General features: G+C 36.5%; 5 protein-coding genes and 1 pseudogene across 12 annotated transcripts in view; 1 reads left to right on the top strand and 5 right to left on the bottom strand.

Annotated features, from left to right (window-relative positions):
- Nucleotides 1–1,501, bottom strand: part of LOC121798211 (axial regulator YABBY 5-like) — a 3,144-nt gene extending 1,643 nt beyond the window's left edge. The window contains exons 1-2 of one of the 2 annotated variants that reach the window (XM_042197097.1): nt 1,141–1,501; nt 660–794 (exon numbers count right to left, since the gene is read on the bottom strand). In XM_042197097.1, coding sequence (XP_042053031.1) covers nt 660–794; nt 1,141–1,200 — 195 coding nt within the window. In that variant the 5' untranslated portion in view covers nt 1,201–1,501. The remainder of the gene's footprint in view (nt 1–659; nt 795–1,140) is intronic. The other variant, XM_042197098.1, reaches the window with a different exon arrangement.
- A 15,091-nt stretch (nt 1,502–16,592) lies between these two features.
- On the top strand, nt 16,593–18,044 carry LOC121799026 (blue copper protein-like). Its single transcript, XM_042198338.1, has 3 exons — nt 16,593–16,888; nt 16,979–17,335; nt 17,447–18,044. Exons 1-3 carry the CDS (start codon nt 16,702–16,704, stop codon nt 17,938–17,940), a joined length of 1,038 nt encoding a protein of 345 aa, XP_042054272.1. The 5' UTR covers nt 16,593–16,701; the 3' UTR covers nt 17,941–18,044.
- Nucleotides 18,045–25,679: 7,635 nt separating this feature from the next.
- LOC121801121 lies at nt 25,680–27,510 on the bottom strand (annotated as a pseudogene).
- Nucleotides 27,511–35,922: 8,412 nt separating this feature from the next.
- Nucleotides 35,923–39,355, bottom strand: LOC121799926. 7 transcript variants are annotated; one of them, XR_006050390.1, is made up of 6 exons: nt 38,990–39,355; nt 38,765–38,879; nt 38,543–38,657; nt 37,464–38,375; nt 36,753–37,389; nt 35,923–36,335 (listed from the first exon to the last, which is right to left on the bottom strand). XR_006050390.1 is itself a non-coding variant. In XM_042199445.1 (6 exons), exons 1-5 carry the CDS (start codon nt 39,088–39,090, stop codon nt 37,298–37,300), a joined length of 1,335 nt encoding a protein of 444 aa, XP_042055379.1. In that variant the 5' UTR covers nt 39,091–39,355; the 3' UTR covers nt 35,923–36,939; nt 37,274–37,297. The 7 variants fall into 7 exon arrangements, 4 of the variants coding, with proteins under 4 accessions (XP_042055379.1, XP_042055381.1, XP_042055378.1 ...); XR_006050391.1 differs by having other exon boundaries at nt 35,923–36,939; nt 37,274–37,372; nt 38,990–39,353; XR_006050392.1 differs by having other exon boundaries at nt 37,274–37,372; nt 38,990–39,353.
- Nucleotides 39,356–51,630: 12,275 nt separating this feature from the next.
- On the bottom strand, nt 51,631–52,791 carry LOC121800456 (auxin-responsive protein IAA20-like). The gene is made up of 4 exons (XM_042200033.1): nt 52,565–52,791; nt 52,224–52,492; nt 52,079–52,151; nt 51,631–51,709 (listed from the first exon to the last, which is right to left on the bottom strand). The coding sequence occupies exons 1-4, from the start codon at nt 52,717–52,719 to the stop codon at nt 51,658–51,660; spliced, it is 549 nt and encodes a 182-aa protein (XP_042055967.1). The 5' UTR covers nt 52,720–52,791; the 3' UTR covers nt 51,631–51,657.
- A 5,648-nt stretch (nt 52,792–58,439) lies between these two features.
- Nucleotides 58,440–67,294, bottom strand: LOC121799925 (TBC1 domain family member 15-like). The gene is made up of 15 exons (XM_042199443.1): nt 67,128–67,294; nt 66,775–66,948; nt 66,122–66,170; nt 65,918–66,025; nt 65,094–65,178; nt 64,030–64,084; nt 63,520–63,882; nt 62,363–62,422; nt 61,719–61,817; nt 61,478–61,588; nt 60,379–60,450; nt 60,166–60,282; nt 59,906–60,055; nt 59,029–59,129; nt 58,440–58,945 (listed from the first exon to the last, which is right to left on the bottom strand). Exons 1-15 carry the CDS (start codon nt 67,188–67,190, stop codon nt 58,615–58,617), a joined length of 1,938 nt encoding a protein of 645 aa, XP_042055377.1. The 5' UTR covers nt 67,191–67,294; the 3' UTR covers nt 58,440–58,614.
- Between the last annotated feature and the right edge of the window lie 4,795 nt (nt 67,295–72,089).

Here is a 72,089-nt window from a genome sequence, read left to right as displayed (position 1 = left end):
AGTTGTTTTATTAACATATGCTGAAACACATTTAAAATCAAGAACCGGATGATTACTAAATACATATAAAAACATTTAGTTTTCATAAATCATAGTAAAAGTTTGATTAGTGTTTTAAGTAGCAATTTGAATCTGTGCTGTTAGATGCCTGCAATATAAAACAAATAATTACTACTACATAGTTATAGTTTATAAAATTCAAGTAATGAATTTAACCAATGTTGAAAAAAATAATTTAAAAATGAAGAACACACAAAAGGATAGCCTGAAAAGATGTTTACTCAGAAGATGAATAAATAAATGAAAAGGATCAAACAAGAATAATGAAATGACTGATTCAGTTAAGAAAATGGCTGCTAGAATTGACAGTTGCAAGATCTAGCCGGAATCTAGGAAAAAATTCATGTGTTTCCACTGCACTGGACAATTCCTGATCAAAATCCAGTATCTACATCTATTAAATATAGTGCTACTCCACAATTTATTTCGGAGAGAGAAACTTTCTCCCTAATATAATCATTTTATTTAAAAAAAACCCATCAATCATCTAATCATTAATGATCTTCAAAAATAAAAAAAATAAAAAATAGAATCTTGAAGAAATAAACAAGATCCAGAAACCCTAGATTTCAGAAGCTAGAAATTAATTAATTAAAAACCTGAAAATGGTGGCAGGAAGAGGGCGGCTGCGTCGGTGGGAACGCCGCCGCAGCCATGTTGACAGTCCACAGGCTGCTGCAGTGTCCGCACCGAACGGTCACAACATCAAGCAAGCTGCTGCATGGAACACTCACCTGCACAATTCAAACTGTTTGAGGAACCCTAGAATTCTACACTTTTTTGAACAAAATGGTCCAATTTTGTGAAGGGGGACTTTCCCTTTAATAAAAAAAAAGCTTAATTTAGACAGGATAGTGAAATCTTTTCTTGTATGACTTTTTCCTGTGAAATGAAAGAAGAATTGTTGAAGTGGACAGATGATGATGATCATCGCCACAAACAAACAAGAAAACGCCTGGAGCATATGATATAATACCACCAAAATCTGATCACTGAAGCTCAGGAATCAGCTTTATTCATAAATCCAATCCACCCTTTTTCTTTTCGATGAATTGATTTTAATGATGAAATGAACTGTACCGCAAGAACGATGTTGCAGAAGTTGCAAGGGATGTAACGCAATTGCTCGGACACATCCATTTCTCTCAACCAAGAGAAATTAATAATGAGATGAAATTAACAAAAAAAGGGAAATCTTTCTCTCTCTAATTTCTCTTTTCTCTTGTTGCTTTGCTTTGAAATTGAGCTAAATATGCAAGCACAGCTGACTAGTATATATACACGCAATTTTATGTGTGAATTAAATTAAATTAAATTAAATGAAATATAGAATCCGAGAGATTTATGATTTCTAGAGAGGCACCGCCACCTGCGTGAGGGGAGATTGGAGAGAGTAATAATGGAAAAGGTGGGGGTGAAACGACGTCGTTGAGACTGATACATAGGGGGTTGAGGATTGAGGATTGAGGGTTAGGGTTTCGATGAGGTGAAAGTAGTTTTGGCAGTATTATCAATTTTTTTTTTTTTTTTTAACTTTTTATTTGGAAAATGGGTCTCTTTCGTTATCTCTATCTGATCTGCTATCGGCGGACGAGGGGGGCGGTTTTTATTCACTCAACAATTTATTGCAGTGAAAATCTTGATATAGGGATTGATTTTTTTATTTATTTATTATTTTTTTAACTATGAGTTTGAGATTTCCATTGTTTAAGTAAGTGATTTGATGATGGATCTTTTAATTTGCACATAATTTGCATGTTTGACGATTTTACTATATCTTTCACAATTTAATTTTTCTATATTCACTAGACGGGACTACATTCACGTACGTGTAATGCAATTGGGTTAACAATATTTTGCAGTATAGTATATTATGATTATCTATGAATTATGGTCTTGATAGTTGACCACATGAATCTTAATGTAAATTAACTTAGTAAAGTAAGAAAAAGAGTGAGAAAAAAGTGGTTGAAAGTATTGTTAGTAGAATATGAAATTTACTGTATTAGAATTTCATTTTATTTTAAATAGACAGAGATTTGTTTTAGTAAGTACTCATATATTGCACTCCTATGTAGTTGATTAATCGTGTTTGATCCTAGTGGCCTATTTTGATTTCTTGTTAATTTGTAATGCGTAAGAGTTGAGTGTCATATATAGTTGGGTTAAGTGTTTTAACTTTGACTTGCATATACGCGCACATGAAATGACTTGAACTTTCAACCTATTAACTGAGGGAGCGTCTTATTAGTTGAATCACGTTTTACCATTATACCCCCTTAATAATTAATTGGAGGGGTGTATATTTTATGAAAAATACATAAATACAAATATGCATTATCATCCCAATAATGCAATTCACATAATATAACCATACATTTCCTAAGTCCAATAAAATGATATCAGGCTGGTCTTTAAGTAATTTCCTAATTAATTAGAGGATGGTGGCATTTGCATGAGTACATATGATTGGACTTTGAACTATACTAAATTTAACTTTATTGATTTATGTCGGTTTGAAGAAGTTTAGTTAGATAATACAGTGGCACAGTGACTATACATCATATAATGGAATGGAGTAATAAATATATTCAAGTAGTGAATTATTGTTAGATATATAAAATCCACGTCAGCTAGACAAAGCTTGTTATTGGACGACACAGACGTGGTAATCTCAAGTCGTTTTCGATGTCTGAAGCAATAAATTATGGTACAATGTGGGACATATCAAACTCAACCCCATCCACCATATACATGGAACATGATTGTTCTCCTAACTAACAAAATTAGAATGTCTAAAAAATGTGTTTAATTCTAAGTGGGATTGCCAATCATCATCTTAAAGTCACAACACCAACAAAATAATTTCGAATTTCATCGTGATTCAATTGGAAGCTCATAACATTTGATGTTTCATTTCCTTTTTTTGTGGTTTTATCATCTCAATTTTCATTTTTGAATTAAGTGTATGTGTCACTCTACTTTGGAGTTAGCCTACTCTTCTTTAGGAATAGTTTATTGTGATGTTTTTTGCTTGTACAATTAGGAGTGTTTGGTACTCCCTCCGTCCCATTAAATATGCAACATTTGCTTTTCGGCACGGGATTTTATGTAGTGTTGTTTTGTGAGTTAATGAAGATAGAGTAAAGTAATAGAGAAGAAAAAGTAGAGAGAGTATTGTTTCCATTTTTAGAAACGTTTCATTTTTAATGGGACAGACCAAAAAGGAAAACGTTTAATTTCTAATGGGACAGAGGGAGTACTTATTTGGGTTTATTCTCTTAATATTTGTTGTGGGGTTTGTAGTTATTGCAGACTTTTACTCGTGTTTTCAAGATCAATTTTTTTAAGTAAATTTTTTACTTTGCTTTTAATTAAATCATCACGCCTTAAAGAAGTAGATCTTTGTAATTTTATTAACTATTTTCTTACTTTGATGAGTCAAATTTCTAAAAGAGCAATTTAAAATGGTAAAACAGAAAATTAATACTAATATATCACAATTTGCTCTTGACTTTTGAAACTGATCCGATATTAATTAAAATACAAGGAAAATAAAAATAAAACGGACCATTATATATAAACAGACGTAGTACTATTTTGTATAGGAAGTCCCTAGGTTTCAAAACTTATACCTCATTTGTTTATTTAATATGTCAGTATCTTCTTCTTAATTTTACTAAAAGGTGGGCTTATTTTAACGAGTTGACCTAATCCGGTATTAATATTTTAGTTAGACTATTCGATATCTTGTTAGAAATTCATAAGTTCTAACTGACAATTTATTGTTGATAAGTGGAATAGCCTATAAATTTTTTTTATTGCTAGTTTCAATTATTTCTTAATTTATAGCGATATGAGATATGTGACATAATATTGATATACTAATGTATTCGTAACGAGTATCGGGTAACTTTACGCTCTTTGTACTCTTCGGGACACATGAGAGTTCCAGCAAAGTTTGCGGATGCCATGGTTGGGCAGATTCATGACAGTCCGAGGCTAAGTTCATACTATATTATAACGGTTTTTCGTGGCATGTTCTGGATAATGAGTTTGGTGCTCCTTTTGATCTCTTTGAGTTTGATAAGTATCTTGTTACTTGCTTAGTTTTGATAAGGGCGTTTAACTTTTTTTCATGTACGTTTTGTTTGTGCAATTTGCTTTTGTTTTCGCAGCTCACCAAGACTCGAATATTTTGAATACTAATAAAAAAAATATAGTATCAATATGTTGACATAGAAACTGTTATAATGTATACTGATATTGTGTCAAAGAAACTGATATTATACGTGTTTTATACTAAAATATTTATATACTACTATAATAGATATAAAAATCTTTGACTTTTTAAAAAATATATTACATATAAAATATTCTTATAAAATTTCAAAATATAAACATATGCAATTAGAATATTGTTAGATTACTCATAAAATTACCTTCAAAATTTAATAGAGTGAGTATAATTTTATGGGAAAAAATTGAATCAGGAGTTACATAAAAGATTTGAGATGTTGTTATAAAAAAGAGAAAATGGTTACTAATCATCAATATTCATATGCAATATACGTATTAATTGTTGAAAGATAGTCATCGTCGGCATACGAAGATTTATATACGCAATTTTCAAAAACTTCCAAGTGTCAATGAAATGAAGAATAATTAATTGAAGATGTCCCTTCTTTTATAAACAAAAGCACATGTTGCTAAGACACCTATGACTATAGCCTATAGCCCATTGTGCACAGATTATCCTATTCCTACTTGCCAGATACAGAGATACTAATACACTATACTATTAACTAGGTCTAATTAAAATCAAATTCTTACCCACACAAATTTATTGGCTCAGGCATTTGCAACTTCTATATAATGTGAATATATAATTATGTAATATAGGAGTGTGAAACTTTTGCTAATTTTAACAGTGTAGATCATTTCTGTCTTTGTTTTGTTGATTTTCTCTTTCAATTAATACAGACGATCTAATATGACAATATAGTATAGGATTTGATCTCTAAACTTCAATATGGAGTACAAAATAGAAGGTAATCATTTTGTTTGGTGTACCGAATATGTTTGATGTACAAAAAATTATTACTAGTATTTGGTGTCCCAAACGATATATCACAAATTAGTTAGTAAAAGTGTTTGATCTAGCTAGCTAGGGAGTATATCATTTTTCTCATTTCTATAATAAACCATCAATGTTGATCGATTAATCCCTTGACTACGGAAATTTATGCAATTCTATCTCCAAATAACTTTTTGTGTACGTGAACGTGGGTTAAAAAATGTACTACGAAATTAACAAAATTGAAATTTTGTAATTGTAGCAAAGATTCTAAACTTATGATCCTATTTAATTTTCAAATAGTAATAAAGAATCTATTCGAAGACATCTAGTTTTTCATAGTTTGACTATTGATTGGTCAAAATCAATAGTTAGTTCGTGGTAAATTTTAAAAACAGTTGATAAGTTTGAATATATACCATTTACTATTTTACCAATTAGTAATAACATTTTGATCTTTATTTTTTCATTTTTTTTATATTTAGGCATACTTTGGCTTATTTTTTATTTCATTTTTAACCGTACTTAATAGAACTAATATAATAATGAGAGAAAAAATGCATATAATATACACATAGTATAGTGTGCAGAGCAAGCAAGTAGTGAAGAATATTATTTATCACTTTGCTTAAAGAAAATGCGATTTTAATTCACTAAAGAATATGATTCAGCCGCAAAACAACTGACTTTTTGGGTGGCATAAGTGCTATTGCAATGTTATTGGATGTCCACCATATATTTTTCTACGTTTTTGTGCTTTAGAATTTGATAAATCATCTTAATAAATAATGTTTTGATTGATTCCACAGTTTGCAAAATGCGTACCCAACTAAGTTTGTCTCTTAAATAAAAACATGTATGAGAAATCCTCAATATTCTCTGTCCTTGTTACATATATGTATATGTTTTTGGGATAATAATATATAATATTGTAATACATGGTGTGATGAGTTATTTTGAACTCTATGATGCAAGTTTAATTTTTGTAAATAAAAATTTTACTTAATTACATTATCATATGAAAAATTATACAGCTAGATGTATAGAGTTGCAACTAAATTTTGTTACACTTGCATCTACAAATATAAGTAACAAATTCTATGACATATTTCAAAAAGTCAAATCTACGTCATTATAAGTTGATATATACTTGTAATTGCTTAAATATTCTAAATACGGAGTATAATATAGAAAATCATTTGAGTCACTTAAGTATAGCTAATATAACGGTAATAGATTCCACAACTATTTTTACACATTTTCAAAACCATTATTCACAGGTTCATTCCACTATTATTTCACACATTTTTACAATCATTATTCATGGATTCAACAACTATTTTTACACATTCTTACGCCAGGTGATATCGGTCAATCAACATTCTTACACGTGATGTGATGATCCGATTAATTCGCTAAATTTAGAAGGTTATAATGAAAAATTACAATCCAATTAGAATTAGATTTGCCCGTTTGGAGCTTAACCCCAATGGGTTAAGCGGGTCAGCCCAGTGCCCCCCCGGGCTGCACAAAAGTAAGATTCTTTAACTTATTATTTATCTGTTATGTGTTGTCATTCCTCCAGATTTCTTTTCGCTGTAAATTATACTCCCTCGCCTAAGCGAGACGTTTTTATTTTGGCACAAGAATTTAGGTCAAGGTGATTAGTGAATTAAATTATTAATAGTAAAGTAAGAAAGATAATAAAGTAAGAAAGAGAAAGAGAATAAAGTAAAAAAGAGGATAAAGAAAGAAAAAGAAAGAGAGAATATAGTAAAAGAGACAAGTGACTTAATTATTACCAAAATATGAAATGACTCATTTAGGTTGTGATGTGTCAAAAAGGAATACGCCTCACTTAAGCTGGGACAGAGAGAATATCTTTTGGGGTATTCGGTTTGCAAGATTGTATTTCAGAATTAAATATGTAGTATGTTTTGTTGATGAGATTTAGAGCATCCACAATAGCAAGGACTTCCACGGAGTAGCACTAGGACTTCCCAAAACCACATTCTGCCACGTCATAAGAACTTCCCACCCAGTGTCACATCACTAGGACTTCCCACTGCACAATAGTGGACTAGCACTAGGACATCCCAACAACACAATTTCACTTTTTATATACGAAATTTAAATATAGAATTAAAATTTCGACACGAATACGGAGAAAATGCGAAAATTTTAAATAAATAAAAAAAACATACATAATTAAAAAAATACATAATTAAAAGAGAAAATAAAAAAACAACATCCCCAAGCTTTGACACACGTGGCCCCCTCTCACTCCTCGTCGTCCCCTAGGTGGGTGGGAGCCCAGCACCAGATGCTCCCCCACCGCTGATCGGTGGGAGCCCAGCACCACACCTCATCAAGTCGATGACCCCCTGCAGCATCTCCTTGTGTATGGGGTCATCGGTCGCTCTCCATTCCTTGATGGTTTCTATCATGTTCGTATGATGTTGGATATGGGCAATACGAGAGAACTCGGGGGTCGACTGGAATGCTGCAGGGGCTGCCGATTGGACCTCCTGGGACCCGCTGCTGGCGTCTCCCCTAGACGCCCACATCGTCGTCTTTTGCCCAATCGGGCGGCGACGGCGGCGGTTAAACGAGGGAGGACTCGGGATATCTTCGGCATCGTCGGGGAGGTCGTTGGAGCCGGCGCTACTGCTGTAGTCGCCGCTGGAGTTGATCTTCTGCCGCTTCGGCCAGCCAGCGGCGACACATAGGAGTCCTAGTAGTTAAACGCGTCGTGCTTGCCGCGCTCGGGGAACTCCACCATCGCCATCCGCTTCGCATCCTCCATGGTCTGGCCGCTGGTAAGCATGCCGCCATTGTTCTCGTATAGGCCAGCAAATCGGGAAACAACGGTCTTCAGTCGGTCCCATGTCTTCCGGCACTCTTCAGTCGTGTGATACCTTCCATCCGCCGATTTAAACGAACAGTAGGCTTGGGAGATGCGTTTCCACATGTTGTCGATCTTCTGGTTGCTCGAGCGAATGGGATCATCACAGACATTGATCCAGGCTTTTGACAAAGCCACACACTTCTTCTTACTCCACACGGTCCGCCGTGTCTCATCGTAGTCGTCATCCGCCTCAGCCCCCGCCTCATCCGCCCCAGCCCTCGACTGCGAGGACTCACCCGCCACCCCCTTGCCCCTGCCGCGGCCCCTGCCTCTACCCTTTCCTTTCTTCGAACCACCCCGACGGCCTGCAGCCGGTGGACTCTCAGTGGGAGGCACCCTAACCGGAGATAAACCGAACTCCTCCAGTGTGAAAGTCTCAGCAGATGTGTACTGAGACTCCAATGGAGTATAGGTCTGGGATGCCCCTGTAAAGAAATCAATAGTGGGGCGATAGAGATTGTCCCCGGGCGACCCGGTAGTGGTCGGATGCCCTTGCATCATCCCGCTCATCTGGGTCATCATCTGGGGCATCATCCCTGTCATCTGGGGCGAAGCGTACATGTTATAGTATTGTGACGGCATCACCCCCGACATCTGGGGCATCATCCCCAGCATCTGGACGCCCGTTCCATTTCCAACCGTGAACGAGGGTGTTTGTGTTTCGCTAGTGGCTGGGGAGTCGCTGTCGTGGTGCTCCATTTATCTTGAATAGAAATGAGAGTACAGAGATAGAAACTCGTTAATACAAGTGATGCAAATGAAAATGAACCGAAACGAGCCGTATATATAGAGTTTTTTTAAAAAAAATCAAAAATTGCTCTCGTCTGTCGGGCGCCCACAATAGTGGACGAGACGACGGACACCGCGACGGACGAGTTCTAAAACTGACGGACGAGGGGTCGTCCGTGAGCGGGACGCCAGTCTCAATAGTGGACGAGCGCGACGGACGAGCGGCTCGTCGGTCGCTCGTCCGCCGGCTCGTCCACTATTGTGGATGCTCTTAACCCCACAATTTCATCCTAGATGGATAATCATGGATAATTAGTCATAGCAAACCCCCCCAACTAAAGTAATTTCACTGTTCAATCCTAGATTGTATCTTGATACTATTTTATCTAGAAAATTGAACGTCACATTTATGTAAAAGATGGAATACGTCTCATTTCATGGAGTATAATTTTCAATTGTATATTGTAATTAATTTGATATGCAATTTAGTTTGAATTACAATTATATATTAAAAGTTGAAAATTACATAATGAAAAGTAGGAGTGTAAAATTTACGTAATTAAAATAAGCAAAATTATATCAGGATCAATTTCTTCCCAAGAGTTTCAAAAATTGGCAGCAAAATTCATTTTTTTAATCATTTTACTAAACCTATAACTCAATGCATTCGCAATGAAATTATTTCATCAGAAAAAAAAATGAAATCTCGTCGAAAACATATTCATCATTAATTTTCGAGATCGGAGACTCAAATTTATTTCACCACTATATTCCCGTCGGATTCCAAATAAAAAGAATAACGAAAATGATGTCAATCATTCCTCCAAAAGAATCTATAGATTCATTACAACAAAATCAATATGTCGATCATAATTTAGGATGAGTCACTATGAAATAATTGTCAGTAGAAATGATTCATTTTAACATGCAAAATATTGTAAAAATGGTGGACCATGTGTTATCAATTAGGCAATAACTTTAGTATAAGAAAAAGAATAGATTGTGTGTTTGTGGAGCCTCATGTCTAAGAATAATGGAAGCAACAAGTAAAGATATGTGTGGATATGAAAACAGCTACGCTTACTGGCGGGGTACCACTGTTCAATTCTTTTATGGCATATTTTTGTCCTATCACATATATACTCAAACATAAAATCTATTTTTTATTTCCTGTTAATAGAAACTTACAAATATTTTGTCTATTACACTTTGACATGATATATAAGGCCTTCTGCAATGGAGGCCAGGGGAAGGGTGGCGCCGCGCCACCTGAGACGTCCCGGAAAGTGGCGCAGCCCACTAAGAGGGCACGCCGCGGTTAGTTTCGGGGTGGGGTGGGAGTGGGGTAATTATTTAAAAATTTCAAATTTAAATCATGTTGGGTGATAGTAAAAGGTCTAGCACATTTGTGGCTCTGATCGATAATATATGCAATCATGTATGCATGTATTATAATGAATAACATAATTGTTGAAGATGAAGGAGGCAACATTACTAAATGGCATGATGAACAAGCCGCTTCTACTTCTAGATGACCGTCGTTCTTGATCCCTCAACTCAAGGTGCAACCCCTACTACCAAGAGTTTGCAATATTGACGTGCTTCTATGCGTGAAAAACAAGTCATGCTACCCTCCAAGATGACCTAATAAAAAAATTTGGACATGCGCCGACGAAATCCAACACTGATTACTTTTTTAATTTTTAATTCCTAGGATTTGTATATTTTAAATTGAGCGGAGTGTTTTTTTATGAATTTGTAATTTGTATTCTCTCCATTCCGCTAGGGCTGGCAAATCGTGCGGATTGGGGCGTTATCGGGTCAACCTGATAATGACCCAACCCAATAAGGCCTAACCTGAACCCGACCTGTTAAGGAAACTGTAAATCCGAACACGAACCCGACCTGCTACCTTCAAATCCGAACACGACCCGCACCCGACACGAACCCGTTATCGACACGATATAATATGGGTTGACACGACACGATAACAACCCGAACCTGATATTACACGATTAAAACCTAATATTACACGATTAAACCTTAATTTTTAACCTAATTTACACAATTAAAATTCGTTTTATACTATTTAAACCTAATTTATAAGAAATTAAAAAATTAAAGTAATATATATTTTTTTAAATAATAATAAAAATAATATTATTATTTCTTAATAGGTTACCTGTATCCGACCCGCATCCGACCCGAACCCAACCCGAAATTATCGGGTTCTTAATGGGTCAACCCGATAAGGACACGTTTCCAATAAGACTTGACCCAACCCAATAATTTCGTGCGGATTCGTGTCAGATTATCGTGTCGTGTCGAAAATTGACAGCCCTACATTCCGCTATAAGCGACTAAGAGAGATGTTTCTTTTGGACATGAGATCTCAAAAATTATGTTTAAAGTGTTATGGGGAGAAAGAATAAAATAAAAGAGAGAATAATAGAAGAAAGAATAAAATAGAACATATCAATAAAGTAAAGGAGAATAATTGTGTTATATTTTGTCGAAATGACTCACCTTAATTGGGATGTCCAAAAAAGGAATACAAATCGCTTATAATGGGATAAAGGGATTAGGATTTTTTGAAGTAATTTTGTTAATTATATTGTTATGAATTTCAATTTTACCATTATTTGATGTGATAACATTGAATAATTAATGCAAATTGATTGGAGAGATATTGCTAGATGGCGGTAGTATTGTGTATGTTTAATCCATCTCCTAAAACTAGAGACGTAGAAAAATGGCACGAGTTTTAATATAAAATTATTGAAATATGATAGTGGAAGAGAAACTAAATGGAGTTGTATTGATAGCCTCACTTTATTTTTATTATTTTTGTGATAATATCCCCCTTTTTAATTCTTCATACCCTTCCCCTCATTTTATATAAAAAACATTTGATACTGTATTACTTATTTTCATTTATGAGGAGTTGTGATAATATTATCGCTCGTGAACATGATGAGTTAGAAAAGTGGATATTTTAATTTTTTAAAAATGATGGAAAAGAAGTGAGAGATTTATAGAGAAAATGTTTGTACACCTCTTTTTTTCGAGACGGAATTACAATGACATAGAATACACAAAAGTCAACTTTTCAAATTAAGTCAAGGCAGGCTGGTTAATTAAATTAATGGATAATGATTAATTTTAAGCCCATTTAACACACATATTTATGGGCTGGTCTTCTAGAAATGGGCTAATGGGCTGAGTCGACGCTTATTCCTTATACGGAGATTTTAAATGAATACTAGCATATATTTATTTGTTGTGTTTGAAGTTGAAAATATTTTTTAATAATATATATTAATTATTTATGGACCTTATGGTAGATATATAAGATAAATATTGAATACTCGTAAAACATTGTTCGTTATTATTGGATCTCATTCGGGAAAAAAATGTAAATGTAAGTACAAAATTCGAAGGTAATTACAATATTTTAAAGTCATGTTAAATTCAATAATCAACTCTTACATTTTACTCTGTCTTTCAATTAAGCTACCATTTTCTTGAATGACACAAAATTTTAGGTAGAGTTATCAGATGTAAAATAGAAAAAAAATAATTAAATATATTAATAAAGAGAGATGATGAAAATTTTATTCCAAAAATAAAAAAAAGTGATATTTTAGTTGGAAAAAAAGAAAAGAAAAGGTGATAATATTTTGAATGTGATGGAGGGAATATATATTATTGGATCTATTTATAGTGCAAGTGCAACAAGACATACAAATATACAAGTGTTATATGCGCCAAAGTCTAAGCAAATGAAAATACAATTAAAAAATACATAAAAGTTATTTAAATTTTTAATTTTATAAAATGTTGTTCTATAAGATTTGAAAACTTATTAAATCATTAAACTTCATTTGTAAATGTCTCAATCCATGTTCAAAATAATGACTTTTGGTGATGCTTAAGGGCACTCGCAAGCGTTACGTGGGTGTCCCGCGTTCCGTCACGGGGGGACGGGACGGCGGCGCGACGCGTTGCGGCGCCCCGTCTCGTCCCCAGCCCGTCCTGTCCCGCGTCCCGTCACGGCGTGACGAGTGACGAGCCGTCTCGCCACGCGCCGAGGCGACGTGGCGCACCCAGGCGCCATGCGTGACGCCCACTCGCCGGCCCGCAAGTGGGCATCGTCACGTTGACGCAATAAATCATTTTTTTTTAAATTTGAATTTAAAAAAAAATTATAAACGGTAATATTACCGTTTAATTAGCCGTTTTTTATTTTTTTTTTATTTTTTTTACTCTATAAATACTCCTAATTCATCCTCATTTCACACACAACTACACATCTTCTCTCCCCAAAATCATCTCCATTTCCTCTTCAATTTTCATCTAACATCTCATCACAAAATGTCCGGCGACGGAAACTCCAGCGGTGGCGGCTCCGGCGCATGGGATCTCAACTCGTTCGGCGACTGGGGGAGCATGTACAACACATTGGGTGGTTCCGGTTCGTCGACACCGGGCAACCAGGGTTTGTCGACGCCGGGGGGGTACCAACCACCCAATTTTGACGTGGATGGATACACATATCCCTCTGTCCCGCGGTATTCGCAGGGATTATCTCAGATTCGGGAGGATTATTCTGTTGAACCCACTCCGGGAGGAGGCCTAGGCGGGGGAGGAGGCCGATGCGATGGAAGCTCCAGGGCAGAGGCGGAGGAGGATGAGGAGGAGGAAGAGGAGGAGGATCTAGGCCGGCATCCGTATAGCAGCAAAGAAACGATGGCGGTGTACAACGCCTGGATCTGTATTTCATACGATCCCATCGTCGGGAATCAACAAAGCCGGAAGTGTTTCTGGGAAAAGGTCTCCGAGGCCTACCACCAGATTAAGCCGAAGGGGTCCCGCTGCTGCACATATAAGATGCTTCGCGCTCACTTTGACCGAGTCGACAGAGAGGTCAAAAGATTCTGCGGCATCTACACGAACGAAACGGCTCAGTACCAAAGCGGATCCACGGGCGCCGACATTCTGAGGTCGGCTTTGCGCGTCTACCACGACGACACTGGCAAACAATTCAAATTGTTGATGTTTGGCAGGTCGTCAAGGACGAGGAAAGGTGGGCTGGCGGTGTCCGCTCCAGCTCGGGCTCAACCTCCAAGCGCACGAAGCACACGGCGAGTGGCCAATACTCGTCTGGTGACGCCAGTGAGGGCAGCGGCGCACAAGAGGGTGCCTCGCAGGAGGTTGAGGGCACGACCGGTGATGCCGGGGGATCCTCCCATGGGCGCCGTCGGCAGCAAGGGACCAAGGCGGCGAAGGCGGCTGGAGCGAGGAAGGGCCGAGGCGAATCAAGCCAGGCTGGCTCGGGCTCGGGCTCGGGGAGAGGCTCGAACTCCCTTATGGCCATGTACATGACCGCCACAATGACGGACACTTCCCGCTTTACGCCCGCCCAGTAACAAGCCTGGTGGAACGGAATTGTCTTTATGGCAGCCCAACTTGGCCTTCCGCCTCCTACCGGCTTTAGTGCACCTCCACCGCCTTCAGGGGGATGATTTGCCGGCGGAGTAGTTTTTTTATTTTCTATAAAATTGTATTTTAAATTATGCCACGTTTATTTTTTTAGGATTTTAATTGTGTGTTTTTTTTAAATTTTTAACTTTTAAGTTGTATTTTTATTTTATGTTGTAATGTTATTTTATTGTTAATGAAGTGTGTTTTTTATTAATTGAATTTGCTGGAAAAAAATTTAAAAAATGAAATTGAATGAATAGTAATTTAAGGAACGGTTAAGGGACGGAGGGTTACAGGTTTCGTCCCTTAGTTAAGGGATGAAGTAAAAAAGTACAGTAGGGCCCGCAAATAGTGTTTTAAGGGACGGTATAGTGACAACGTTGTGGATGACCTAACTTTTGGAGTATTTATTTTAATAAAATGACATCATTCGTACACAAAATATTTTTAAAAGTTAGAATTGATCAGAATTTAAAAATAAAAAATATTTTAAAAAGGAAAAACATGACACGAAGAGCCAAAAATTAGACGGGGATAAATTTAAAATAAATAAGGATTGATAGTATAAATGTTTTTCAATAATCAGAATAAGAAACATAGGTAGTACTATAATAATTTGAAGGGTCCAATTTAATTTTATCTGGTTATTTTAGCATTTTAACGAAAAGTCTCACCCTTACGTAGATTGCAAAAAAGGTATTAATCGTTTCAATGCTAGATTAAGTATCCACACTGTTTTTATGATGAAAATGACCCGAGGTACTTCAACGTCTCCTACAAAACTCAAGGGCAATTTTGTTAAAAAAAATGAACTGTAACATTTTTTTTACCTAAATTGAAATGTTTGACACCTTAGCGTGTGACATGCTATAGTGAAATCGAATATTTATTTACCCTCAATGTGAATTAAAGAATTATGTATGCCCATTCTTTGAATTCTGGAATGTTTAGAAACCGCGTTAGCCGTTAGGAACGACCATTTTTATTTTCTACGACGAAGATTTGCTTAGAAATTTAGTCATGAAATAATTATTTGATGTTAACGTGGTCACACTAAAATAATTTTTTATTCGGATACCTTACCACACAGAATTAATTTACTATTAAACAATTTCAATTTAAAATATTTGTTGACTAAATCAAAGCCTATATACTCCAATAAAGTGGGTTAAGAATTCAACGTTTTCACAGTTAGTTATTCAATTTCAACTTTTTCATGACACCATACATATGCATTTGGTTACTATTTTTGTATGACCCAATTCCTTGTGAGTCTAGTTACTTACTTTTTTTGGTACATACGTTTAAAATTTTCATTTTTAAAAATATTTTGTAACCATCCAATTAAAATTATACTACTATTCATAGATATGATTTCGATAGCTTAGCATATTAGATGCTTAAAGCCATGACCTTAATTAATGGAATCACCATCTCAACCATAAAAGTCACCCAATAAGACTTCTCATCAAAATATTAGCCACTAGAAAATTATCACGGAATCACTAATTATCAACAAAGTAAGTAACGAAACATAAAAAGACATTTATCAACATATTAAATACTTAATAAAAATATGAAATTCTTCAATCCAAATTCTACATATATGCTTATCAATGAAATATATTCAGGTCGGGTCAAGGGTCCAACAATTCTACCACCATTAAATTTGGCTTTAGAATTGCCACCGATTACATGGCTTGGCAGCTAAAGGTTGGGGTTAACTTTCGTTATTCATCGATGATCTGTTCACTAAACCGCATCTACTTACTAGGCCGATTACATGGCTTGGCAGCTAAAGGTTGGGGTTAACTTTCGTTATTCATCGATGATCTATTCACTAAACCGCATCTACTTACTAGGCTGCAAGAACTTTTTTTTTACTATATATATCTGACTCACACGACTTTCATTTCTTGCGTTAACCATTGTAATAGATGGAATTTGAGATGATATGTGCATGTGATGGAACGTGATTTATGTGATCAAAAGAAAGATGGCTTAGTTTGTGCATAGGTATGAATAATTAAATTTATGTTATTGTGATTAAAAGTCTATTAAAATATTAAATTTCATATATCACGATATTAGCAGTAACTAAGGACTTCTTTCGTGGTTCGCCTAACATCCACGTAAAGTCTTAAAACGCGGCCATTATCCATGGAAAATATGGACCAACTATAGCCATAATTCAAATAGTACTATTAAATAATGTAACAAAATCAACTTTGTCTTTGTCACGCCCATGCGAAGCTTCTATTGGCTTAAAGTAGCTTATTTATGTGCTCTATAAATACAATTTCAAAACTATTATAACAATCTCACCACCCCACTTTGAGTTCAAGTTATATTTCATTCAAACGCTATATATCTATATAGTGTTATTGTGAAAAAAAATCCAACAAATTTCTAGGGGCAACCTGAAGAACACTAAAATTCAATTATGGAAGCAAGATTAAACTTGTTTGTGTTTCTATCATTAGTTGCAGCTGCCGCCTTGCTACAAGGCTCATCGGCACAAACCACGCACATCGTTGGCGACGAGATGGGCTGGTTAGTCCCGCCCGGTGGTGAAGTGGCCTACCGTACATGGGCCGCGGCCCAAACCTTCACCGTTGGTGACGTGCTAGGTACGTCACTAATTTGTACTCTAGCTATATATGCTAGTATTTTAATATCGAATCAATCTTTGTAATACTAATTAAAAATTGAATTTGTAGTGTTCAATTTCGGTGCAAGTGCACACAATGTGGCTGAGGTGAGCAAGGATGCATTTGATTCATGCAATACCACAAATCCCATCTCAATATCCACCACTTCTCCCACTAACATAACTTTGGCATCTGCCGGTGAACATCACTTCCTTTGTACCTTCCCACAACACTGCGGTTTTGGCCAAAAGTTGGCGATTAATGTCACCGCCGCCCCGGGACCTCAGCCCGCCACTCCACCGCCAGCGCCCGGGGCGGAAGTTTACACCGTTGGTGACGGTCTTGGATGGCTTGTACCTCCCGGTGGTGCAATTGCTTACGAAACTTGGGCTAGAAACAAGACTTTCGTGGTCGGAGATATTTTAGGTAAGAATTTCACTATAACCTTAAGTCAAACTAACGATGTTGAGTGACCGACAACACCGCTAAAGGAGTTAGCCGGACATGACTGACCAACTATACTAATTGGTTTTGCAGTGTTCAACTTTACGAACGCTGTGCACAACGTCTTACAAGTGACTAAGGCCGAATTCGACGCATGCAACGCCTCCACCACCACAACGCAGCCAATCACCGCCTCTCCGGCCAGGATCGCCCTCGCATCCCCCGGCGAGCACTATTACATGTGCACCTTCCCCCAACACTGCTCATTCGGCCAGAAGCTAGCCATCAATGTCACCGGTGGCGATGCCACGGCCCCTGCACCGGCTCCTTCAAGCCCCGCCCCTATGCCTTCTTCCCCGGCCACTCCGTCACCCACCTCCGCCGCTCCACCGCCCAGCGCCGGCGGCCCCTCGACCCCTAGCCCACTTACCCCTCCTCCTCAGTCCAGCGCCGGCGGTCCCTCGACGCCAGGGACCCCTGGCCCACTTACCCCTCCTCCTCCTCCGTCCAGCGGCTCGGCCGCTTCGGCAGCGGCTGCGGCCTTGCCGTTCAGTTTCTTGGCCGTTGCTCTGGCCTTTTTTGTGTAACTAGATCATGATTCATACAAATTTTGTTTGTTTGTTTGGTGATTTGTTTTGAATTTTGATCTCAGATATATGTACTATATATGTTAATTGACACATGTTTTAAAGATTGTATTACTGGATTTGTATTTCATATGCATTATATCCTTGATTGGTGATTAATAAAAAAGAGTTGGTCTCTGAATTCTGCAAAAAATTTCACCTTCGACATTTCGCATCCGTGATTTTTTTTAAAATACGGTTTGTCACAAATTCGATAAACCAATTCATTATTTGAGATTGAATCACAGGAGGATTTTAGGATTGATTTAGAAAATTAACGCCTTCTTGAAGAGAGTGAAAATGGGAGCAAAAAGTCGGTGTAGTTATAGGAGTACTACAATTACGAGAAATTGTCTCTAATTAACACACGTTTTCTGATTATTATTATTATTATTATTATTATTATTATTATTATTATTATTATTATTATTATTATTATTATTATTATTATTATTATTCCGTGTGTGAATGGAAGACTAACATATCACATTCATTGTTTGACTATTGAACCAGCATAACTTAATTCTAGAACGGTCACTTTTTGTTCTAGTGAATATAAAAAAATTTGCTTCGTTAAAATTATACTCCATCATTGAACATGTAAAATTACAATCATTTCCAAAATAATTTGCTACTATGTTATACTTTTGCATTAAAAGTTTTGTTGTTGGTGTGATCTCTTCTATCCCATCAACTCTTCTCCAAACTCACTTGCTAATATAGCACTCAAATGGGGGAATGCAGAGACTCTGGATTTCTTGCATGTCACATTATAAAAGCAAAAAATATTGGGTTTTATTCAATAAAGTCACCGGAAAATACCAATGAATTACAGTGCGTGTCACACATTATAAAAGCAAACTTATTCGTTGAAGAATTCCTTTATATTTTGCGGAATCCTTGAAACCCAGCTTGTTTTCCCAAGGTGCGAAATTCCATTTCTGTCCTCTCCTTCCCTCCTGGATTATAGGCAGCCAAAAGGACATGTTCGACTATTATCACCTTCCCATTTTTGGCAACAGATTCTTTGCAATTTCTCAGGATTTTCACGCACTCTGTGTTTGTGCAGAATTAGTTTTATTCCAACTTAGGGAGTGACGCATAATCATCATGCGTCTTTATTAATAAAACGCATAACCATCATGCGTCTTTACGTAATGACGCACAACCATTATGCGTTTTTAAAGACGCATAACCCTTATGCGTCTATACGGAATGACGCATAACCCTTATGCGTCCTTTCGTCCGTCGGGTTTTAACAAAAGGCAGAAGGCAGAAGCAGCGCACAGAAGCAGAAAACACTTTCAATTCCTCTCTCGGGTGAAGGCGATTTCATGTGATGTCCGACGATTTCGATCGATTTCCAACGTTTTCTCCATAAGTTCCGGTAATTGTTCTTCAATTTAGCTACATTCATCATTATTCATGTTTATTTTGCTTTCATTTGTTAGTTTTACCCAATGTATTAAATTAGGGCTTGTAGGAAAAATGTCCCTAATTGTTGTTTTTTTCGACAATGTTTTTGATGCAGAAATCATGCAAGTATTTGTGAGTTTGTATTGGGGTGGTAGAGTAGTTCAACTACCACATATGGGTATTGGTTATGAACCACCTCGTGCGAGGAGCTCCATCATATTAAATTCATGTGTTTCCTATTCTGAATTGGTAGCAATGATATGTGATGCGATGAGAATAGATATGAACCAACATACAATTGAATTATTATGGAGAAAATGTGTAGTCTTTACTTCCGGTATGAGTTATACATGTTTTGTGATTTGCAATGATAAAAGTGTGATGTTTATGTTCAACAATGCTCAAAATTCAAGTGGGTGTATTAAATTATTTGTTGAGTATTCATATGTGAGAAGTTCAGAAATCCCACCAGTTGTTGATTATGGTATTGGATCATCTGCGAGGGTTGAACAAATGCGCTTTGACTGTGGTATTGGATCATCTGCGATGGTGGAGCATATGAGCTTTGATCGTAGTATGAATGAGCAGAGAGATGTTGTAGATGTTGCTGATGTTGGTGTTGGATTGAATGATGAGGTAGATGTTGCGGATGTTCTTGATGAGCCAACGCCACTATCTGAGACAGAGCCAGACCTCGATCTCAGTGATGGTGATGGTTCTGATGATGTTGATGGTAGTTCTGATGATGAGATAGTAGCATGTAAACCTGTTATGCAAGGTGAACAACCACTTCCGTAATAAAAGGTGAACACAAATAGGCAACAAAACACCGAAAATCGACAGTAAATTCACCACTTTCATCATAAACCCTAATTTGCTAAATTAGGGAAAACCCGCACAAATTAAGCAATAAAGGATGAATGTAGCCAAATTGAAGGACAATTACCGAAATATGTTTGGAAACGGTTGAAATCCGTCGGAAAACGGCTGGAATCGGTTGAAAATCGCGGTTGTTGCGTGCTCCGCTGCTTCTGTTGTTGTGAGCGTTCTGCCCCCTTACAACCCGACTAGAAGACGCATAACCGTTATGCGTCATTCTACAAAGACGCATAAGAATTGTGTGTCATTAAATAACGACGCATAAGAGTTGTGCGTCATTAAAAGACGCCAAACGTTTGTGTGTCATTACACAAAGACGCATAATATTTGTCCGGCATTGGTTAAAGACGCATAACTGTAATACGTTTCATTAATAAAGACGCATAACGGTTATGTGTCACTCCCTGAGTCGGAATAAAACTAAAGCCCTTCATTAAAATGGAATTCTATTAGCATGCAAGAACAAAAATAGAATTTTTCCATCTTTTAGATGATACCTAATCGTAAGAAATATTTTTTGATGTTGTATAAAATGTCCAGGTCAAAAAAAAATGGCGAATAGTTACTCCAAATATAATCAGCAATACAACATAAGAGAGCATCTAAATTACTTCCTTCGTCCCACAATAAAAGTTATATTTGGTGTGACCACGAGTTTTAAGAAATGTAAAATATAATCAGTTGGAAATGTTAGTGGAATATACGGCCTACTTTTTTTATATTGGTTTTATAATAGAACGTGAGTGAAGTGAGTTAGTGGAATGTAAGACCTACTTACCATTTATGGTAAAAATGAAATGTGACTTTTGTTGTGGAACAGATTGAAATGACAAAATGTGACTTTTATTGTGGGACGAATGAAGTAGCGGAAGAAAATAGAAGTAAATGAGGTATAATACTGAGAAAGTAAGACATTATTCGACATAAAGAGTGATAAAAATAATTTCATATTCTAGAAGTCAAACATGCATGCTTTTACTCTTGCATATGTGTACGTATTAGCATTAACGTATACACCTTATGTAATCTAGTAACATTATCGACTTTTTAATTGATATTTGTGTGATTTGTTAACCAAATAATTTTTCCAGACATTTCAAAACTTAAAATTTAAAATAAATTTATGCCTTACCAACTCTCCATAAGCACCTTATCTTGGGTCATTAAGGAAATTTATGCCTTGTTCATTCTTTATAAAGAAGTTTCTCCGAAAGAGCATAGCACCGCTCATCTCCGCCCTCGCGCAGGCTGCAACTCAGGATGGAGTGGGCGGTGAGGAGGCGGAGGAGCCTGTCGAGTTGGAACAGATCCAGCTCGATGGCGGCTTTCACCACCATCGGAACCACTGCGCCCGAAGCGTATTGAATTGCTATCGTGCGCATTTCTTCTTCCGTCGTCGACATTTTTTGCCTTTGTTTTAATTGCTATCCTAGAAAATTTTGGCATGGGTGGTAAGTGGGAGGAAGGTTGTATGAAAATCTGTAAGGGTTCTATGTGCCTGTTTAAGGCTAAAAAAAGAGTGGTTTGTATGTCTGTACAGTCGTTCCTCTTACTTGTGAAAAAGCATGTGCCAATGTTGTGAAATCTGATAAAGTGATGTTGTGGCATAATAGGCTAGGTCACATGAGTGAAAAAGGGCTGAATATTCTGAAAAAACATGCTATCCTGTCTGATTCTGATGTCCATGGTGAATTGCCTTTCTGTGACATATGTGTGCTAGGCAAACAGCATTGGGTTACCTTTCCTACTCCAGTACCTGCAAATGTTAGTAAACATGTGTTGGAATATCTGCATATGGATGTGTGGGGCCCTGCCTCTGTGTCTTCCCACTCTGGGTCTGTGTACTTTCTGTCTATCATTGATGATTTTTCAAGGAAAGTTTGGTGTTTTCTGATGAGACATAAGTATGATGTTTTTGGAAAATTTACTAACCTTGATTGAAACTCAAACTAGACAGAAAATTAAGGCAATTAGGACTGATAATGATCTAGAATTTTGCAATAAGCAAATGGATGACATGTGTGCTAATTTTGGAATAAAAAGACATAAAACTGTACCATATACTCCACAGCAAAATGAAGTAGCTGAAAGAATGAATAAGACTTTACTTGATAAAGTGAGATGCATGTTATCTAAATCTGATTTGTCCAAGAAATTCTAGGGTGAAGCCCTGTTAACTGCTGCTTATCTGGTAAATAGGTCTCTCTCTATGCCTTTGTCAGGGCAGTGCCCTGAATATATGTTTACTAGAAAATCCTTGAACCTGTATCATCTAAGGGTGTTTGGGTGCTCTGGTTTTGTGCATACTAAGACTGACAAACTTGAACCTAGATCTAGAAATGGTGTATTCTTGGGATATCCTGAGGGTGTAAAATGGTATAGAGTTTGGTTAAGAGATGGGCCTGGTTTCAAAGTTACTATCAGCAGGGATGTGGTGTTTAACGAAACTGAATTCCCCTGTTTGAGATTGACTGATAATCCTGCTCTAGAGAATGTGGACAGTGACCCTCTTATTGAGGTGGAGTCTACAGATAAGCCCATTGATGTGGAGCATCCTGTGGATGCTTCAAGTGAGGTGGAGCAACCATTCTGGAATACTACACCAATCTGTACTCCTAGTGACACACCCTATGAGGGAAACCAACAAGATATTGATGTTAACAATGTGCCTTTACCTGATGACAATGGTGATAATATGCATGCAAGTCCTATGAGAGTGAATGCTCCATTACCTGTCCAGAATGTGCCTAGTAGCCCCTCAGGGATACAAAATGCTATTGATCCTCCAAATTTGAATGACTATGTGCTATCTAGGGATAGGCCTAAAAGGTTAAATGTTAAGAAACCTGCTAGATATGTAAGGCTGGTTGCTTTGATAAATTTGGCTTTCAATGTGCATGAATCTGATGGGGATGATCCTCAAACATATAAACAAGCTACTAAATCTAAATTCTGGAATGAATGACATAAAGCCATGTTGGAGGAAATGAATTCACTGAAAGTTAACCTTACTTGGATACTTGTACCACTGCCTCTGGGTGCCTCTGTGGTTGACTGCAGGTGGTTATATAAGCTTAAGAATGAGGTGGAGGGTCTGAGGTACAAGACCAGATTAGTGGCCAAAGGTTTTACTCAATAAGAGGGGGTAGATTACACTGAAATATTTGCTCATGTTGTTAAATTTACTACTGTGAGATTAATGCTTTCTCTATGTGCTCGTTTTGATTGGGAATTAAAACAAATGGATGTTAAAACTGCCTTCTTGCATGGTGATTTGGATAAGCCAATATACATGAAACAGCCTGAAGGTTTTGTGGATCCTAAGTTTCCTAATCATGTTTGCTTGCTGAAAAAAGTTTTATACGGTTTAAAACAGTCCCCTAGACAGTGGAACATTAAGTTCAATACTTGTATGTATAAGTTGGGCTTTGCTAGAAGTACTTTTGATGCATGTTTGTATGTTAAGAACCTTGGTTCAGTTTCTGTCTTCTTGCTCCTGTATGTTGATGACATGCTGATTATGGGTCCTTGTTTGAAAACCATAAATGATGTGCAAACTACTTTGAGTAAGAATTTTGATATGAAAGACTTAAGGGATGCTCAGAAAATATTATGAATCAATATTTTCAGAAATAGGAAAGAGTGTGTACTTGTTTTGCATCAAGAACCCTATGTGCACAAAATTCTGAAAAAATTTAACATGTATGATGCTAAGCCTGCTTCAGTGCCCTTAGCTGCTCATTTTATGTTAAGTAAAGACCAGTGCCCTCAATCTGAAAATGATATCTATGCTATGAAGAAAGTTCCCTATGCAAATGCTATTAGATTTGTGATGTACTTGATGGTTAACACTAGGCCTGATATTGCCTATGATGTGTCTTGTTTGAGTAGATATATGTCTAATCCTGGTCCTGTTCATTGGGAAGCTTTAAAATGATTGATGAGATATCTTAAGCATACTGCAAAGTATGGTTTGTGCTATTCTAAATGTGAAAAAGGTGTAAAACTTGTTGGTTATGTTGATTCTAACTATGCTAATGATAGAGATAAGAGGAAGCTCACCACCTCCTATATCTTTACTGTGTGCAGAGCCTGTATTAGTCGGAAGTCACAATTGCAGCACATAGCCCAAATCCCGGATGGTATATAACCCTTCCTCCTCTCTCACAGCCTCATTATTCACTTCTCACTCTCCCTCTTGCTCTCTGTGTGTGGCGTTTCTGATTCCCTCTTCTCTCTTCATCTTTGTGATGATCTCCGGTTGTTTCCATTGTGATCTTTCATGGTTTTAGAGTGTTAGATCTTGTGTGAGTGGTGGTGAAGGCAACTGTTTCGTTTGCCTGAGTTCTGGAGAAACTAGGGTTTCTGTTTTGAGGGTTTTATGTGAGATTTGTTCGGTGAGAAGTGTAGATCCGGTGTAGAGGAGTGGTTTGGGGTTGGTTTCTGGGTGGTGAGGTGATTCACTAGTGAAACCTCATGTGCTCCCTTGGATCTTGGTTCTGGATGAATAGATCTGTCCTATTGGCGGGTGGTTGAGCCATATTTGTGATCTATTGTGTTTTCCAGCTTCTTCTTCTCTATTTCTTTGAAGTTACTGCACTAGATCCGTGTGGATCTCTCTTGTGTTACTGACTATTGATTTGAGTGTGCAGGTTACTCAGAGGTCCAGAGACGCATCCGGTCAAGGAGTGCGTGGTCCGAGTTAGATAGCTATAAACTGTTGTAATAGCTAGTTCATTTGTAAAATCAGTCGCGAGTTTGATATTTTAACTGAGCTATCTTGTACAAGAAAAAAGAGGTCTCGGTAAATAGTGAATCCAGAATAAGTCGGATCCCTATAATAACGATGCCGCTTTGTTCCCAAAAATCATGTTTACATGAGAAAATTATGTTTATCGCAATTCTTTTTTCAATCAACCCTATGTATCGAATTGAATTTAACAAAATCTTCACATATCAACAACACCATGTATTGTAACTTTTTATTAGGAAAAAGCACTGCTTGAAAATTTAATTTACTGTGTAGATTTAAATTGAGTAAGTCGTTTTGCCAAGTTTCAACTCACAACAATTCGAATCATAGTCATTTAGGAGTATTTTTTAAAGTGAATGGATAATCTAAATAAGTGCGTACGATAAATACATTTTCCGTATAAAACACATTCCTATAATTAACTAAAATTATTCTAACTTAATGTGAAATGGGGTTGGGTGGAAGTTACGTGCATGATTAAACAACTCAATAATTAAATCACAAATTACTGTTTTTATAAATGAAAATACCAAAGAATTACAACAATACATGAGATTCATGTCACGCATTATAAAAACAAACTTATTATTTTAATTGATTGAAGAATGTTCTCCAATGGAAAAGCTAAACACAAACAAAATCAAGAACTCCTTTATATTGGAAATTCAGCACTTGAATTGTAAAATTCCATGAACCAAGAACCAGCAGCACAGCAGGCTTTGCGGAATCCTTGGAATCCCGCTTGCTTTCCCAAGATGCGAAATTCCGTTTCTGTCCTCTCCTTCCCTCCCGAATTATAGCTCCACATCAGCAAATTCAACAACTCCACTGCAGTTTCCCCACTCTTCGGGTTCTCCAAAAGGACACTTTCGACAATTACCACCTTCCCGTTTTCTGCTAGAGATTCTTTGCAGTTTTCCAGAATTTTCACACATTTTGCGTCATCCCAGTTATGCAAAACATTCTGATAAAAGTAAAATAATTTAAGTATTATTAATTGAAAGATGGATAAGTAAAAAAGAAACGGAAGGAGCCAAAATGTAAAATCTTGGTGTCATTTATAACATAATGGACTTTATAATGTACCTTCATGAGAATTGCATCTCCTTTGGGCACACCGGCAAACATATCTCCTCCGACATGCTCTATACCTGAACCCATATAGCAATATATGTAACTTAGATACACGTATATATAAATTGAAAAATATGATTGATTGAGAGAAATAGACCTGGGTAAGATGGAGCTTGTTGAATGACATGTGGCAAATCAAAATTGATACCCTTGACGGAAGGATTGTTGGAAACGATGATGCTAAGCAATGCTCCAGTTCCCCCACCAACATCAACCACGCTTTCAATACCCTCAAAATTGTTGTACACCTCCATAAGTTTCTTGTACATAAAAACCGATTCAGCCATAGCCTGGTTTATAACCTTGCTTAGTCTGGCCTCCTTAGATGCATACTCAAATATACTCATTCCATGTGCTCTCTCGAAAGGGATGCCTCCCTCCAACACCGCATCTTTTAGATGATACCTATTCATTCATCACACATTATATTATTAAGTAATAGTAGTAAGTTCTACTAATAAAACTTTCACTTTTCATAGAAATACCGATGTGGGACAGTTATATGTTATTTTTCTAGTTCCAATTGCCCTTCGCCCGCTTAGAAGTGGATTCGAACCACTGACACAAGGATTTCAGTCCTTTGCTCTATGAACATTGGAGGGGTTGGACTTTGGCCCAAATTTTTAAGTCCAGCAGCCCTTCAAGGTGAACCTTGAAGGAGTTGGACTTTGGCCCAAATTTTTAAGTACAGATATACTGTTGCGTCAGTCAATTTTTTGGTTTCGGCCCAGATATACTGGTGGGTCAGTTAAATTTAACCCACAGTCGGCGACCCGCTCTAATACCATGATAGAAATCCATGGGTTCCATCCTAAAACCAACTGGTGATAGGAGGAGTGGCCCATGGGATTTATATACTAGTTTCAGTTTTCTTTTAACACCGATGTGGGACAGTTATATGTTATTTTTCTAGTTTAAATTGTCAACAACTTTACTTATACTATTTAATAGTATCAAACATTAATTAATACAAGTAAGAAAATGACTTACCAGCTCTCCATGAGCACCTTATCTTGGGTCATCAAAGAGGCGGCGCAGCACGAGCCGACTTCTTCGTTCTTGATGAAGAACTTCCCCACCGCCGAGAGAGCGTAGCGGCGCTCGTCTCCGCCTTCGCACCTCAGGATGGAGTGGCCGGTGAGGAGGCGGCGGATTTTCTCAAGCGTGGCCGCGGCGCCGGGGTTGGTCGTCGGAAGCTGAGCGGCAAGCTCCGCAGCCGAAATGCGGTCGGCGTTGTTGATGAGCTAGAAGAGATCGAGCTCGACGGCGGCTTTCACCACCATCGGAAGCACCGCGCCGGAAGCGTATTCGATCGCTATCTTGCGCGCTTCTTCATCCGCCGTCGACATTTTTTGTGCCTTGCTTTCATTGATCGGATTGTAGCATTATATAGTTGTTGGAAAAACAAATCATAAATGGCCGCCCTCATTTATTACGATAGAAGTTCCTAGACAACCGCCCATATTCATTGTGTGTTTAGTCCCTAGTTTGATGTAGTTCCAATGTACATTTAATTGTTGTACACCAAGGGACTCAAATCTCCCTATAAATACTAGGGAGATGAGCATTTCAAAAATAAGAAAAAACCATACAAAACATATATCTTCCTACTTCCTACTCTCAATATGCCTTACCATCTTATCTATACCTCTCTCGATTACCATCTTTAAGATGGTATCAGAGCAGGGAATTTCAATTTGGGGACTCAGAGCAATGTCATCATAGTCCCATACCCTTCTCGGCCTTTCCTTCATTATCCCTGCAATAACAAAACCAAAACCAAAGATGTCAGATTCTGACACAGAAAATACTAAACCAATCCCAACAGAAACCATGGCAGATTTTGCGGCACAATTTGCCGAATTCATGAAATTCATGAATAAAACAGGAAACAAGTCCGAAAGCTCCACAAAACAGCCGCAACCGCAACTGGAGTCATTAGGAGAGATCAACCTGAAAACCAAACTCAATGGGGATAATTATCCCCTTTGGGCCAATTTGATGGAGAGAGCAATAGGGGGAAAGGGGCTGACGTCTCACATCTCTGGAGGTTCAGACCCCCCTCCATCCGACGACCCCGGCTACTCGAAATGGCAGCAACGGGATCACTGCTGTTTCAATTGGATTATCAGCAATCTCGAAACCAGCCTTGTAAACGAAGTATCCCAATACAAGACAGCCAAAGACTTGTGGGAAGGTCTGGCTATCACATATGGGAGTGGAGCAGATCCATTCCAAGTTCATGACCTACACAGACAAGCCATGTCAATGAAGCAAGGAGAGATGACTTTGGAAGCCCTTTGGAATAAATTCCAAGATCTATGGATTTCAATTGATGCCAGAGACCCCAACCCCATGGACAGCCCCAAAAGCATCGACAAATACAACAAACACATTCAACGGCATAGATTATATCAATTCGTTTGGGCCCTAGATGAAAGGTACGATAAGATCAGACGAGAAATTCTAAATCAGGATCCCTTACCAACTGTCCGAAAAGCTTACGGAATGGTGAGAAGAGAAGCGGTCAATGACAAGGTGCTCAAACAAGAAGCTGTCCAATCTGACCAATCGGGAATTGCCACCGGACTTGGAGCGTTCAACCGGAGCCGACCATTCCATCCACCGGCAACCAAATTCAGCACGAATCGAAAGACAGAAGAAGATAAGAGCAAGTTAACTTGCTCACACTGTGGAGGAAAACGTCACACTCAGGAGACGTGTTTTCATCTCCACGGGTACCCCGATTGGTGGCAAGAGACGAAACATACACGGAGTGGGAAACGCGGCGGCGGCAGTAGCGGTGGAAGGGCAGCAGCGGCGGTTGCGGGCGGTGACAGAGTCACCTACGCCGACGGAGCGACGGGCAGCGTCTGCAACAACTCCAAGCCGCCACCTCCTCCACCTCCACACCTCCTCAACGGCGGCGGCGGAACCAGCGAAAACCCCACCGACAGCACACCTCGTTCACTCAACACAGCCAAAGTGTCGATTGCTACCACCAAAAATTGGACACAAGGTAAAAACGAGGGTTCGACGGAGAGGGAGAGCAGAGTGTGTAACCGGGGAGGAAGCGGGGCTCCGGTCGAAGCAGCCGCCTCAGATGAGGCGGCTAGAGTTAAGGCGGAAACCACAAGAAGGCGTCTAGGGCTGAATCGAAGAGGAGGGGGATATTTTACCTCTTTTCTTTTTTTGCACAAAAGCCCCCCCAGTCCGGTCCTATACCGAAACAAACCCCACCCAAAAAATGCCTCCCACAATAACCCCCAGTCAAACCCTTTATCTCACAATAAGCCCCAATTGACCAAGAAATTGCAAAATACACCCAAATCTGTCCCAAATTCCAGAACGGCACCTCAGACTTTTGAAAAATCCGAAAAAACACCCCTAAATCTCAATTTCGAATTCCAGCCTTCCATTTCATGCTCAAACTCATACCAAGCTCTAGCGTACTCATCATCCTCAAGCTTAGGACCCAAAGACTACCACTGTATTTTTGACTGTGGGGCAACCGACACAATGTCTTTTGATGCCTCGGATTTCCTCAATATTTCCCAATCCACAAAAAATTATGTTCAAACAGCTAGTGGGGAATTAGCACAAGTAGAGGGGGCGGGAACTATCACTATTTCACCAACCCTTTGCCTCTCAAACTGTCTTTATGTTCCTTCTTTGTCCCATAAGCTTTTGTCTGTGAGTCATGTTACAAAAGACCTCAACTGCAAATTACTAATGCAGCCTCGTTTTTGCATGTTACAGGATATCAAGACGGGGATGATAGTTGGGCGTGGCACTGAGCGACATGGACTGTACTACGTGGATGAGATAGCCCAACGGGGTACTGCAATGCTAACTCACGGGCTAAAAGACAGACAAATTTGGCTCTTGCATCGCCGGTTAGGACACCCATCTATAGGATATCTCCATCTACTCTTTCCCGAGTTAGTTTCTTCTTCGCATGTTTTGAATTGTGAAACCTGTGTTTTGGCAAAAAAGTCATAGACATTCCTTCAAATTGAACAATACTAGGGAAAAATCCCCATTTGCTTTGGTTCACTCTGATGTGTGGGGTCCAGCCCCGGTTACTGGGGGACAAGGTTTTCGATATTTTCTGTTGTTTATTGATGATTTTTCTCGGATGACCTGGATTTATTTTTTGAAAACAAAATCCGAAGTCTTTGAAAAATTTACTGAGTTCTACAGTCTCGTCCAAACTCAATACAACTCCAAAATTCAAATCCTTAGATCTGACAATGGGAGGGAATATGTGAACTCTAGAATGAAAACCTTCTTCACAGAAAAAGGTCTTGTCCACCAAACCTCGTGTGCATATACACCAGAACAAAATGGGGTAGCCGAACGAAAAAACCGATACATCCTTGAGATCACCCGTGCTCTCCTAATCGAGTCCAACGTTCCTAAATCTTTTTGGCCGGAAGCTATCGCAACAGCCGTTTACCTCCTCAACCGTCTTCCCACAGGAATCCTAAACTTCAAAACCCCCCTAGAGGTCTTCTCTTCCCACCACTCGACACCTTCATCACTCCAACTTGAACCCAAAATTTTCGGTTGCTCAGTTTTTGCTCACATACCCAAACATGATAGAGACAAATTCTCACCATGTGCAGTAAAATGTGTCTTCTTGGGTTATGGGAAGAATCAGAAAGGGTATAGATGTTATGATCCGTCAACAGATCGCATGTACGTATCTATGAACTGTGACTTTGTGGAAAGTGAGTACTTCTATAGCCAGTCTAGTGGTCAGGGGGAGAGTGAGAATCCAAATAGTGACGCACTAAATTGGCTACCTCTGTGGGGAGAAACCATTCAGGGGGAGGATGTTCAGGAGGAAAACAACCAAACTACCCTACCAGACCTCGTGAACGGGATTTATTATCACATGCTTTTTTTTATTAATGTCACTCAAATATTATATGTTACGTTTGTTGAATTATGTTGAATGTTGAGGAAAAGTCGACGGACGGCGTAAATTTGCAATAACTTAGTTCAATAATTAATGTGATCATGTGATGACCATTGCGACATAATGATTCTTTTTTTAGGGTGAGCAGTGACTAGAATCCCATTAGAGCATCCGCAATGGCGCCTAGCGCACCGCCTAGCCGAGCGCCGGCGCTAGGCGGTGCGCTAGGCGAACCATTGCAACCGCCTAGCTGTTTTCGGATAAAAAAACCGCCTAGTGCTAGGCGATTTGTGGCGCTAGGAGATCCGCTCGACTCCATTGCAGCCTCCGGATCGCCTAGCGCATCGCCCATCGGATTTTAAAATTTTTTTATTTAATGTATTTTTTTATGAAACTCATTCTTGGTTGTTTCTCTTTTATAGAGACATCCTAGAATGTTTTATGTTCCACTTTCGATGTGGGACAAACTCATTATTAGTTGTGTTTCTTTAATTAATGTACTTTTTTAAAATTTAATATTATTATTGAGTTTTCACGTATCTGTGTCGTAAATTTAATTCCGTATTTTGTGTGATTGTCAATTATTATTTGTTTTATATAATTAGGAGTGATGTGGCTAGGCTATGGTTAGGCTATTGCTAGGCTATTTACTTGTCTTGATGATGTGGCAGGAGGATTTTTAGTGATGATGATGTGGCAGGAGGAGTTTGTGGCTAAGCTATGGCTGGGCAATTAGGGCTGGCAATTTTTGATCTGACACGATAATCCGACACGAATCCGCACGAAATTAACCCAACACGAACACGCACGTTTAGGATTTGGGTCCTTATAGGGTCGACCCAATAAGAACCCGGAAATTTTGGGTTGGGTTGGGCTAGATTTGGGTCGGGTTGGGTTATCCGTTAAGAAAAAAAAAATATTTGATTATTTTTATTAATAAAAATAATATATTAAATTTTAATTTTAAATTATTTTTATTAATTAAAAAATATTATAATTTTAATTTTATTAGTAAAAATATGATTAATACTATTATCAATTATTTTTTATGATAAAAAAATATTACTGCATACTTAAATTTTATTAAAAAATAATTATTTTAATTATTTTAACTTTATTAGTTAGATTTAATTTTAATATACTTTAATTTTATTATTTGGATTTAAAAATTATTTAAATTAATTATTTTAATTTTGTAATATCTTATTTTATCGTGTAATATCAAATTTTAATTATATAATATCATATCTCGGTCGTTATCGTATAGCGTATATATTGTGTAGTGACTTATTATTAGGGATGTCAATCCGGCCGGTCTATCGGGTTTCGGGCCAACCCTACTCGGGTTACGGTTTAATCGGTGCGGGCTTGCCGGGTTGTGATTTCTTTTGGGTTTAAAAAGTTCAACCATAACCCTAAAAGCTCGGGTTTCGGCTAGCCCAACGGGTTAATCGGATTGCTACCAATAAGATTAAGATATGAACAATCCGATAAATCATGATGAAAATTAGTTATATTTATAAAATATAAAATATTTAATTATTATATATTTGAGATATATGCTTAAACTCAATCATAAACATGATCAAATACTAACATTTGCGATGTTTCGTGAAATTTTAATGCATGTTTTAGAAATTTAAGTATTCTTTTAGTGAGTTTAATTTATTTAATAATTATTATATTAATAAAAATTCAATATATAATAGAAATTACTCAATGAAGTGTCGAATTAAGAGTAAAAAATAGAATAAGTAGAAATTTTATTGGGTTTTCGGGTCTGGCCCTATCGGGTTGCGGGTAATCGGGTGTGGTCTTATGGGGTTTTAATTTTATCGGGCTAGAAATTTCCGACCATAACCCTATAAATTTGGCGGACTATTCGGGCCAGCCCACGGGTTACGAGCTACATTGACATCCCTACTTACTATCATTAAAAGATGACCAATATTTTTTGGATGACACGAAATCCGCACGAATCCGACACGACCTATATATTTTTTTGGATGACACGATATCCGCACGAATCCGACATGAATCTGTTTGGGTTGAACCCGATAAGAACACGATGATTTGGGTTGGGTTGGGTTGGGTTGGGTTGGGTTGGGTTGGGTTGGGACCCGATAAGGTTGGGTCGATATTGGGTTGACCCGATAGCGACCCAATCCGCACGATTTGCCAGCCCTAGCTGGGCGTTTCTTATTGTGGATGCTCTTATAAATGAAACATTTATTTATCGGCATCAGATTTTACATTGTGTTGTTTTGTGAGTTAATAAGGAAAGAATAAAGTAAAAGGGATGAATATATCGAGATGATGCTAGTATTTTCATTTTAGGATACGTTTTATTTTTAATAAGATAAATAAAAAAGAATATATATTTTATTTTTAATGTGACGGGGAGTATTATATTAGGATAGTAGTGTTTGACTATCTTTCTATTTCTTGCTTGACACTATCTTTCGCTATTTTCAAAGGTTTGTAATGTATAATAATTCATGATTCGTTGTACATTTACGACTGGATTTCTTTATTGTCACTGACTAAGGTTGTAATTTATAATACTCCTAATTAATCATAATGATGCCGTCTTTGTCATAAGCTGCTGCATGCAAGATAAATAGTAGAAGCTGCGAGCGAGAAAAAATGTTGATGAGAAAAATAATTAGAGAGTGATCAATTAAAATAAACAAATAGATTTAACTATGGATTTTTTTTGAAGAAAACACTTGATTAAATATTAAAGCACTACATCCGTCCGAAATAAATACAGTAAATTAGTTTATATTTTAGGTCGTACTAAAATTAGATAATTTTATAAATAAAAAGTTTCAAACATTACTAACACTATTAATAAAATTAACACTATTTTCATCACTTTTTTATCACTCTCTCTCATTTTATCATTTACACATTAAAACTATTTTCACTACTTTTTCTTCCATTCTTTATTATTTTATCAATTATGCATTAACTCTTAAGAATTAAATACATACGCACCAAATCCTAAGCGTTAAATTTAGACAGTCTCTACTACTACTAAGTTAATCCTAGCAATAGCACTAGCAATTTAGCATAAGGGGGCATGTTTGAAATTTAGGATTCTTTTATAGTCCCGTCGGCCCAATATACTAGGCTTAAATTGACTTATTTTGAGTTTTTTAGAAATATATAAGGAGAAGTAAGTGGAAAAAATTAGTAAAATATAAATTCTATTTTTATATATTAATTTTTTAATAAAATGTGAGTAAAATGAGACCATAAATTCATATCTATATCCCAAGCCCGAAATTTTATGTAGTGTTATTATATAAGTTAAGTGGAGAAAGAATAAAGTAGAACGAATGATATTTAAATTTTAAAAAATTTATCATTTAAAGTGAGACATCCTCAAAAGAAAAGTAATGTATATCATTTATAGTGGGACAAACCAACTATATCTTTTAGAGACGTTAGTACAAGTTCTACCTAATCATCAACTCTTCTAGGTGCAAACGTCCATGTCATCCTTATTGAAGGTGCATACCACTACAAAACAAATATGTTGAAAGGAGCAAATATAAATGAATTTTAAGATTTGAGGAGTAACATTTTGTGAATAAATTAACATAATATTTTATTATTATTAAATGTTATAGAGTATACATATACATGGAGAAACTTAAGAGTAGTAAAAATAAAATTAGACTAGCATTAATAGACGAGCCGAAATAGAAACTTAAGACAAGTATTGGCTTATGGATGGAGTATAATTCATACTATCTTCGTCCCACATTAAGTGTCACATTTTGTCATTTCGGTCCGTCCCACAATAAGAGTCACATTTCACTTTTACCATAAATGATAAGTAGACCTCACATTCCACCAACCAATTCTACTCACATTTTATTATAAAACTAATATATATATATATATAAGTGGGACTCATAATGCACTAACTTATTCAACTCACTTTTCTTTACATTTCTTAAAACTCGCGCTCACACTAAATGTGACACTTAACGTGGGACGGGGGTAGTATCTACTAATATCCCAAGCCCTAACTCCTACACACTTTTAGACACATAGGAGGTGTTCGGTTGACAAGATTAAATCTCATGATTAAATATATATCATGTTTGGTTCATAAGATTAAACCCTTCAACTTAATCCTAGATGGATAGTCTCATGATAATTAGTCATAGCCTCCCTCTCCAACAAAAATAATCTCACAACTTAATCCTAGATGGATAGTCTCATGATATTAGTCATGACAATCGAACGCCATCATAAAGAACTGTTGTTTGGCTAGATGACCAATAGTGGAAAATTACATAGTTCCTTAAAATTTATGATATAAATGACTATATTTAAAGTTTATGGGAAAATTCGAAAATGACCAAAGTTAGTGACTTTAGCGACTATTACCCTTATTAAAAATATAGTTTTGTGATATAATTGTATCCCTTGCTCCTTCTATCGTCCGCCGCTTGGAGTGTTAATGACATCCTAATTGGTTGAGTATGATGTTCCGGCAACAAGTTTTTATCCTTTTCATTCCATGTTCATCCTAACATATTTTAGTCACTTTTATCAACAAAACTCATCAAATTAATTAGATGACCCTTCACCATTTTTATTCCTCATTTAATTTTTAAATCCATGAATTTTGATTTATGACCTTGCATTCTGTTATGGAAATACCCAACACACACAACATCTACTTTACCAACCCATATTCAGTCTTGGATTCAAACATAAGTTTGTTAGGTTTATTTGTTGTCTTCTATTTTATGTCTGTTTTCATCCTAATACAATCCATTCCTACCACATACAAACAAAAAAAATATAAATTAAATAATCACAATGACTTTTGACTTGTTTGGCTATTAACTTACACAAATAAAGGCCATAAAATATAGTAGGAGTATAATAAATGGGGAAAATGTGAAGAATAATTGAGGTGAGGTGTGATTGATTAAAGTGAAAACCCACCTCTTCTGCCAAATGTAATGTTGGGTTGCAATTGGGAACATAAAGTGACATCAAAACACACACACATGACAACCAATCCTTTTGAAGGACCACTCTCCACTTTTATGAAACAATACAACTCCTTAATAATTCAACCATTTCAAGCCCACAACACATTCAATACATAAATATATTTATTTCACTGTAAACAAAACTCCCACTGTTTTCCTCAAAAAAAAACAGTTTACCTCTGTCCTCTGTACTTCAATCCCCTGTCCTCTGTACTTCAATCTTTTGCTGTTTTTCACTCAATCAGAAAAAAAGGGGGACCAAACTCAAATAAATGTATTTAACTACAAGAAGATAATAGCTATGCATTGATGGTCCAAGCAAACAGTAAAAAGAATAATGCACTAAACAAGATGCACAATTTCTATTGAATTAAAGATGCATAATCATGATGGGATAAACACTTCTGCTACACATGACATTTAAATGCAAGAAATCCATCAAGTTCCACATAATTACTGTGGAGTTTCCCTCATTTCTTTTCACGTGGAGGTGAAAACGCAGCGGAATGTGACAGCACTCGAAAAAAAGAGAAGTTATAAGCCACCTTTCAACATGATGAAATCACACAAAAGGAGAAACCAGCAATAGAACTACCTTAGTAATTAGTAACCAGCTATATCATCAAGTTGTGTACCTACTCACCGTGAAAACAATGGTTCGTAGCAATGGAGTTCCTAGACACAGTAAAATAATTCGGCTACTAGGAGGTTGCTGAGGGAAGGTCTTGTGCTTTCTCTGGAACAAATCTTCTAGTTATCTCTCCACTCAACGAGCGTAAATTCTCTCCATATAGTTAAAGGAACCAGCTACGGAAACACAAAGATCATGCCTAATAATGCAAAACACTCCAGTGTAAAGGGCCAACAGAATGAGAAGTAAAACAATGAATTGCTGCCGGATACAAGTGGAAGTGTGGATAGGTATGGCGAATATTTATTCTTCTATCATGAATTGACTAGCAAATTCATAGCTTTTTCTCAGCTACCACTATAAATAAGAATAACTTTTGTTACAGAATAATTGAATACACAGTTATGCTTCAATCTAATGTTGCCTATGCTGTCATGTTATAAAGGCGTAATAAATAGAATATAAACCCTAGACATAAGATTTCTGCATAATAGGACCATTCAATTTTCTTAAAACATGTAACATATCATTACCGTAGGACCTCCAGTGCAGGTCACTTAATTTTCACGAACTGCGTCTGATACTTTCCAATTAAGAACTCGGACAGAGAAGTGTGGCATAAAAGACTCCAACTGCATAAAGATGCAATCTGCAATTTTTTTTCATTTTCTCTCGAAAAGACATAATCGCGCAACACAACAAAGAAGGCATATTTCTACATACCAGGTCTTTTCATTTGACCAACAAAACGGTTAGTTGAATCCTGTGACCAGAAAAATTGGTCATTTCCTAAATCTCCACTAACAGATAGCTTACGCTTTCTAGAAACTAATTCCGCATTCTGATTCTCACTCTCTTCGTTCTGGTTACTTCTATGCAACCACATCTGGCTATGGGCAGGCTCCATAGGAAAGAAAGGGAACTCCTCCACCGGCAGGCCTTCATATGGAGATAACCTACGACCAAGGCTATCACTAACGAAACCAGAGCTGTCTTCCCTGCCCGAATTCGAATCAGAAAAGAGTCCCAACCTCAGGGACAAGTCAAAGCCGGCCTGAGGTCCCTTCCCTTTGGTGTCCTTGGAAGCTACTTCACACGTCCTTTTCCCAAAAAATTTATCTTCGCCATAAGGGAATAGATTCTGTAAGCACCCAACCTCGGAGGCAGATTCAGCAGGCGATGAAAACACCGGTACACCAATAATGACAGAATCCGACTTTTGAGCTACCTGAAAACCCAACTGACAAACCTCAGGTTTGAAATCCATCCCATAGTACAAGGGGTACACCGAGCTTCTACTCAGCCAAGCATTACTACGCTCCACTTCCATAGCATTTCTACTGCTAACACAATGAAGCTTCTTCTCAAATGAAGAAGCCATGTGCTGCTGCTGGTTAGTACTGTTTGGTGTGATTCGGTTGTTAGACTCCCAAACTAAGCGAGATGAATCCACATGTTGGGGCATCTTGGCAGCGTGCATCAAATCAGGATTCCGTTCATTCACATTGTCGTTTAGGGATCTCGGAGACATGTTTTTGTTACATTCTCGATACGAAGATCTGAGGTAAGTTCTCGGATTGTTGTGTCGCTCACTCCTTGACGCCCTTACCGGTACACACCCTAGATTAAGTGCAGCTGCAAAACACCATTCCATAGCACATAGCAACGATTAAACCATGGCGATAAACAAGCATTAAAACTAGTACCAAAACATACTACAAACATAATCAATTAACACCAATTATGGCAAAAATTCAGCTCAATCAATAAGGAAACACAGATGCAGAGAACAAAATGCCCACCTTCAACACAGGGTGGCAGAAGCTCCCCAGTCTCGGTGCTCTCATCTTTCCGAATAATCGTGTCGACGACATCATTCACTCGGTCCCATAGTGTCTCAACATTCGAGTATTCAGCCTACCCAACACATAAACATAATCAGTAAACACCAATTATAGCAAAATTCAGCTCAACCAACACCAAATCAAAAATGGGGTCAAAGAGAAAAGTGAAAAAGGGGAAACCTCAGAGTTGGCTTTGGAGTACATGATTTCCTCCGCTTTCAAAACCACAAGAGGCAGCTTCTCTTGCCATTCTCTGTTCTTTTTAGTCGCAGCAGAGTGATTATCATGTACAAGCCTGTTCAAGAACACAGTTTTTTTTTTCAAAAACATCAACAAATTCACATAAAGAACACATTTTTATTTTTAAAAATATTATAAAAACAAGGAAATTCCAACATCCAGTACCTGAAAATCTGTTGGATAACCAAACCTCTCATGGGTTGATGCCTCTCACTATGCCAAGCTCTTCGCACACACTCGTACGGTCTGGGTCCAGGCCTAGGCATCTTCTTCTTCAGTTACACAAAATATCAAACAGTTGGCGCAATCAAGAAAAACCGGAAGAGAAAAGGAGAATTTGGTGAAGAATCGAGAGGCGCGGAGGTGTATGTAGTATGGGGTGGGAGTAGAGGGAGAGATGGTGGTGGTGCGGCTTTTAGCAATTGGTTTTGGGTGCAAGCAATAAATGCTTTTTAGCGATGGAGTGATGTTGCCCCCCACAACCTCCCAATTTTTGTACTATCTCTAGTCTCGACCCTTTACTTTGTTTGATGTTTCACATTTCTTGATACACAAAAATCAAGATATGAGAGTGGTGGACCATCCACGGCATCAACAATGGGCCGTCTCTTACATGTTCCTTGCTCGCTATTTAGCTCACTCACCCATCACTTTTCTTTTCTTTTCTTTTTTTTTTTATCTCGGATTTCATTCATTAACTCTTTTACCATTCTATTATTCATAGCTTGTTTTAACATTATATATTCTGATTAATTCCAATTGAGTATGCGATTGAATTAAAAATACAAATATTAGTATTAACATAAGAAAGGTTGCATGATTAAAATCATAATATTATTATTATATAATTAAATAGATTTTTGATCTGTGTAAACATACACTTTGAAAGCCTGATCAACGATCATCCCCGAGCTATGTAATACCCCTTCTCATTTAAAAGCTGGATATTATCAAATGCTTAGGTGGGGATGTCATAGTCATATACACTTTGGGTAGGGTTGTATATGTATACTCTATATTCTATAACATTTAATAAAAAAAATATTATGTTAATTTATTCACAAAATGCTACTCCTCAAATCTTAAAATTCATTTATATTTGCTCCTTTCAACATAATTTTATGGCTCTGCCTTTGTTAGAACGTATACACCTTCAACAAGGATGGCATGGACGTTTGCACCTGGAAGAGTTGACGATTAGGTAGAACTTGTAGTAACGTCTCTAAAGATATACTACTCCGTTTGTCACCACTATAAATGATATACAGTACTTTTCTTTGGAGGATGTCTCACTTTAAATGATAAATTTTTTAAAATATATACATCATTTTTTCTACTTTATTCTCTCTCCACTTAACTTATATAATATCAATACGAGATAATCTCGTGTCAAATCAGAAATGTTCAATTTAGAATAAAACAAGGGAGTATTGTTTATATCGAATGGAATATAGAAATGTGTTATAGGTAATGGAGGTTTAGAGGGGATTTAGTGGGTTGCCTATTGTGCTGTGAAGTTGACGTGTAAATGGCTGGGGAGCAGTCTCTTTCCTTTGTGTCTCATTTTTCTACTAATCATGTTTCTAATTATTAACTTATTTTAAATAGATCTCGTCTGCATTATAGTCACATTATTTTTCAACTAATCATGCTTCATTCGTAGCTCATTATTTCTCATTCCATTTGCATCGCAATTAACTCACTTTTATTTTTAATGGTACACGATAAAATAAAATAAAATAAAATCCGGTTTTTGATGCACAAAGATGCAAGGAAATTGTAATAGATTCTGGCAAAATATATATAGAGTAATTTTAAATATTTAATTCGAGAAGCATTTAGTGAATATCGCTAGATGTATTTAAAAATTCATATATTCATATAGGGGTGAGAAGAGGCGATGGGGCAGTTTGAATCGGCAAATTTCAAAGTTTGTGGTTCATATATAAGTGACTGAATAATTATAACTTATTTAAAAAAGTATCAATTAATTTTACTTTTTCTTTACTACATGAATCAATATATAATGTGAACATATAGTACTCAGAAATAGATGGATGATGTCCAAATCATATAATGGTCCTCGAATTTTAATAATTATTCAATACTGGGTTGACCACTCATTTATTGTTTTTGTAGATCGATTAAATTCCCCGAAATTTGGTAAGCATTTAAAGAGTTGAACAGTAAAAAAAAAGACATAAATTTTTGGATAAAGATAAATGCTACTGCTACGTGTCCATTGAGCTAGCCATAAAAAGGTGTATTTACTACTCCCTCCGTTCCTTGTTAATAGAGGCGTTTCTTTTGGGCACGGAGTTTAAGAATAGTGTGTTAAGTGGTTGGTGAATAAAGTAAGAGAGAATAAAGTAAGAGAGATGTAGAGAGAATAAAGTAAGAGAGGGGGTTACTTTTTACCAAATATAGAAATGACTCAATTAACTTGGAACTTCCAAAAATGGTAAAATGACTCTATTAACATGGAACGGAGGGAGTACCAAATATAGTTTTCACTGTGATTATTTGAAGGTCTATTGTGTTTACCATTAGTTTTGAATCTAGTAAAAAGATATTGTACCTAGTACTAATGAATTTTAGTGTGCAGCCAATTTTTCGCTGCGTCAAGTGATAATTTTAAATGATGTGAAGATAATATGACAAATTTAGTTGCATTTGTTACATAGTAGAGCCATTTTATAATTTTAGTATGTTCTACAGTAGTGGAGTCATTTTTTCTTTTTAGTGAAAGTGAACACATTTCTTCTCATTTACTTTACATTCTCTTACTTTATTCTCTTTTTAACTCTCTATCTTTTTCATTTTTTTATTTTATTCTTCATTTACTTAACTCGCTTAACACAATTTTTCTTAAATTGCGAGCAAAAAGAAATGTCTCCACTACTGTGAAAAGCATGGAGTATATTATGGCAAGTTAGCACATTGAAACCATGTCGTTTTATTGATTAATTATTTTAATTTTTTACATTTCATTTGAACTTTTTATATGCACTCACTTTTTTCCATTAAAAATGAAACGTTTTCTAAAACGGAAACAACATCATCTCTACTTATTCCTCTCTTTTCATTAACTCACTAGATAACACTATATAAAATTTAGTGCCGAAAAATAAATGTTTCATATTTATTGAAATGAAGAGAGTATTTTTTATGAAATGATATCAATTTAGTCTAGTTTAAATATCCCAAAATGCCTAGACCAAGAGACATCATTTTAGATATTTCGGCATGCCATCTTGGATTTAATTTGGGCGAAATTCAATATTATGCGAAATTATGTTTTTAACCACTTCAAAATTGATAATAATGACAAGAATTAGCCTATAATTTATATATTTTTAAACTATTAGAGAATCTGCAACCATTTACACTAATTAATTATTCTATTTGGATTTTAAAGTCCTATTGGATATGATCTTAGCCCTTATATTAGAAATATAAAAAATCATAGACGTTGAGATGTTGTGCTAATAATTTGCCGACAAATTTTAAAATTGTACTAAATTTTAGCATACTCTTTAATTTTAAAAATCATATTGAAATAATCATCAATTTTAGGTTGTACTATGTAGTAACTACTTATTTCACAACAACAAAAATTTAATCGTCGATTTTTTTTATCAAAGGATGTCATTGTCTATATAGATAGACGACACTGTTTAACTCATTAAACGTGGCATCCACATTTATGCTTTCCTGGATATCATATCCATATTTAATTTCACCAAACAAATTTAGCATATGATAATTTCAAAACAAATCCAAATTTGATTTTCAAAGTTAGAATGACCAGAATTCAGCATAACGTTTAAGGCAATTCGTCCATTTGACTTTTTTTAATATCACAAAAGAATATATTCATTTTGGCGCAATTCGTCCATTTGACTTTTTTAATATCACAAAAGAATATATTCATTTTCGCGTACAAGCTAAAAAATATACTCCAGTAATTAGTAGGCGCAAGATATCACAAAAGCTCGAGTTATCATTTTCACCAAAGCTATTATGAAACCAAAAATAGTAGCCTATGTTTTATGCCATACAAGTATTTAAGGTAGAAGTAATTTTTGAAGATCCATTTTTCAATGTCTTACACTTATCATTTTTTTTAGGAGCAACACTGATTAACCGTAATTATTCTTGTAACATTCCCAGTTCAGCAATAATAGATTGTTTGGGAAAATTTCTGAACAACATCCCTAAAAAGATATTCTTAGTTTATGATGATTGATGAAATAGTAGACAATGTGTTTGTACCATGGAAGAACCCACATGGGCTGTGGGTCGAATGTCATAGCTATTGGCTCATAATGCTAAAAAAAACTCTATTGAATTCGACTTTTAAAGATGGCGTGGAGCTCATGGTACGATAGCTCCATCCTAATTTTTGGGGTTAAGTTCAGTTCTATTCTTCATATAATTGTCAGCTTTGGTTGTCACACCACCTTTGAATCTCTTATTATAACACCGGAGACATGTCATATTTTACTATGTTCGATCTCACTATAGTACGAGAGTGAGTAACCACGGAATCATGTTTTGTGAACGATAGTTTGATACTACCTCATTAAGAGGATTGTTTCTCTATTATTTATTCGAGTTAATATTAGTTTATTTTCTATTTCGGTTCTAGTTTTGTATTTGTTGTTTTCGGCGTGTTTTATTTTATCCGCCATTGATTTTCATCCACTTTCATATCAGATACTACTTCTAAAGAATTCATAATAAAATTTTTAAATTTCATATATGGTTTGACTTTATTTTAAGTGGTATAGTACTATATTATATCTTTATCCACTATTCATTTTGTCAGTGTAGAATGTTTGTCATTATATATCTTACTTGAATATTAGTAGTATTTGATATATCACTTCATTAACCGATTCAACACATATTTCTCTAAGAAAATATAAAAAAAAGTAAAATTCATAGTTTACTAGTACTATATTTTAACCCGGTTTGCTTCACATTTTTTAAAATGTGAAGGTTAATATGGCTGGCCAATGGAGTATTATACATTTATAAGATTGGATAAAGCAAACTACTATTCATGTTGGTAATGACACTAGCAGAATTAATAAAAGCTTATATAGTCAATTATGTCATGTCATAATCAGTGTCATATTCAGAATTTAGTTAGGTAACATATTATTGTTACAAACAGTCTGTAAACGGACAAGAAAAATAATAGTAGTCCCTAAAATTAATAGTGAGAAGACATATAGCGGTAGACATTATATGATAACAGGATAATTCAAAATCCAGAGTTGTCACCTCATTCCCTGAAATATCAACATAGGACATTTGCACTTCTCAAACACAACCATAAGTATATCAATAATTTCCTCATTTAAACTAAGAAATCACAATCACATATCCATTGGGGAGACAAATCCATGTCTAGGGTATACCTCGGTTCGACCCTGATACCATCGATGTTACTCTTCATTAGTGGTGACGTGTTCTCCATGGATTTCGATTTGTACGCCTCCATGGCCTACAAAGTAGGAAACAATTCAAGGATAAGAAGTGTGACCAAACATGAAATCCAGGCGTTTAGTCGATACATCTTTAATATCTCGTGTTTCATAGACACTCAATTGGTGAAATCAGAACAATATTTTAGGTCGAAGTATAACTATTGATCACATAATAGGTGACGAAACAGAATCATTACCTCTCATATAACAGGGGTGTAGATGAGGATGACACGAATTGACAGCTCGAACAATGCATTCCACAAGTCTTGCCTTGTTCATTCCTGAGAAACATGGTTAGCAAAAGGACTTCATCAATTATGTAATAGCTCTGGGTTGTTGCTACAAAACTGAACAGCTAAAACAAAACATAATTATGTGATGGCCTAAATCTCAAGTATTACTTGTCTAAAGTTCGAGTTCAAAGTATGGACAAGAATGACCGACCCAAATCAGCTGGTAGAGTTATTATCTCTGGGACGAGGAACAGCTCATTCGTCAAGGGAAATTCCTGCAGAAAGGGACAGTGACTAAAAGTTTGAAAACTGATAAAGTTTAAACATTATGAAGAAATCAATCTCTACTGTTTTTGTTAGGTCAGTGTTTCGTTTATGAGGGGGTAGTCACTGGGCTCACTGCCATGGGGAAGAAGGGGATTCATCTTCATCTAAGGGGAAGTATCGCTTTGTTTCATCGAGATCTTACTCAAAGCCCTTCATATGAGTGATGCCATCTAGAAGCACATAACTACACCTAAGCTAATTGCCTTTTCCAGATCTCCTGAAAGCTGATTTCAAGCAAGTAAATAAGGAGAAGCTTCTCAAGTCATACACAGGAAACTTGCAAAATGATGTTCACATAATGAGAATTTACATTGTTCAATAACACTATTAATTCCTGATCAAAGGGTAAGATTGCATTACATTATTGCACATTTGAACAAGACAATTACCTAATCATGGCAATGAATGTTTTATTGTTCAGCATCAAACTGATAGTACTGAAGCTCCAGATCCACATATAGATATCAAATACCCTTACAGCTATAGCCCGCTGTGTTAAATAACAGTCGGGTTGTAAATTAGTAATCAAGTTAAGCTTTTCATACTCTAGCAATACAAACCACGGATATGTCGTACACCTATCTTCGCCTTTTTGGCTAAGATCAAATGTGGTTACAGTTCTTATCAGATTGGTATTGTCTTTGTTTATATCGGAATGAATCAATCTAATCCCTTCCAGTCTGAAGATTAGTACACAGTTTTCATCTAAACACTGTACGGATAACGAAAGAATCACCCATAACAACTATCCAAAATCCGAAATATACATTGTTTAGAAGGATCCTAGTATGTGCACCAAACTTGCTTCCATGTGCTGAAGATGTCATCTCTTTTCTCCTTATTATCCTCTACAATGGAAAACACTCTAAACTTCCTTTACAATTTCCTTTTAAACTTGTCTTCTAATTGCACATTTGCTCTCCAACTACAACCTAAGAAATACCCAACCAGAGCAAAAAAGTACAATACTGATCAGTTTTAGACTCATTTCAGGAACTAAATTTCTAAAACTAATTTCCAGTGGTGCCAATGGAGAGATCAGATGCCAACATTTATCTCTTAAACTTGGCCTCATTTTAATCAAGTGATCACATACAAGCATTTATGTGTTCCACTAAACTTTGCACAAACACATTGTTGTAATTCAAACTTATCAGAGCATAAATGTTTCAAACTGCCGAAGCTAATCGTGTAAAATCCAAAATACGCAGAAACGAACAACACGAAGCAAAAACTTGTGAATGTTCACCAATCCCCAATTAAGATTCATAATCCAGAATTAGGTAAACAAAAAACAATTAGATCATCTCCAATAGCGGACGTCCGGTCGGACGTGGGCGACGGGCGACCGGGACGTCCGCCATTGTGGCAGGGAAGGTCGGATACGGACGTCCCGTGAGGATGTCGGGGTGTCCTCGGACGTCGGCGCGACGGGCGGGCGGACGTCCGCCATTGTGGCGTGGGTCGGACGTCCGATTTTTAAATTTTTTTTTTATTTTTTTTAAACTCTATATATACGGCTCGTTGAATTTTATTTCATTCGCACCACTTGTGTTAACAAGTTTCTCTCTCTACATCTCTAATTTCAAGTATATCTAGAATGTCTAGTGACAGTAATAGCGAGAATGAATTGGAGGTCGCTGTGGAAGGTGCGATAGATAGGCTGCTACAGCAGAGGGAGCAGCGGCGGCAGCAGGCTGCGGTACCTCGGCCGATCCATCGTCGAACTACAGTACCCCGTGACCACATTGCTGCACATATTCGGTTGTATGCAGACTACTTCGCTCCGCAACTGCGTTTTGGGGAAGCCTTATTCCGGCGACGCTTTAGGATGCATCGTCCGCTGTTTCTGCACATCGTGGGTGCTTTAGAGAGAAGATACTTGTATTTTAGGATCAGGGAGGATGCAGCTGGCAAACCCGGACTCACGCCCTTGCAGAAGTGCACTGTCGCAATCAGACAACTGGCGTATGAAGGCGCGGCCGACATGTTCGACGAGTACCTCCACATTGGCGAGTCGACAGCCGTCGAGTGTCTGCAGAATTTTTGCGCGGGTGTGAGAGCGATATTCGGTGAGCGGCATCTTCAGAGTCCGAGCCCCGAAGACTGCCAGAGTCTGGTAGATATGCATGGGTCGGTCCACGGGTTCCCTGGGATGTTGGGCAGCATATATTGTATGCATTGGGAGTAGAAGAACTGCCCCGCCGCCTGGAAGGGATGTACACTACTGGCTTCAAAGCCAAGCATCCCACAATGATCCTAGAAGCTGTAGCTGACTACCGGCTGTGGATATGACATGCTTATTTTGGAGTCGCCGGGTCGAACAACGACATCAACGTTCTCCAGTCGTCGCCCATGTTCAATGCTCAATGCGCGGGCGTTGGTCCCGCCATCAGTTTCGTCGCCAACGGCAACCAGCACAATATGTGATACTATTTGGCGGATGGGATATACCCAAACTGGCCCGTCTTTGTGAAGACAATCAAGCATCCGCTCGGACAAAAGAAGTCATACTTTGCGAGCCGTCAGGAAGCAGCGCGCAAGGATGTGGAGCGGGCATTTGGTGTGCTCCAGAGTCGATGGGCGGTAGTCAAGGGTCCTGCACGGCAGTGGTATATTCCCAACATCGGCGATGTCATGTACGCATGTATCATAATGCACAACATGATTGTCGAAAATGAAGGTGTGGAACTGACTCAGTGGACCAATGAAGATGATACGGGTGCAGGTCCAAGTCACGGCGTGGCCACCGCGAATGTGAATATGGGGGTACCTCATGGAGAGGTCGAGCGGATGCGTGCATTTGCCGACATGCGGCAAACAGATGCCCGTGTTCGACTTCAGAACAATATTATCGAAGAGGTTTGGACGTGGAAGGGTTGACGTTGATGTTAGTACTTTTTTTTGTTTTATTACTATGTAATTTTTTTTTCAAATCATGTATGTTTTTTTTAAATGAAGTTATTAATTTTTCCCGTTCGTATTCGTGTTGAAATTTTATTTCCGTAAACGTAAATTGTTTTATTTGTGAATTTGTGATTTTTTTATTGCGGGAAGTCTTAGTGGGAAGGGCGATGGGAAGAGCGGATTGTGAAGGGGATGTCCTAGTGACGTGGCAGTGGGATGAGAAGTCCTAGTGACGTGGCGGGAGGTGTTTTCGAGATGTCTTAGTGAATGTCCGAGTGGGACATCCGCCCACTGGAGATGCTCTTAGAAAGAGGGGAAGAGAATACAATACCACACCGCGCAATCTTGAGGGAGACAGAGCAGAGCTTCTCCTTCACATCATCCATGATCAAGCTCTCATCCATCACATTCACTCTCCTGTAGCGGACAATTAATCATTACGCTAAAATTATTTACTTAAAATTTAATGCAAATATATATAAATAAAAACACCGGTCTTAGAGCCTCCACAATAAGAGGCTCGAGCCAATAGCATATCACTATAAGACCATCCACAATAACCGCCCAGCGACCGCCCAGCCGAGCGCCGGCGCTGGGCGGTTCGCTGGGCGGTCTATTGCAGCCGCCCAGCCGCTGACTGGAGAGAGAAACCGCGCAGCGCTGGGCGGTGGCGTGGCGCTGGGCGGTCGGCTGGGCGGTCCTTTCGGCGCTATTGCAGCTCCCGGATCGCCCAGCGCACCGCCCAGCGCGAAAATTAATTTTTTTTTTTCCGAAACACTATATATACGCGCTTTGCTCGTCATTTTCATTCGCACCACTTGTTTTAACGAGGAGTGAATTGTCACTCTTTTTTATTAATGTATTTTTTTTTAAAATTAATGTACTTTTTTTAAATTATTGTACTTTTTTAAATTTTAATAGTATTATTAAACTTTTCCCGTATATGTCTCGTAAATTAAATTTCGTATATTGTGTGATTGTTAATTATGTCATTTTATATAATTGTTATTAGTGATATGGCTATTGATGTGGCTGGGCTATTTATGATGTGGCTAGGCTATGGCTGGGCTATTTATGATGTTGCAGGAGGATTTTTAGTGCTGATGATGTGGCAGTGGCTGGGCTATGGCTGGGCTATTGCTGGGCTATTCCTATTGTGGATGGCCTAACTAACCAAAAACACCCCCTGCCACGTTATTAAGACTTCTCATAGCCTGCCACATCATTAGAACTTCCCACAATCCAGTAATAGGCTAGCACTAAGACTAGCCGACGCCCTAGCCAAGTAAATAAATTGACAAATCTGATTAATGCATTTTAATTGTTGGTGTTAATCAAATATTAGAAAAAAATGAAGTGCAATGAGTTATAAATATAGAGTATAAATAAAAAATTAAATAAAAATAAAAAAATCGGCTAGCCGATCGCTTGTCCGCGCAATAGCTGACTAGCGATCGGCTAACGGTGCTAGTTCACGGATGAGAGCTCGTCCTACTTTTTTTCGTCCGGCTTTTTCGCCGCGCCCAATAGCGGACTAGCCGAATGCCCTAGCCGCACGCCTGTGGCTAGGGCGTCGGCTAGTCCGCTATTGTGGATGCTCTTGAAATAAGGATAAATATTTTGAATTTACATAGTACTCCCTAGGTTCCGTGGTAGTAGAGTCATTTTTTTGGCACGGGGATTAAAAAGATATGTATAGTGTATCAAATAAATAGGAATAGATAATAAAGTAGGAGAGTTAGAAATGTTGAGAGAATAAAGTAAGAGCGAGAATAAATAAATAGGAGTAGACAATAAAGTATGAGAGATGAACAAGTAGATAAAATAAAGTAAGAGTGAGAATAAATAAATAGAAGTAGATAATAAAATAGGAGAGATAGAAAAGTATAGAGAAAAAAGCCAGAGTGAGAATAAAGTAAGAGTGAGAAAATGTGTTACTTTTTATTAAAGGAGAAATAACTGAGAAACGTTTCAAAATGAAAAAAATGATTCAACTATTATGGAATGGAATGAGTAATATTTTATGGGAATGAGTAATATTTTAGGACCCTGTTTGTGGAGTCGTTGTAATTATTTTCTAAATTGAATTTACTTTCTAAATTGAATTTACATAATATATTAAGTACTGATATTTTGCAATGCATTCAATGAGTTGTAAATTGAGATGAGATCTCAAAAGGTATGTGTGTTTCTTATTAAAGTTATCTAAATCAAACCAGACAAATATATATAGATATGATAATGGGATGTCAAGTATTTGATTATAATTTACTTTTTGTCCAATTATAATCTACCATCAAACATGACAAAGTTGAACTAAACAATTGCAAGATGAAATGTAACTATGTAGTAGTTGACACATATATATTTGGATATAATAATGGGCTGTCAAATATTTGATTGTTTTTCACTTTATGTCCAATTATAATCTACAATCAAACAAGACTAAGTTGAACTAAACAATTGAAACGTGAAATGTAACAATGTAGTTGACAAATATATATTTGGATAGAATAATGGGCTGTCAAATATTTGATTATAATTCACTTTATGTCCAATTATAATTCATCAAACATTACTATGTAGAACTAAACAATTGCAACATGAAACGTAAAGTAGTTGACAAATATGGCACTTTATATTCATAATTTTCATTTAGATTTAGTTCAAGCTGGCAATGATCTACCTTATTGGTATGTTATATGAAAAAAAAGATTACAAGTCACAAAAAAAAGTGAATTGTATTTTTTGTTTGGATTCGAAATTCGTATAGTGACTTTCTAACAATTCATATACTTCTTGCATTTGAGTAGCACGTCTCTTCTAACAATTTTTCTTGTCACCAAATCAAAATTTACTTGTGGCTTTTAATTGAAATACAACTCAAGTAATTTGGAATAAAGGATTAATATGCATGTTTGGATGCGCTATATTCAATAAAAATAAATACATTATTTATTCAAATGCATTTGACTATTTAACTATCAAATTTGAAATTCAAGACAATACAATCAAGCTTATTTTATATCTCTTCCTCATGCATCTTCCATTTCTCAAAACTCAATTTTCTTGATGATCTCTTTCCCTCTTGTCAATCTGCAACTACTCAATAACAAAATTTACTCATAACAATCCCCTATATTACGTACTATATTTAATTAATTACGGAAAATGTCTTCACACCTAAATTTTTTAATTATTTCAAAATATTTACAATGTAACAAATGATAGAATATTCAATATCCATATAAAATCAAAATCGCAAAGTTGGTGGCGTTGAAAGAGACGACGAAGTCGGTGGCGGGACAATATAAGTACTAGATAAATATTAAGCATTGTTTATGACATTATTACAATTTACTCATGATATATACGTCATCCATATCCAAGAACATGGAGAAGATTCTTAAACGAAAGATCATATATTTGTATAGGGTAAATCCTTACATATCCGAGCGTAATTCAAGATCAAGTGTTTAATTTTTGAATTTCGGATATCCAAGTCGGATAATTATTAATTAGATATCCGAACATAATTCGAGATCAAGTGTTTAATTTTTGAATTTTCAGGATTGATTATCCAATAATTACATATCTGAGCGTAATTCAAGATAATTTTTGAATTTTCAGGAACGATTACCCGATAATATCGGGTTAGATGCCTGCAAATATCCAATTTGACAGCCATATATACTCATATATGATCCAACTAGATCTATGACTCAAAAATCATAAATTTTGTCCAAACTATATGATTAGTCATTCATAAAAATCTACAAAAATTATTTAATCACTCCTAATATTACATTAATAGTAATTCACTACATTTTTGGAAAGGGGTAAAAAGATCAAGCTTCTCCAACTCTGATCACCAAACCTTCTTCAGCAATTTTAGACGTCGCACCGATCTAACAAATCTTCTGCAAAATAAAATGGATTAGGAAAAAACTCGAGAAAAATAGGTCATTCTTTTATCACATTTTTAGTAAATTCAAATTTAGTAGTGTTATTTTTTGTGGGAAGTTGAGAATCTTTAAGCAGTTACTAATCTAAAATGATGAACCCTATTGAGCTAAAAGTTGTTATCTCACAACACATTCAACTCGAAATATAGGACACAGATACAAATAAAAGATTTTGGAGCATTTTATCATTTGGATTTTAAATGAGATGGCATCCGTGTTTTGTAATATCCAAAGATTTTAATCATTTGATAATGAACTACAAACAAACTACATATAATAATAATATTGTATTAGTAAAATTTAAAAAATTAATTATACACTTACTCCCAAGGTACATCACCAGCAAGCAGCCAGTCGCCTTCCTTATCCCGATACGTGAGCTTGTACATTTCACGACCTGTTTGGCACATCAACAATTAGCCACCTCATTTTCAATAAAATAAAAAGCGTTTTCACAAAAATAACTCACGTTTGCCAAACATGGCCATGAGCGTGGCCGTTAGTGCTTGATAAGAACCAAAAATCCCCAAATCAACCTTCCTCGCTATCCCAATCCCTTCCATTTCCACTTTCACATACATCCAATTCAATCCTCCTCCGCCGCCGCCGTTATCCACCGTGACGTAATTCGAGGCGGTGCTCTCGCGGCGGTGATGCTCCGCCACCTTCCGCATCCGCGAATTCACCGGCGGCCACCCCACCACCGCATCCCCTTCCACATCAACACATCCGCTATCCCTACATTTGCACCCAATCATCACAAAACAATCAAAATCGCAATCCAGAGAGGAGAGAGAGAGAGAGAATTACAGATTTCGGTTATCATTCCAAATCAACAGCGGCAATGTGCGTTTGTTGCTGGTCATCTCATCATCTGAGAATGATTCATCAAATTTGCGCTTCTTCAGCATATTGTGAGTGGAAGTGTTTGAGAGAGCGAGGTGAAGTTGAAGATGATTATCCATATTTTGATTTTGATTATTTTAAGAGTGATTTCACAAAATCCAATAGAAATAACAAAGGCGATTTGAATATGAGTATGGGTATGGGTGAAATAGGGTGTGGGTATCATGTAGATTATATACAAACAAATCGTGTGTGTATATATATATATATATATACAGAGGAATACTGCGGGTGCAGGTGGAGGCGCAGGGAGACAGAGAACAATTTCCCAAGCATGTGTGTATCATTGGTAGAGTATCAACCGACCGAATTGATGAGGTGTTCCCAATTTAATTCATCAATTTTCTTGGACCAAACCAAACAATATGCTTTTACTCTTCCAACACTTATTTTCCCTTTTTTCCATTCCATTTTTAAATTACACTCAATATAATGTCCCCCGCTTGTCGTCTACCCATATTAATCAATTCTAATTACGCAAAAACTTTCCAATTTTTGCATCCCACCCGAAAATTTCAAAAATCTAAAATCTATTACTTTCCTACTTCAGGAAATATAATTTCATTTGTATAGACACCACATATTTTAATAAGAATTGATAAAATAAAAGGAAGGGGAGAAAAAGTAGATAAAGAGAGAGAAAGAGAAAAAATAAAAGAGAAAAAGACAATGTGGGTGAAGTATTAAAAAAAACTCATTTTTGAAATGTGACCATTTCTCATGGTCACTCTAAAATGACAAATGAGACGGAGAGAGTATATCTATTATATATTACTCCTTCCGTCCCTGAAAATTTGTCACTTATTTCCTTTTTCGTCCGTCCTTAAAAATTTGTCACCTTTCACTTTTACCATTTTTTGTAGTGGACCCTATATTCCACTAACTCATTCACACTCACATTTTATTATAAAACTAATATATAAAAGTAGGACTCACATGCCACCAACTTTTTCAATCCACTTTCTATTACATTTATTAAAACCCGTGCCGGGTCAAATGGTGACGAATTTTGGGGGACGGAGGGAGTATATTTAATTAAGTATTTTATTCAAATATTTCTAACTGATGTGTCGATTCCAGTTAAACTGAAAATCAGCGATTAAATTTCAAAACCAAATGTCCAGTTAAAAACAGATAACATTTATATTTACCAAACATACAATCTCAAATACTCAATTCGATCCATAAAATAATTTATTTTTGTCATTTTGTATTGTCCTACAAAAATAACCAACTTTTATTTTAGGAAACGGTTTTACTCTAATAAATCGAGACCTCACTAATATTATTATTATTATTATCATTTTTCTTTTGGTTTTTTTATTTTATTAATTGCATATTATTTTAAAAGTGATTTATTTTAGGGAAAGGCAGAAGCATTATTTTACTTATCAAATTACGGTACTGATCAATCCTGCCCTCATCCTTTCATTTCTCTAAGTACAAGTGAAATGACAGTATTTAATCATAGTAACACTTATCGGCTAGTCACACTGACTTTAATAATGTTTTTATATACGTTGCAAATATAAGTTGAAACCATCCATATTTTATATGAATAGTAAATTAAATTAGACTCATTTAGTAGTGTAACAGTGATAACAAAGGCTTGTAATAGAATAAAGCTATATGGTCATATTATGACCAGCCATAAATTGATCAAATAGTAAAAAAAATCGATTTTTTTCAAATTTTTGGTTTAATACTATTTGATTTTACTTTTATATCATTTTCATTATTTGTTGCTCAACATGTTATTGCTGCTCTTTTGTAGTTTTTGCTCAACTTATTACTACTGTCATTTCTTCATTGTTGCTCAACGTATACAGTAATTCGTGATATTAATGTGTTTTACATAATGAAATTCAAAGATAAGTACCAACTCACAAGTTCATTAACACGCATATAAGGTTATACCAGTAATTCTAATTTTTTTTATATATATAAATGGACTAAATTAACTTTTTATGGTCGGCCATAATATGGCCATTTAGCATCGCTCTTAAATTTAATGCTATTTCAAATGCCCATCCAACTCGATAAAAGTTTTTTGTCTTGTTCAAAATGGATATCGATCCCTTTTGAACTATTCCATTCCAAAAACACTCTTTACCAAATAGTCGATTCCATCCCATCAGAGAAGAAAAAATGTGAGTAATATAATGCAACATCATTAACGCACTAATCAACAATACTATTTTATAGATTATCAACATCTTAATACATATAAAATGATCATTCATATTTAATCTGGACTACCGACATGATTTTAATACCCAAGAAAAAAGAACTCACTATGTCCATGTTCGACACGTAATTTACAAAGTTTACAGTCATAAAATATACTCGATTTCATATTTTTAAGTCTTGTCTTCCAATTTTCAACTTTGCAAATAAAATCGTACTAATATTTATCTCATCTTTTATTCTGTAAGACTAAAATTACCGTCCTCTTTTAATCTATCGTAATTTGGCAGATTTTGAAACGTATTAATTTCTCTTTTAATACCTATATATATGATCAATCGGTGTTTTCATTTAATCTTCAAATCAAATTTTTCATAATCGATGCAAGGCATTAGAGTTTGTGAACTAACCTTATTTGAATACTTTTCTAATAATTAGATTCAGCGACTCTGTCTATCCGATCCTACATACCCTGTTTTCCTGTCTACCTCTTTTTATTAATAGTATTTTAATGCATAGATAAAAAAAGACAGACTTTGAAGGGGAATAAAGAAAATAGGAGATCAAGAAACACATGTTCCCAACAATGTTTGTTCGTGTGATATTAAAATATTTGCATAACAATAGGTGTGAGACTTGAACAAAAGAGTGCATGCATTAAAATAAAATGTACATCACTTAAAAGCATAAGTTACAAGAAATAAATGGGGCTGCCGCCTTTGAGGTTGACATGAATCAAATTGTCAAACCGAATCCAATCTCTGCCGTTGTCCACCTATGATAAGATTGAGGGAACACAAATCACGTGCGCCGCACCTGATCAACACACAATGTTGGTTTGTAAGTCATAGAGAAAGGTTTTATTTTAATCCATAGAGTATTAGAGCATCCGCAGCGGTGGCGAAAGACGCCACCGCCGTCCGCGCCGTTGGCAAGGCGCAGGACCGCCGCCGCTGCAGCCGCGCCGCTGGCACGGCGCTGCTCGATGTATCGAGCACGTCCGTGCCAGCGGACGCACACGTGGCGCGCTCCCATTCGTCAACGGCATAGCCGTTGTGTTTAAACTTTTTTTTATTATTTTTTTAAAAATCGGTATTTAATTATAAATAATGCTAAAAAATAAAAAAAAAATATTTTCCAAATCCCAAAAATATGGCCGTTTTTTTCCCGTTTTTCTGAATTTTTTTGATTTTTTTTTAATTTTTTTTCCCCAAAATCATCTATAAATACACACATTCATCATCCATTTATCACATCAAATCATCTCTCATTCATCTCTCATTCATAATTCTCATACAAACTATCAACACATTCATCCCCCACTCAAAATCTCAAATGGATTTCACCCATATTATGGCGGAAGCGGAACGCGAAGAACAAGAATACTACGAACAACATCGTGCCGCTTACGAAGCATATGTCGCGGCGAATACCCCTGCTCCTCCTCCTCAACGAACCAGATCAAATCGACGGTACATCCATCGTGACCGGGAGGGAGCCCACGAAAGGCTCGTTGCCGACTACTTTGCCGACCAGCCGCGGTTTCCGGCAGATTACTTCAGGCGCCGTTTTCGCATGTCAAAGCGCTTGTTCATGCGAATTGTCAACACATTGTCCGCACGTGTTGAATACAAGAAGACACACAATGCGCGATACTCGAATCCACAATCAACTACAAGAAGACCTAATCAACCACATGTGGGCGAAATTCGGCAACGAGTAGTGTCATTTTTAATTTTTAGGATTTTAATTATGTAATTTTTAATTTTTAGGATTTTAATTATGTAATTTTTAATTTTTAGGATTTTAATTATGCAATGTTTAATTTTATTTGTCATTTGTAATATTTATTGTGGGTTTTAAATGAATTTTAATATTATGGAAATGTTTTTGTGTAATTGAATTTTATATTAATTGTGCTCGTCCTTGCGGAAGAGCACAGTTGTGGGTGTTGTGCTCTTGCCAGAGAGCAGGCATGAATAGTACCGCCCGGGCCCACAACCGTGCCGCTTGGCAAGAGCACGGTTGTGGATGCTCTTAGACCGATATAAAGAAAAAGTTAGTGAAGTATTGTTACCGGATAATATGTCACATTTTATTAATGAGATTAAAGTTTTTAAAATTGGAAAGTATATATTCTGATGCGACCAGTAGAGTATATATGACGAATCTCATGAATAGGACTATGGATGAGACTATCGGAGCGGACTGCATGAAATCGGACAATCTGAAAATGGCACATGGCATCTACTACAATTTGAAAAAATTTATGTTTTTTTCTTTTTCATTGGAATCCTTTGATATTTAATATTCCCCCCGTCTCAACTAAGTTGAATCGGATTTCTTTTGGGATGTCTCAACTAAGTTGAGTCATTTCCTTTTTTGACAAAAAAACATCCAATCACTCTTACTTTATTTCATCACATGCTTAACCTCTCTTTTTCTTTTCTACTTTATTTCTTTCTCCTACTTTTCAACATAATTCTTAATCTTTGTATCTAAAAGTTTTGACTCATCTAAGTTGGGATGAAGTAGTACAATAAGTAGTGTGATCATGAATAATACTCCCTCCGTCCCATAAAAATATGGGTGGATGAGATAGCACGGGAATTAACATAAAATTAGTAAGGTAAGAGAGAGGAGAAGAACGGTACATTAAAGTAAGAGAGATGAAGAGAATGATAGTTGAAGTAGAGTTAGTGGATAGTGGAACCTACATTATTAAATTGATATAAGTTTTCAAAAAAGATGGAATGCACATATTTTTGTGGGACAGACGAAAATGAAAAGTGCACATATTTTTATGAGATGGAGGGAGTATAGAAATAAATGAATCAATACATGAAATTAGAGATTAATACAATAAATTATGAAAATGAGTAGTGTGATCATTAATGGAGTCCATATTCTCCATTAACTTATTTCTAAGTAACATTTTATTACTAAAAAAATACTACTACTTCATAATTATAGTAGGATATGTATTTCATTAACTTTTTCATTCACTCTTTTCAATAATCATCAAATTGAGCATTTATTAATGGATGAATGAGGTCGATGGTTTATTAGAGTTTACATTCATGAACTATGTAGCTTCTAAATACGTAGCACTATAATTTTTTGTGTGATAGCCGTAAACTCACAATTCGGTTTTAACTTTTAACTTATAGAGTTTGATTTTGCAAAATATTTGTGTTTTCGTTGATACATAGTTAAATATGTTTAATTCGAGTATGGGTACCTTTTTATGAAAACTAATTCATGCAATGAGCTAAATAATACAATGGTCACATATTTTAAAGTGAAAACTAGTGTATATGTATTGATCTACTCAACACACTTTATAAAGCTGTTTTAATTTAAGATTTTTTTTAGAGTTACAATTGAGTTACATACTTTGCCAATAGGTGTGGACAAAAACTTATTTTCTTGAACTTTCAATTATAATACAGAGATACAAAAGAACTGTAGCATTAGATTAAAACCCAAGACTAAGAAAGATGTGGATCAAAATTCAAAAAATTATACTACTACAGTATATCTCTATTCTTATTTAATAAAAGAGCTGTAATGAGTAAAATACAGTAAGAAATATAAAATGAACTAATCTCTCAATTATTTAACAAAGTAAAGAATCTAGGACTGTATGAACACACAATTATATTCAAGTAACAAGTGCTATCGCGCCAAATATTCAGCAACATATTTACAACATTCAATAAGATTAATAGTGAAGAAATTTTGGATTGCAGTACCTCAGCAAACATCTACAAGATTTCATCATCAAGCTGGGGATATGCTGAGGAATCATCTTCGATTGGCAGCGAAGGTGGCGTTCCAGGAGGGATACAAGCTGCACCGTTCTCACCGGCACATATACACAGGGCTTCAGCTTCTCGTAGGGTTGAATCGAGGTCGATATTACCACTCAATTCATTGATGAATTTTAGGAGAGTGTCAAAATCCATCTGCTCCCCGATAATCTTCTTGCGATATCTCTTGAGAATGGCAACGCAGACATATAGGTGCAGGTGCTCGCTCAGATGGTGAGTCCACAGAACATCCCATATGCACATAGTCTTATCGTATTCAAACTCCCTGCAAAAAAGCACGTGGGATTTTCATTCGCACATCAAAATAGCCGTATGAGACGCGGGGGGGGGGGGGGGGATTACACTTGCCTCTTGAACTGTATCAGTAGCCAGCGGAAACAAAAGAAATAGTTCAGGCAATCATTCTGCTTGAAATAGTTGTGCAATGGGCTGTCCAACACCTCGACCAGCTGCATCACATGAAATGATATTGATTAAAGAGTTAACAATATCTGCAAAGTGATTGTAGATTAACCAGACTAGGAAATCATGTCAAACCAAGTGCATAACATGAAATTTCTTTTGGGCATGAGATTTAAGAAAATGAAATTTATTGAGTACTGGAGAGAGAGAATCAAATGGAATCAAGCAGGAGAATAATGCTAGAGTAAATGTATTGCTTTTTGCAAAAAATAGAAATTGATCACTTGTAGTGCAACACCCAAAAAAGGAATATCAATCACTTGTAGTGGGATGGAGCCATGGAGGGAGTTAAAACTATTCGAAAAATTATAAAGAAAAGTTCTGTTATAGTACCATTTTCAGAATATTAGTGTCTCATAACAAGGTAAAATGTTTTTTAGTGACAATTAAAACATAATAGAGCTTCCAAGAGTTTGGTGCGATTTGAGATTATATTCTCCATTCGGATAGATTTAAATCTTTCAGACAGTGGTGTTCATATCATTAAGACCAGTTTAAGAAGCAACTATAGGATGCCACTTTTGACCTTAATACAGTGTAAAAACCGTCAACTGAGTTTATATCATAATGAAATTAAGTTCTAAATCACTCTCAATGGAGTTTCAAGAGGCAAATGAGATTAGATGTATGTGATATTTCCTAAACTGAATTATAATTCAATACTTAATGAGAAATGAATTCAGCAGAAAACAATAATACATTTTTAATCGACAAGATTCTTGCACATTATAAGTAAGCAAGCAAGCAGGCGGAGGAAGAGAACCTTTGATAAAGCAAAGAGTTGAGAGTGCATCCCACTTTGATCACGATTGAAATTAGGTCCAAGACGCTCCATAAGTTGAACAAAGCACCAAAAGGACTCAGATTCGTCTCTCATCACATACAAGATTGGCGACAGAAGATCACTCATACCCTGAAGGCAAATAACCAAGCATTCCAGAGAAGCAGAATATTTATAACTATGCATATGGTCAAATTATTTCAACAAAAGTTGCTAAAGTAACGACACAAAAAGGAAACTACCTGACAGTACCCAAGATCGAAGTTGTAAAACGAGTACGTCAACAATATATCTCGCATGAGAAACACATTAGGATTGTCATCCCCGTCATAAAATGATAGCGATCTGTCAGTCCTCACCTGAAACGAGGGAAAAAGTACACTTTCACTAAGAAGACACCATCTAGGATCTTGATAAAACCTGTTTTAAATATAAATTTGACAGTGGACCCCTACCACATCCTTGTCAATAAGGCCTTTCCTCTCCCGAAATTTTGTAAATCGCTTTGCCTGCTCTGGAGAGATGCTCTAAGCAAAAAAAATGACACAACAATTGTGATTTAAGAGCACTAGATCAAGATATGTGTATTCTTCATGAATAAAACAACCATATGTACCAGGTTAAAGGTATTACATAAAACAAAGTTGCAAAGCATGCAACACCTCCATCGTTAAATTAGATTATATGCGTCCTATTTCCATATTAGGTTCATATCGCATGGAACATTTTCTATCAAACTAGATGTATATTTTAAGTCTTCTAATTAGTTTGGTCACAGATATGTCTACCATAAACGGTTCGCTTCAGAGGCACCACCATAAAAGTGGTATATTGAGATTGTTATTATATATCTCAGTTCGCCAATGTTTCTGGTGGATTAGAGAGAAATTTTGGAGTATGCTACATACGTGATAATCAAGTAACAGTTCAACAAGGTATTGTTGTACCATCCAAACCCTGAGTAAGATCCACTAGCCTCAACTGACCCCATCGGGGTTACCATCCTTGAAATAAAAGTGTTTTTTTGGTTTTATATTGCCAATACAATAGGCACACAGAAAATGCAAAAGACCGAATCCTCTTCCTAAAAAACTAGAAAGAGACAATGTAAAATGTACTAGGAAAAGATACCACTCTTCCGGAATCTCATCCATCGATCCAAGGGCTTACTCACATTTCTTTTCTTTAAATAGTATATCTTCTTTAACAGTTGAGAACACCTCCAATAGTATTCAGTAGATATTAAGATGAAAAAAAAGGCATCAACAAATACATACTGACATTCACCAAATGGAGAAATCAATACCAGGGCATCTCAAGGGAACATTTAATACGCCTATTTTGCACTACCTATATTATAGATTAAGTGGTATGCCTTTGGATCTAATTTCAATGGGAGAAGAACCTCAAACTTAAAGTACTGTTAGAAGATACACAAAGGAACCAATTCCAATAAAGTTACCAGTAGCAGGCAGAACAGCGGCAATGAAGGGGAGAAAAACAAATAAAATCTTAAAAATATATCAGAACTTAACAGTGATATAGAGGACAAACCTGCCACTGTTTTTTTATTGTTTCATACTCCGATTGCTTTACTGTTATGAGGTACTCTCTCTCAGCAAACGTTGATTCATAGCTGTGGTATCCTAATAAAAATCTCCAAACCTGTAAAGAAAATTATTAGCATGATTATTGGGAAAAACTGAAGACGAAAAACAAACTAATCAACAAACTTCAACAAACTGCCAAGCTAAAAATCAAGCATCAGAACAATAATGTATTTCATTATGTAGACCTCTTTTCGCAAATTGTGCTCAATGCCTCCATAGAAGATTCGCTTTTTCAAAGAGTTTGAATCCATTACCCGCCCTTCTGCATCCAAGAAGGTCGCCCACTGCAAGAATTTTGACTCAGATGACATATAAAACAGACGGGGCTAAATCACTCAAAGAAACATAGATTACTCAGATGGTAGATCCTGAAAACACACAATTTCACTCCCTTGTTAAAGTGAAAGGTAGCACTCGAAAGCACATACAACATACATGAACCCGACCCGAACCCGAACCCCATAAAGCATATGAATGCTTGAAAAAAATTCACAGAACTAACAGCCCCACAATAAAGAATCTTGTGCTAGCCACCGAATGACATTATTAGTCCATTCTTTACTGAATTCCACCAGTTTTCCACATAGAAGTCATATGGGGAAATTACTTACAGGTGATAAGTATTAGGGGTTTAATGGTGCATTCCTACAGAAGTAACTTTTTTGTTCCATGATCTTCAACAATCATTGTAATGTTCAACATTTCAAATATGCATACCCGACAATAAGATGGCCAACTAAGAGGGAATTGGGGGGACGGAAGGGACCAAGTTTGACTCTATACAAAAGCAGATCATTTCTGATATCATCAGGCAGGCAAACAGGTTTACCTCTTCTTGCCCCAGGGGTTCCTGGCGTGGCTTTCCCCACACCAGTGATAATTTGTCCATCTGCCAAAATAAGAAGAATTGTCAACATTAACTTGATTGTACTTCGATAATGAACCGATGTCTGAATGCTTTTTTATTACTTCACTATCAAAAAACATAAACATGCAAACATTTTATGATTCATGTTCGAAGAGTGTTTTCCTTCGAACAAGAATTCACCCCCAATGCCATAAGCAGTGTCAAGATTATCATTTCTACAATTAGAAAAGGTTAAAGGCTGGCCTTATTTCCATATTTTCTCATTTAGCTTAATAACATAATCCCTCAGTCGCAAAAAATAGAGTACACTTCTTAACTTCCCTTTACTGAATGCATATATACAGAAAAAAACATGGCCCACCATTATCTACATTAAGTTGGTAACTAACATAAAAACAAAAAAGTGGACCATTCTTCACTCATAAAACTACTACCTAACTTGTCTTGTGCCACACTGATTAATTTTTTCCTATTAGGAAATAATACATGTTTTTTTATTCCTTTCTTTTTCTTAATGTTACGAATATATGTTCTAATTAATACTCCTGTATGATGTTGATTGTTGAGCTTAACTAGATATAACCTCTTAGATGTAACAGTGTTATCAGTGCCACAACCTAAGCTGCACGCCACTGCATAAGCTGGAGAACACTTAATTTTAGCTGCGGGTGACATTGAAAATATAAAAACGGGTTGAGATATCGAAAAAACCATAAGCTCCTTAAGTGATCCTCTCAAAAAGTGATAGACTTCGGTCCTTCTTCCCCTAGAACTAGCTATCTAAGTGTAAAATGTACAGAGCAAGGAGCTCTAAATGTTCAAGCAAAAAAACTATAACTTATTATGCTAACACAAAGTTGCCAGAAGATTTTGAAATCAAACTTGATGGAGATTTTGACACGTTAAAGTCACATGTTAAACAAAACCTGGGTATCATTCTTGAAGAGAGATTAGAAAAGCTTTAAAATGTCAATAATCATGATAATTGATAACCGATAGAAGCAAAAGTTGAGACTGCCCCAAATTTAACTGTCAAAAGATAACATGCAAACAGCAAAGAGGCCACTCAAGAAAAGTTTTTAGAAACATAAACAAGATGTGAAGTGATAAATTACTACCTCTACAGGATCCGCTGCCACAGGAACCTCATCACGAACTTGTGGAGAATCATCTGATGATGTGATACGTTTAGATGCAGGTGACAAAGCACCATTCTTCAACCGGTCATTAGAAGGATAGCTATCATACTGGCTGTCCCCGAAGAGCTGGGAAGTTGTTTCACGAGCAAATCGAGTAACAAGTGAAAATTTCTCCAATACTTGAATTGAAATGTCGCGGCCAGGATCATGATGTTTCTGTCTCCTGCCATTCTGAAAAATATGGGAGCTTTTATCTACCTCGTCCTTATCTGGATCAATTGAGGTGGGGGATTCACACATAGGAGTAAGAGCTCTAGGAAGCTCCAATGAAGACAGAGTCCTCTGTACAAAATAAAAATTTACAATCATTTAAAGCAGGGAAATTACACATGCAATCAGCTACCATAACACGGGGGGGGGGGGGGGGGTTCTTCAACAGGAGCATCAAAACATACTAATTTGCAGCAGACGAAATATCTTAGATCATACCTGGAGAGGATTTTCAAAATCATTCACAAGAAACACATTGGCATCATCTGCTGATCTGGATACAAGAAAAACATGTAAGAATAACTGTTGTCAAATAAAATGGATGTCAATTTTTCTTAAGAAATGGAGTATATATTTTATCTATGCTTAAACAATTAAATTAAAAACAAGGTCGGGTATTTCATCTTTTCTGAAACAACTAAAATTAAAAACATGGTCGGATATTTTTCTTAACGCCCACTAGGGGTGGTCGGTGGTGGATGGGTGACCCGTGAATGGAAGTATGGGTTTGAATCCCACCAATGCCTTATATGTTCAGCCCATTGCACAGGTATTTACTAAAGAAATTTAGGCAGCCATTTTTGGAGCCTATTGTAATACAAGAGTGGGATTCACCGTTGTGCACCTTCAAGTAGAGATTTCAGATATCTCTTGGTCACCCAAAAAAATGGAAGTATATATGAAAAAGTTGTCTACATGTTTACATTAGTTTTTTTAATGTCTAGTTGTCTATCAAAATAGAGATTAAAACTGAATATAAATATACAGTTTGTTCCAAATTCCAGCATTCCTTTGTGTAATATTCTTAGAGCAAGAACTGCTACCCAGAGGTAGCCCATGTATGACACATCTAAAATGCAAAACAATAAATTAGATTACTTCTTGACCAAGTTAAGAACATAAAAGATGCCGAGTATGTATAAAATTTGACAGTTAGTTGTTCTATAACAACTAAAGTTGCTTTATTATTTCACTATTTGCTCGGTAAGGAACATGGTTCTTTCTTGAGATAATGGTGAGCGCAACAAGGAAAAGGAAAAGCAAAAGTATACAATAAAGGCTTTTAATAAGATCCATAACTCAAGAGCCTTTTTGAGAGTTCATGGATGTTAAAAGAGACAAAAACTCGGCATCCCTACAAATTAGTCATGTCAAAGTTTATGGTTAACAACTTTGAATGTGCTATAAGAAACATATAAACAACTCTTCAGTTTGCTACACAAAAGAAGTTACACAAGCAAAAAAGATAGAGCATTAGGTAGGAGGTAAACGGTAAACCATACCTGACAAGAACAACATGCTGCTTGATGGTTGCAAGAAATTCTCGTACCCCTCCATTATAGAAATAAAGTGGAGGGAAAGCCAATCCTGAAAATCATACAGGGTAGTAATGACAATGAAGACTTGACCACTGGCTACAAGATGTAAAGATGGCATCTATAATAACTAATAAGTAAAAATTTAACACTAAACATACAGATGTGAATTCCTAAGAGTTACTATATAGTTCAAGAGTGTAATTGGCTGACCGAAGAAACTAAATCCGTGGATAAAAATGTTTTAGCCAAAAACATCACAGCAACACAAGCATAGTTAAACGTGAATTTCAAAGTTTAAGACTCTTTTTAACCATTTGTGGAAGGTTTTAAGCTGTTTTAGGTTTTTTATTGAATAATGTAATGTTGGCATTATACAATATACTAGTACTACATAATTCCTGTTTCCTTACTAAGCCAAAAATATACTTGTAACTACAGGACATACCAAATTCACTTTAAGTTCTTTATTGTTTAGAAATGGTAATCTAAATCCTCTAGGCAGCTATTACTTGAGTTTTGTCCTAGTAAGATTAACTCCTTCAATAACCGGAGCCTGCAAATCTCCACAGTACTAGAAATAGAATACAGATACATCCAACAATAGATTGATTCTCCACAGCATACATGCTATGATGCTGCATCTTACTAAAACACTGTCCTCTTCAGTTGAATCTATAGTGATATACTTAACTAAAAGGCTTATCTCGTTAACAATCAAAACAGAATATATTATAGAAACATAATGAAATTGAACATATTAGAGATTACTATCTCAAAACTATGATTACCTGATGACATAACTACAATAATGTACTGCCAACTCAATGTTGGAGTGTGTCTACGTATTGATCGAATATCTGAAAACGGCACAGCCCTGATAGTATAAAGATTCTTATCTGCACCCATGTAGTGGAAAAGTAAGCAATATATTAATGTATTGGAAGATAAAAAACCATGCATCAGATAGAAGAGTAAAATATCCAAGGCTCTACCTTTCTCAGATCTCGCATTTGAACTTTGCCCTTTGTAAGGAAGCCACGTCTGCATAAAGAAATGGAAGACTAATTGAAAATCATGGGTCCAGAATACACCATTCATAGAACACAATGTACGTATTCTACTTTAAATATAAAAACTTGTGAAGCCAATTCAATCCGCATACTTTCCAGACTAAGTAGTTTAAACCAGTACATTGACTTTGTGGTAAAGAAAATAAACGGTGTGGAAAACCCTTTTTAAATCATAGATCAAACATTGCAATCACAAATTCTTGTGCCTTCTCATCCTCTGATCATTACATTATCCAATTTCTCAAAAGTGAAAAACAATGTCAACTAGCATGTCGTATACTAGATTAAACTGTATTAAACACATTTATCTTCTGTACATCGTAAAACTTATAACTAAAGAAATCTGTATTTCATAACCCCAAGCTAATTTTATGATAATCAGCAATGGATATTCATAAAACTTATAACTAAATAAATCTGTATTTCATATCCCCAATCAAATTTCATAACAGAAACATTCATACAAAACATTAAAAATTATAACCAAGAAAAGAACCATGAAATTAGCAATCCAATAACAGAAACTAATAACAGAAATATAAAATTATTTCCAAATAAACTGCGAAAATGCATACCATTGAAAGAGCATTTCCTTGCTTAATCAACTTCAATCGGCCACTAATTCTCTCGGAAACGGCCTGAGTAGGATGTATTGCCACATTATCCTTCGTATATACAACCTCCGCACCCTCCGGGTCGTTAAGTGAGTTTCGCCCGAGGCTGTCATTCCGAGTTATGCTTGCAGGGCCCTAAAAGCAATCAATTCAACCAAATGTGAGCGAATTCAAGAAATCAATTGTGTTGACACAGTTATTAATGAAATAAAATAATCATTCAATACAGCGCTTCCATTCATGGGGGAAGTTAACAATGATTAAGAAAAATACAAGAGTCGTTTAATCCAAAATCAATACAACATCGAGATTACATGTTGAATCGACGCGGCATAATCGGCATCATCCGCCAAATCATGAGCATCAGGTTCGAGCATCGTTGCACTATATTTGCGATAGAGAGCAAGAGAGAGATGAGAGGATCGCGTCTGATTCCTTGGAGACGAAGGAGACGGAAATGGGATTCTTATTTCTTTTCTATCAAAATAAATGTTGTCAAAATAATGATATTAGGAAAGCTTAGAGAGAGAAAGGAGCATCTAAATTGGGCCCCGCATTCAGCTGGGTCGGTTAGATACCAGAAACTATTATTATTAAAAAAATTTAATTTATTTTTGATAAATAATGCATAGTTTTCAAATTTTGCAAATTATATTGTACTTTCGTTACAATTCGTAATCATCTCACATGAAATCATCAATAAATAATAACACAATTTTGAAAATTTGCAAGTTATATTATAATTTCATTACAATCCGTAATCATCTCACATGACTGATGTCTGGTGAAATTTGTGATCACATGGAAGTCGAATTTTTTGATTTATAATTGCAGCTCGCAACTTACCACAACGTGAGAAAGTCGGGTTAAGACTATGCTTTAATGACACTAGCCTCGCATAAATGTCATAATCTAAAAGAAATTAGTCTAATTGCAAATTGTAATTAGTTTTATGAGATAATTATAAATTAAAAAATTTTCAACGATTTAATTTTAAAATTATGAAATTAACCAAATATCCACTAAAATTATGCTTGTTTCTTGATTTTGTTGGGACATAGTTATATTCAGCATTAATGGTTTGTGTCTATTTGTTTTGTCCGTTTCGCACTAGAAGCACGCTCTCCCTCGCAGATGGCCCTGAACTTCGGGGAGTCTCGCAGAACAAGGAACTTGTCCCAGTAGGTGAACTTGGGCCACCCTTGTGTATTGAACAACTAACACGATAACGCTTGTATGTCGGCTTCGCTGCGGCCGTTCTCAACAGTGCGGAGTTGGTTGTCGTATATATCAGTGTACCTCTTCAGGGCTCTAGTCATCCTATTGAACTTCTTCCGGACCTGGTCGTGTTAGGTGCACGGTGCCTAGTGGTTTGAATCCGTTGTACACCGCCAAGACGCGCTTCCAGAAGCAAACGTCAGTCTGATCCGTACCAACAGTGGGATCCGTCGTGACCTCGTCCCAAGCCCGTGCAATAGCAATGGACTCTTTCGTTTTGTAGAACGTCCCCCGTCGACCGCCGCCGCTGCCGTCGGGCCAGCCGACACCTTACCCACCGCCGCCGCCGCCTCTCCCATCGCCTCCACACGACCGGACGTCGGGGTCTCCGGTGTCCCCATCAACTGTTCCCATGTGAATCTATCAGATTCAGACAGAGGAGATTGGGTGGATTGGAATTGAGAGGATTGGAAATGTGTGGAATGGAATTGCTGAGAAGGGGTGTTGATCGCGTCCATGTTGGGCCGGTAGTCGCCGAACCCCGATTGGGGACGACCCACGTTCCTCTGCTGATGAGCGGAGGATTGACCCCGATACTGGGGTGCCTGTTGCCCCGGCGGCGGCGATTGTGGACTTCACATTTGGTTTGGAGGGGGGTGGGACTCGATCTCCACGGTTAAGAAGATGGAAAGTTGTCGTATCATGAGTCTCCATAGCTGGGGGAATCATCATCTCCACCTTGCATTTTTTAGACTATATAAAAATTGTAAAGAATGAAAATTAGGGTTGTCCAAATGTGTGTGAAGTGAAAAATGGGTGGAAAATGAAGTGTATACAAACAATTTTCGAAAATATTAAAAAAAATTAAATAAATAAAATAGGAGTTGGGCGGGCGCCCAAGCCTGACCAGCTTGGTGGCACTCAGTTGGTCTCTCCCCCGCCGCGGCTCTCCGTGGCCTCAGCAATAGGGAGCCGCGGCCCAGCCACCCCCGGGCCGGGAGCCGCGGCTTCCCTATTGTGGACGTCCTTAACAATGCCTCTACGGCTCTCCTCTCAAAAACATTAATAAAGCAGCAGTAGTTCTTAAATAATGGAGTACTCCTAATTTTGTTTGCTTGTTGGGCCGGACTTACCTTCAGCCCAAATTCCGAACTTTAAGATTGAGGCTATTGGGCCTATATAATCTTTGTAAAATCAATTTGAGTCGATTCATATTTTTTGTATGTTGAGAGTAGCTAATATTTTTATTGTATCCTATGTCATGACACATCAACTTTGAGTGCCCAAAAAATTTGACTTAGGGATATTTTTGTTACATTTTTTTATTAAAAATATGTTTACTGTTGATAAAGTAGAATGTTGTCTATTAAAAATGTCTCATATGAATAGATTTTGAATAGTCGTATTGGACTCAAACTCGAGACTTTTGGCATCGAATATTAGCTATTCTACTTCTACCATTAAGCCAACATTGACAAATTGTATATCTATTTCTTTCTTCTTTTGAGGGGACACATGCTTGCATTGATGGGAGCAATCTATGAACAAAACGTGTGCTTGAAATTCCCTTTAGTTTGCAATCAGAATGAGTGCACATAAAAAAGAGAAGTTATTTTTTTTAATTCGTATAATATTTAGTGAAGAGAGTGAATGAAGAGTAAAAAAGGAAAAAAGAGTGGGTAGCAACCCAAGATGATTGTCCCCCTAATGCATGCCCAACGCAACCCCTCCTTTGGCGCCGGTGTCTCCCGCTTGCCTTTGCCAAATCACACACACACACACACACTCCCTCTAAAAAGCTTTTGGAAACTTCTTTGCTGACATTCTGCACTCATGTTTCCAATACATGGAACTGCATACTTTTTCTTTCTTTCTTTTCTGGCACTTACATGCATGTTTGCTTCTCTTTTCAATTCTTTCAAAAAATTGGTGAACTAGTGAAAATTATATTCGAGTGTGACCACAGTTTTGTGTATAATCAAACAGAGAGTGTGCATGTGTTAATTGAAACATTTAAGACAAAAGGGGGTTTGTTTATGTGTTTTAGAAGAGAATATTATTTCAGGTAGTGCATGCGCAAGAGATGAAATGTAAAATATACTATTATTTTAAAAAGTGAGAGTTGGATATCATTTTCCTCACCTTCTTCTCATTCAACACACACACACATATATATATATACACACACTTCCATGATTCCATCTCTCACTTAATTTCTTTTTATTGATGCCTTTTTAAGCATTGCATATTCTAAAAAACCCTGAAAATCCCACTCTTGTCTTTTCTTTTCTTTTTGTACAAAAAAAAGGGGAAAGGGATCACTTGAAATCTCCCTTTTTCATTCTTAATCTTCGATTGATGCCACAATTTCCGCGTATAGCTACATATAAAATAGTATCTTCATCACTAGTGAAATTGAGTTGTTATGGTAATGAACTCGATTGGATGATCCCACCTCCAAGCCTAACCACCAACAAATATAACTTCCTCAACCAACAACCCCATCATTTCATGTCTTTTTTCAACATGTCTTAAGCTATCATGTTGCTGTCTTTTTTTCTCTTCATTGCTATTACATATATATCTTGCTCTTTTATATGTTGAATATATCCATCAGAATCTCCAAATACTTGCTTCAAGTGTTGAAGAAAGCGATATTGGTGAGGTTCAATCCGAAGACGGATTTACTCAATATGGAGCGAGTGAAGTTCGATCTCTGATTGAGCCGCGCCAATATCACTTTCGTGATTGAAAAGTTGTGGATTTATTCAAATCTTCTCAAATTAATTCTGCAGGGGCTCTTTCGTCTCATTATTTATGGTACTATTTTTCTTTGATGTGTCATGTTATAAAAATGAATACGTCTCAGTATTTAGGAAGTATATTCATATATATGCGTGTTTCCTTTACCAAACTCAAAAAAATAATTTATTTTTGTTTCTATCTATTGCTTGTTAGTACTTATATACCTTATGGCCGAAATGTATGTTTTTTATTTCATAATTGCCGGTTTTTTGGGTTATGGATTTTCGTTAATGATAAACTCTACAAACTATATGCAAATATTAATGGAGTAAACTTTTTTTTTGTGAATTTTAGAGTTTTTGTAGTTCGCAAATTGTAAGATATGTGGAACTTTATAAGTACTCTCATTTTATCTTCTCTGTTTTGGCTTTTGAGCTCATTCTAGTCGAGTTCTTGCTATTCGCGTTGAGTACATTTTTTAGCCCTATATAGATAGAGTGCTTTAGTAAAATATACGAAAACTATCAACAAGATCATTTAGTCCGTACGTGCTGGTCAAATATGAATAATGATATAATCTTTCAAACTTGTGTAGCCAGCATTGATATAGCATTTTTGGTGAAATCTTACATTTGTGTATTAGTAATACTTTTTATGTTTTCTTAACGAGATTAAGATGTTTAATAAGAAGTAACTAAATCCAAATTATGCAGCTTTGGCCTTTATGATAGCGTCTTAATACCTCAAAGATAACTTTGCTATAGTTTAATAATGAATTGTATATTCTGTGCATTAAATGAGTAGATCCGAACTGTAAGGCCATACACAATAGGAATAGCCCAGCAATAGCCCAGTCATAGCCCAGCCACTGCCACATCATCAGCACTAAAAATCCTCCTGCCACATCATCAAAACAAGCAAATAGCTCAGCAATAGCCCAACCATAGCCTAGCCACATAATATCCACATCACTATTAACAAATATATACAAAATGAAATAATTAACAATCACACAATATACGAAATTTAATTTACGAGACATATACGGGAAACATTAATAATACTATTAAAATTTTAAAAAGTACAATAATTTAAAAAAGTACAATAATTAAAAAAAATTACAATAATTTTTAAAAAAGTACAATAATTCACTCCTCGTCGCCGTCGTCGTCTCCTCCGTCTCCTCCGTCGCTGTCGCCACCATCGCCTCCGCCTCCGTCGCCGCCGCCTCTACTCCCGGCGGCTTCCCTCCGTGCCGCCTCCAAATCCTCCTGCATGCTCAGTAGCAATGTTTGAAGCAAACTCTTCTCCAC

The sequence above is a fragment of the Salvia splendens genome, chromosome 4 (assembly GCF_004379255.2).
Source record: "Salvia splendens isolate huo1 chromosome 4, SspV2, whole genome shotgun sequence".
NCBI lineage: Eukaryota > Viridiplantae > Streptophyta > Magnoliopsida > Lamiales > Lamiaceae > Salvia > Salvia splendens.
This window is presented reverse-complemented; position numbering and strand designations above follow the sequence as displayed.

What these genes read in the sequence shown, in the direction of transcription:
- LOC121799026 (XM_042198338.1), top strand. Translation starts at nt 16,702, where the DNA reads ATGGAAGCAAGATTAAACTTGTTTGTGTTTCTATCATTAGTTGCAGCT. An exon ending in CACCGTTGGTGACGTGCTAG is followed by an intron (nt 16,889 to 16,978) that starts GTACGTCACTAA and finishes TTGAATTTGTAG; the next exon opens with TGTTCAATTTCGGTGCAAGT. An exon ending in CGTGGTCGGAGATATTTTAG is followed by an intron (nt 17,336 to 17,446) that starts GTAAGAATTTCA and finishes TTGGTTTTGCAG; the next exon opens with TGTTCAACTTTACGAACGCT.
- LOC121799926 (XM_042199444.1), bottom strand. Translation starts at nt 39,090, where the DNA reads ATGCCTAGGCCTGGACCCAGACCGTACGAGTGTGTGCGAAGAGCTTGG. An exon ending in TCTGCCACCCTGTGTTGAAG is followed by an intron (nt 38,376 to 38,542) that starts GTGGGCATTTTG and finishes GGTGTTTTGCAG; the next exon opens with CTGCACTTAATCTAGGGTGT. An exon ending in TGGTCAAATGAAAAGACCTG is followed by an intron (nt 37,390 to 37,463) that starts GTATGTAGAAAT and finishes AAAAAATTGCAG; the next exon opens with ATTGCATCTTTATGCAGTTG.
- LOC121800456 (XM_042200033.1), bottom strand. Translation starts at nt 52,719, where the DNA reads ATGGATAATCATCTTCAACTTCACCTCGCTCTCTCAAACACTTCCACT. An exon ending in CATGGCCATGTTTGGCAAAC is followed by an intron (nt 52,152 to 52,223) that starts GTGAGTTATTTT and finishes TGTGCCAAACAG; the next exon opens with GTCGTGAAATGTACAAGCTC. An exon ending in GCTGGTGATGTACCTTGGGA is followed by an intron (nt 51,710 to 52,078) that starts GTAAGTGTATAA and finishes TTTATTTTGCAG; the next exon opens with AAGATTTGTTAGATCGGTGC.
- LOC121799925 (XM_042199443.1), bottom strand. Translation starts at nt 67,190, where the DNA reads ATGCTCGAACCTGATGCTCATGATTTGGCGGATGATGCCGATTATGCC. An exon ending in TATTGTAGTTATGTCATCAG is followed by an intron (nt 65,179 to 65,917) that starts GTAATCATAGTT and finishes TATGATTTTCAG; the next exon opens with GATTGGCTTTCCCTCCACTT. An exon ending in CAATAAAAAAACAGTGGCAG is followed by an intron (nt 60,451 to 61,477) that starts GTTTGTCCTCTA and finishes TTTTTTGCTTAG; the next exon opens with AGCATCTCTCCAGAGCAGGC.